Genomic DNA, 72089 nt, shown 5'->3' on the forward strand with positions numbered 1-72089 from the left:
GTTAACCTCGATGTCTTCTGCGTAGGCGCAATGAGCGGAAAATCATGAGCATCGATCTGATATGGGGTGCCCAAAGATCCGCCTAGGAGGCAGGTCGGCCACCTTGATGACGTGACCTTTACGCTTCATAACAACTTTTCCACCGGATAGTGAAGAAACAGCCCACCGTGGGAGGTGACAGTTAAATTAATGATTGGTCGCTCTGAAATGACAACCTGGGCCGCACAATGCCCATCGCTGGGAGCAACTGCCACCGCGGGGCAGTGGCGCATCGCGAAACCGCTGCACCACTGCGCCAAGATGGGTATGAGGACTCCCAGGGATCTATGAATGTAAAGTAGGGAATTACCGTCTGCATACATGTGAATTCACGCATTAAAGCTATCGTGTCATGCCTTAGTACAAAGCGTAAGTGTCCCCTCTAATTTTTATTATTATTATTATTATTACACAAAGCGCCTGAGATGAACGATAGTGATGCGTTTTAAATTTGTTAGTGTGTGTGGAACTGTTTCAGAGGTGTTTGTACGCACAGGCAATCTACGAGGCAGAGAGCCGAGAGACCAGACACAAGCGGCAGTGTTCCATCCAGCACGAGCATCCAACCGGCGGCGCGAGCGCTTCGTCGTCGTTGGCTTCAAGGCTGGTTCATCTTCTTCATTCCAGTACCACTAGTATTATTGAGACGAGTTCTAAGCTGCATCCCTCTAGACCACAGACGCCAACATCCGTCTTTTACGCGGGAAGTGCTGGTTTAGATCCCCAGTGCCTTCGAGCAAACCCACTGATTTCCAATAGGCACAGGTTTACTCCCTAACTGGCGCTTGGCTTCTACAGGAATATAATGATAGGCATCACTCGCCAACACCCTCCTCCACTTTCGATGGATGGGCGAACAATGCAGGGTTTATGTATGTAAGCTTGGCTGGATAAAGGTTTATTTCTAGCCCTTTTTATGGTACCAAATCTTCCTTCATGTTTTCCATTCTAATACAGGCCTCTAATCCCCATGGAAAGGCGATGCAAACAAAATACACTAAAGCTGGCTGGTGCACAATTTTTGCTAACCTCGTGCAGTGCTTCGAATTTCCTTGCAAATTTGCTGCCTTCAGTATTTTGAACCTCATCACACGTGTGGCCCGCTTAAGGTGCGTATAAGTGAAGTCTGACCTGCAGGTTCGTGTAGAGTAGTGCGGTGATGCTGCAGCTCTCGGGACCAGCTACTATTGCTAAAAACAAATCTTACTAAGGCGTTTCATCCTTTGTGGCACTCGCATCTTTGCTTCTGCGGTGGCTCAGTGGATATGGCGCCGGGCTGCTCACACGAAAGATGCCGGATCGATCCCGGCAGCGGCGGTCGAATTTCGATGCTGGCGAACTTCTAGACGACCGTGTACTGTGCGATGTCAATGGACGTTAAAGAACCCCAGGTGGTCGAAGTTTCCGGAGCCCTGCACTGCGGCGTCCCTCATGGCCTGCGCCGCTTTGGGATGTTAAACCCCTATAAAACAAGCCATAAACCAAACCATTCCTACATATTTTATTTTTCTTTTGCAGCATGTTAATGTGGGCGGAGTGGTCACAAATTGAATATGTGTTACTTACATTACTGTCCTGCATGTCTAATCAATAATGGTTGAGAAGCACGAATTGCAAACCTAGTTGAATGTAGATGGACGCACAGGATATACGACGCAGGGCAATAAAAAATGGCAGAAAAAAAACACACGATCTTGGTTGGCCAAATGTGTCGTCCGCATGTGTGACGACAATATTAGACTCAGGTTAAGCTCTGATCGAGCTTGAGCTGATCCGGAAGGTTCGCGCCGAAGGTGGAAGTTGATAAAGACGACGATATGCAGAGCGCAGCGCGAGAGTGTGTCGCAGTTTAACACCGACCGTGATGGGCTGTGGCGATAGCATGGTGCTCTCATGCAGTGGCCAGAGAAGCTGGTCTGCTCACACCGCCTCGGTTTCAAATTCCAGGCGCAGGAATGTTTATTTTGTTTATTTATTCGTTTACTTACTTTCAAGGTGAAAGTCAAGGCTTCAGCTATGGCCCCGCTTTTGCGACTCTGGTCGTGAAGTAGACTTTCGCTCTAAAACAAGCTGCACAAAACACGCATCTTCCGGAATTAAGGTAGGCTTTTTACAAACTGTGCCTATTCTGTTCACTGTAGGACAGGAGTTTCACATATCACATACCTTCAATTAACACTGTCTTGTCCTAGCTGCGCCCACAATATCCCCGCAAAGTTCTTAACATTGTCACGTAGTGGTGACGGCAGTCGAAACAGCAAATGAAGACGGACAAAAGGGTCTTCTACAAGAAAACTGTTTATTAGGCTGACTTGCACCCAAAATAGACTGAATCGCTCGGCGGCGGCGAAGCGACAAGCGTGCTCGGCGGTCGTCGAACAGAATGCCCGCCGCTGTCAGCCGTGCTCAATTTAAAGCTGATAGCGAACTTTCGAGATAAAGCGTGCAAAGTGATAGAACATTCCGGAACAACCTAGAATCAGCGCTGCCTGGCTGCAATCAATCGAGAAAAATCTAGTCGCGTCTTCCGTCGCAAACAAAGCGGTAAAATTGTGTGGCGGCAGATTTAAAGAATGAACAAACACTGTAATTTTTCGTGGCAATATCGTCCTCCCACCTAACTTCTTTCCGCCTCCTACTATGCTTACTTTCTCATACAATCCGGTCCGCTACCCTTAATGATAGTCGATTATCTTGCCTTCGTCCCCTACCATGCTTGCTTTCTCATAGAATCTAGTCCGTTACCTTTAACGATAGTTGGGTATCTTGCCTTCGCATCACATGCCCTGCCCAAGATCATTTCTTCCTCTTGATTTCGACTACGATGCCATTAACACACGTTTGTTGCATGACCCACTATACCCTCTTGTATCTTAATGTTCTGCTTGTTTTCTTTTCTTTTCCGTAGCTTGCACAGTTGTCCTTAGCTTAAACAGAATCCTTTACGGTAGCCTCCACGTTTATGCCCCATTGTTGTGTGCCGGTGATATGCAGCTGTCATATACTTTTTTTCTTGAGGAATATTGGTAAACTGCTGTTCCTTGTCTGAGAGAATCGGCCAAATACGCTCCATTACATCCTTGTTCTTCAAGATATTTAACTCACGCGGTCCTGATCTCCGGTCAGTATGCCTGCTCTATACAGACATACTCCCTCACCACTTCCAGCACCTCATTGGCTATCGTAGGCAGGTGTCCTGTTCCGAGAGTATTCAACATTACTTTCGTTTCCTGCATAACAACATTTAGGCCCACTGTTGTGGTCTGCATGTCTAAGTCATTGATCATGCTTTGCAATTCATCTCCTGAGCTACCTAGCAAGACAAGGTCGGTACCCAATCGCAGATTATTAAGGTATTGTCCATTAACTCTTATCTCCAAGTGTTCGAAATACAGGCCTCTGATTAGCTGCTGCGGAAAGCCGGTGACTAGCGTTGAGGAGATTGTGTCTACCAGCATGATACGGTCTCTAATTAAAATTATATTGCTGATTTTATAAAAGACTATGGTGGATATCCAGCCATTATAGATGTCTTCCAGTATTTTGGAGTTGATCGAACATTCCAGTTGACTGAAGTCTAAGGTACTCCTGACCCATCTGTAATTGCAATCTGATTAGAGTGTAATTTTTCAATTCCATGACGTCTGTTTCATGCGGATTAAGATGATGTTAGAATTTTTCAACATTTTGTGGTACGCTCGAAATAATACGCCAATGCGTATACGGGGTGGCTAATTCCTTTCTGGCACAATCTCGCCACTGTCATTCCACATCGGTAGTTACTTGATCCTAACCAGCTGCTTTCCACCTTTTAGTTGCTCCACAGACTTTCTTTACTTCCTCTATGGTCACTGGCTGCACTGGCCTGCGATGCGCCGACGGACCTGCTTCAACTTCGCTGCGGCGTCCGTGAAAATCTGATACCGCATCCAGCTTCAGTGGATCACCGTTACTACAGTATCGTGGCCGTCGGCGGCACTCATTCGGAACCAGGAAACTCATCGCCAGCGGCACCAACCTTTGGCTCCGTAAATCAAGGCACCGACCGTCTACTCGGCAGTGGGCACGGCAGCTGCGTCAAGATGCAGATCACCAGCCCTTTCTTGTTCCTCGTCCAGGTGCGGAAATGGCACGGCAAATCATTTCTTAGTAACAATGTCTGCTTGATACTGCTGCTTACACGCGGCCACTAGTGAATTTAGTCTTGTGGATCTGTTTTTCACTGCGATTTCTTCTGTTACTGGGAGGTGACGTTGAATCTAACCCCGGTCCTGGGGTCTCATCGCTTGCTGATCAACTGAAGGCCATTGCGAATGATATTAAAGAAATCAAGGTGGAGAAAACTGTCACTAACCAGAAACTAAGCGCAATTGAGAAGAAACTTGAAAAATTAACTGCGCTCAAAAACAAGTATCGGCTTGCACAAAGACAGTAGTTGAGCTCGAAAGAAACATTGCAGCTATGACAAAAAAATTGGTCATCAGGAAAATAGAAATTGTCATTCTAACATCATTGTGTACGGCATTGAAGAAGATGCGAATGAAACTACTGAAACGCTGCTCCAAACTACTAAAGGTGCCGTATTTGAGGGTCTGCTAGGGCTTAATATTTCAGGAATCGAGAGAATACACTGGCTTAGAAGACAAAGATTATCCAACAAAATGCAGACCTGTAATCATGAAACTTCTCAATTACCGCGATAAGGTCAGCATATTCAAACAAAGCTGGAAATTTAAATGCTCTGGCTTTTCTATTAGTGAAGATTTTTCACGTGCTGTTCGTGATATCAGAAAAAAATCTGGGACCGAACAAAAGAAAATCGCAACCGCAAAGAAAATGTATTCTTTACCTACGATAAAGTGCGAATAAATGGACAACTGTTTGCTTATGATAACGACCTAAACGACATTGTAGAAAGAGAAACAAGAACGAAACACCGCAACAAGAATCTCGAACGACGAAAAGCAAAAGCCGATTGCCTTCCTCAACTTGAATGCCCGCAGCATAGATAATAAGGTACCTGATCTGAAGGCTACTTTCCTGGCTATTCAGCCTCACATCGTAACCATCACTGAGACATGGCTGCATCCTGGCATTTCAGACTCTGAATTTGTCCCACTCGAATATACAGTTATTCGCAAGGATAGACAATGTAGAGGTTGGGAGTAGCAATTCTTCTTAAACAAGCAATGGTATAATCCATCATGCCGGAAGTGGCAGGTGTTGAGGCTGTATGGTGCAAGATCCATTTAACCGATGGCGTTGTTCACGTTGGAGCTGTATACAGGCCTACAAATGCCGATGTAATGAATCTAGACACGTTATTCGACTACATGCTTAGACAAACCCCCGGCGGGAAAGTTCTCATGGCTGGGGACTTTAATCTACCAGATATTAACTGGAAATCTGTTAACCCCGGAAATGCTACAAATAACCTGGTGATAGATTTCTTGTTCACGTTCAAGCTTACGCAGATTGTTGACACTCCGACTCGTGTCCATAACCAAACCAGCTCTATTCTAGACCTATTATTCGTTAGCGATCACTTTCCAGGCAGTGCCATAACAATAGAAACACTTCAAGGGCTATCAGACCATGAATTAATACGGTGTAAATTGCCTATATCTAACCTTGTTAACCCAGATCGTACTGAAAAACGTGTCTTCGCTTTTAATACGTCCAATTATGATGCTGTTATGATTTATCTCGTCTATGAATACGAGAACTTTTCCCATTTAAGTCTCAATAAGCAATCAAGTATTGATAGCGTATGGCAGTTTTTTAAAATTGTTGTTATGCATTGCATGGAAAGCTTCGTCCCAAAAGTTCAAAAAGTTGTCAAAAATCAGAATCCCTGGATCACGCGTGAAGTAATTCATATTAAACGAAGGATCAAAAGACTCGGACAGCGGAACAAATTTCGCCTCATCCCTGACTACCACCCGCGCCTTAATTCATTAAATAGGCAACTTAAACATGCCACTCGAAATGCAAAAGAACATTTCTGCAACACTACATTACAGAACTTTATTAAAAATGCACCAAGCAAATTATGGCGTAACTTGAGCACAAAGCAATAGATGAGTCTTCCAATGTCATCTCTGGACGGCAAACTTAAAGCAGATTCGTTCAACAAATATTTCAAATCGGTCTTCACTGTTGATAAAAACCATGTTGGCCAGATTGCACGACAACAATATGGACACGAGCATCTCGTTCGTACGCCTACAATTTCTGAGGCTGGTGTGCTATCCTTGCTTCTAAATGTTGACGAAAAGAAAAGTAGCTGCCCAGATGACATTCCTAATGGTTTTCTGAAACGTTATGTTGAGCCTTGTAGCAAATATCTTAGTCTTTTTTTCCAGAAATCAATTCGTGAATACTGTATTCTCTCTGAATAGAAAATCGCCAAAGTATTTTCTGTTCACAAATCAGGTGATAAACACTCCCAGAATAATTATCGACCAATATCTCTGACATGTACATGTGGCAAAATTCTGGAACACGTTATCCTAAAATTTCTGACTCATTACGTAGAAGCTAAAATGCTAATTCACCACTCCCCGAATAATTATCGACCAATATCTCTGACATGTACATGTGGAAAAATTCTGGAATACATTATCCTAAAATTTCTGACTCACTACGTAGAGGCTAAAAAGCTGATTCACCCTTCCCTGCACGGGTTTAGAAATAGACTATGCACTATGACACAACTTGTTGAATTCGTGCATGATCTTGCGCAAGGTATTAACAATCAGTCGCAATTTGATATAATTTTCCTTGACTTTTCCAAAGCGTTCGACCAGGTGTCGCACCAAAAATTGATGTACAAACTCAAGCATTTAATTGGTGATGGTCTCGTCACACAATGGATCAGAATTTTTTTGTCTGAACGCTACCAATTTGTCCAATTCGACGTACTAACCCCAGAAATTACTCCCGTGGTATCTGGTGTCCCCCAAGGATTTCTACTGGCGCTTCTTTTATTGTTGCTATTTAATAATGATATAACTAACCAAAATGAAGTACAAAGAGGTTGTTAGCAGACGATTGCGTTTTTATCATGAAATAAAAGTTCCGTCAGACCAGATCAAACAAAAGAGTGCTTTGAATAAAGTTTTTCAGTGGTGTCATGATTGGAGTATGGTCATTAACAAAGACAATACTGTTTCTATGTCTGTAACAAAGAAAAAAATTCCGCTCAAGTTCTGATAACACCGCGCTACGAACTGTTACGGAATACCAATGTCTGGGCTTCTTTATCTCATCCGACCTGAACTGGACAACGTAAGTTCAGTATGTAGCAAATTAGGCAATGAACAAACTGCTTTTCCTCAAACGTGGCTTAAAAAACTCGCCTCCCGAAATAAAGCTTCTGGTATACACTACACTTATGCGCCCGGCATTAGAATATGCTAACATTACATGGTTTTCTTATACAGGTACTAGCCTAGCCGCACTGGAAAGTGTGCAGCGAAAAGCTGCGCGATTTATCTATGACCAGTACAGACGCCCAGATTCACCTACTGAACTTTTGCATCGCGCAGGACTTTAGCCTTTATCTATCCGATCGAAACTGCACCGCTAGAAATTCTTATACTTAACTTGTAGCTTAACTCTGAAGACCGTCAATATAAGCCACTCCAGAATTACCCGCCGCAAACATCCCCTCACACTTGACGAATTTTTTTGTTGCAATAACACAATTGAATTTTTCCTTTTTTCCGCGAGCAGTGCGCGAATGGAATGCCCTTGACGCTACTATTGTAAAGCAGCCGACAGTCGTCAAATTTTTGGAGCTTGCCGAGCTGAGTATATTGCCACAAAAGTGACTAAATATTTTTAAAATGCTGGTGATATATACTTTGTTTTATATAATTGATTACAACTGATTACCTCTAATTTGTTTGTTCTTGTCTAGCTTTAACTAGACCCATACTTTTCATTGTACAACTCCTTACTGTTCTTTAACTGTTTTACCTGGAAGTTGTGTATTTTTTGAAGTGCGCCCACCCCTGTAAAAAGCCTAGTTAGCGTTGACAGTATGCAGAAATAAAATTTATAAAACGCCCTGATTGCAATGGCTGCTTTATAGATTTGTGTGGAATTTTTTTATTACTTTAGATATCATATCCATACTCTTTTATTAATTTTTTTATTACGTTAGCTATCATATCCACTCTTTGTCTTTGACTGCATATATCTCATTTTTGCCTACGCCTAATTTCCTCTTGAGTGTTTTTAGAGAATCTCCATTCCTTAGAGCGTGCTCTATTCTCTCCGCATTAAACTCTCTCATGTCGGCTGCCTTGCGTTTATGGATAACTGATAGCTCTGCCAGCTCTATTCCGTCTGTGGGGTCAGATGCTTCCATGCTTTGGTTTTTCGTAAGCAGATATTTCGTGTCCTTGGAGAGCTTGCTGGCATCCTGGAGCTGAATTCTACCCCTATTTCTACTGCCCGCTCCGTAATATTAGCATTGAGATTATCGTTCATTGCCTAAGCATCAAGGTCGCCGTCCTCTATTAATGCAGAGTCTATCGAGATCCTGAATTCCTCTACTTTCCCTGTTACTGATAGCTCGCTACGGGCTGCCGCCTCACTGGTTCCTTCCGTTCTCTCTTCAAGGCTGGGTGAATTCTTCAGCTCACCATCCTGTGGTTGCTGCAACACACCGCTCACAGGAGCTCGACATTCCGCACGATGCCAGGTCGAGCGCCTAGTAGGAACTCTATATCATTTTTAGTTCCACCATTGGGCTCTTTTACGTCTAGTTCCTGCTCTCTCCTATGAGGAAGAAGGAATGTGTGATCCGTAAATTATTTCGCTCATGTGATTCACGGTTCCCTTATTTTATTGATATGAAGAACTGGACGACTGAGATCAAAAAACGCCTTAGTACACTTTCTTCGCAACCTTGGTAGTTTGATCAATAGAGTTGCAGCATTACCGCACACCTGTGCGCGAACCTGCAGATCAGACTCAGATTAATAGACTCCTCAAACCAGCAACACGTTTGATGATGTTCATATATTGTATATATTGCATGTATTGGACGAGAGTTCGCAAAAAAAAAACAAACAAACTTGGGGGACGCTTATGCTTCGCCTTTAGGAGCAGAACGCGACAGCATTATCGGGTGTCGTTCGCATCTCGTACTCAACACTCACATGACGACCTAATTCTTAATCATCATACTCATAATAACTCGTGTCCGCGTCAGAAGATGGCTTAAAGACAGTTTCTTAGATCTAAGACCACATCGCGTTCACTACGTCCACCTTTATTGTATTAGAACCCATTAGCCTTCGTACCCTAAGGGCACAAAGCCTGCCTCACAATCCGAAGGCCCTTGGTTAGATTTCCATCCAAACCCAAATTAGCTCAGTTTTGTTTCCAACTCAATTACTTTGCTTCGGTCCCAGTAACCTTCCCCAGAAGTTTGGCTTCAATTCGAACATTCTTTCACTTGTTCCTGACTGTTATTTCTTTGCTTTCATTGAGATCTTTCGCTCATGGCGAAGACGCCAACGATGACGCCGGCGTTTCTGCTACACGGGACACTTAGCGTTATCGCACTAAAAATGTGCAGTATCCAGATTTGGTGCATTTTATACACAGCGCCTGTTCATGACTGTGAAAGACCTATCTTGCAAGGCAAAATATAGTTGGAAATCGGAGGCCTATCTTACAATGCAATATATACTGAGAGATCTGATAGAAAATAAGGGCCACAAACAGGCCTTTAGCCGACAGAGCGGATTTAGATCCGGCGGCGTTCGCCGACCCATCGAAGGTGCGGGGGGGGGGGGGGGGGGGGGTAGGTATAGTGCTGGCGAGTGACCCCCCGTGTTCCAACTCTGTGAAAAACGAGCACGTGGTTGAGAGAAAATATGTGCCATAGGAAACCGGTAATTAGCTGGAGGCATAGGGACGGAACCCAACTTCAATAGGAGGTCACACCGCTTCGTCGAATTGCGGACTTCGCGCGGTCACCATTGAACCATCATTCCGGCTACCCTAACTAGGTTCTCGACAGCTACGCACGTTCGGGACTCGGTCCATTTTGTCGGAAAGCTAAAACGTCTCCACTGACGATATTCGAAGTGATGGTATCGTTCGATGTGAAGCTGATTTTCATATCTGTGCCTGTTGATTTCGCTGCCGAGTGCTGAACGAAAGGCCTGAACGAGGATGCCACTTTGCGAGCGCGAGAACCCGACTGCTGCGCAGTGCCTCTGCCGACACCAAACTTCTGGGTCTCTAATACGTACTTCATTATCAATAACACCTCTTGGTGACAGACTTTCGGAGCAGCAGTAGGTGCCTCCGTTTCAGTTCTTCGCGCTGAACTTCCTAGAATCCACAGAATCTTCAGCGGTTTCTGCCCTCTGCCTCCAACGTTTTCTACGTTTCGTCAATGAGTGTTGGCAGCATCGCCCGGCACGAAGTGCATAGGTTTCTTTCACCCCTCAACACGTTACAGCAGAGCATCCTGTTCACCGAGGAAGAAGTGGACGGCCACATCACTTTCCCCGATGCTTTCCTGGAACAAACAGCAGATTCCCTGGAGACCACTGCAGGCCTACTCACACCAGATGATATGTAATAATTCACTCGTCCGATTAAATCGGGCACAAGCGCTCAGACGCTTCTAGGCTGTTCAGCCGCATCTTCAAAATATGCTCGAGTCCGAAGCGCAGAGCAAGAAAAGTAAAGCAAGACATGCAAGGCCTGAAACGAAACGGCTATGCAGCCGAAATGCTGCGGTCACAGATGCAGCGCGCTTCTGCCCCGCCAAATCGAACTGGGACACACGCAAAAAAGCTGGAACTTATACCTTAAGCCCGTGGTGCGGATGAAGAGCTTTCTCGCATTTTTTTGTGACTGCGGCGTTCGCGTGTCCCACGTACCTTCTTGCAAATTACGAGAACGTTTCTTACGTTTCAAGGACCCTATTGACCCAGCTGTCTACTAGGGGTTGCCTACAAGATACCCTGTCGTGATTCTGAAGCTGCCTTCACAGGGAAAACCGAAAAATTCTGTACAATAATCAATGAACATCAAAATGACGTCGCGCAAGGCAAAACTCGCTCAAATGCTTTAGAGGAACATCATCAATACACGGTCCCTGATATCGACTGGGTTCCGGCCCTTGTGATTGGCAAAGGAAAATTATTGCTAAAACGCTCGCTCATGGGATCGCATAACATTCATAACATTCATAGCTTTCCTGTCCTTCGCTTTATTGTGATCAAGGCGCCCGCACGAATGCGGAAACGTGAATCGTTTTTTCTTTTTTCTACAACCTCTGCTGAGTGTGTATTTTTGTCAAGTCATTATGAATTGCACTCGCCAGACGGGAATGGTTCGAATCTTCGATTTCATTAAGCTGTATTCGTAAGCTTTATTTGTATTTGCACTTGAATACATTCAACTGGCTGTATCTCAGAAGTTCGGTTACAAATTACAAAGACGTAAACATTGCGGCGGCTGAACAAAAACATATTTGTGACCATCAAATTGGAGCAAACTATCTGAAACTCACCTAGTTTAAAGAAAACGTTGGCCTACTTCAGTATTAGGCAGGAAGGGTCTCAAGTCTAACTACTTTCTGGAATTAATTAAACTGTAGGAAAACGGAGCTGGTATCGACGGAGAAACGGAGGTAGCTGGTATAGACCAGATTCTCTTAGCGACGCATGCAGACTGCAGACGCGCTCCTCCTCTTGACACCAGGCGCCGCCTCTCGGCGTGGACTGCGGGATGAGCGGTGCGGTACAGGCGAAAGTTCGTTTTTCTTTTTGCGTGGCGTTTAATTGTGTCATTAATGAGTGGTTTGAGTGAGTAGCTACGATGTACAAGAACTCCTCGTCGGGGCGGCACTGTGCCGTCGTTGGCTGCAAGAACAACCAACGTAAACGCAAACTTCTGATGGATGAAAATTGCGCTGAACATCAGTGCAAGAGGCTTGTAAGTGCGGCGTGTACTCGTTGCACGGATTTCCGGCTCCGCATGACAAGTGTAGGGAATGGGAAGTCGCCCTCAACCACAAGAACTTCAAGCCAAGCAAACTTGCACGTGTAAGTGTTGTTCCACTTATGGCAGTGAACATTCTGCTTAGCGAGGTTCGTGCATAGCGTTTCGCCCAGTGACAGGCAAGCGCTACTACTTGCGCTGCGTCACAGACACAACACACACATACTTTTCAGAGCTTGTTTTAGTGTGCTGTAATCGTGGTTTGGTTTGGTTTATGGGAGTTTGACGTCCCAAAGCGTATCAGGCTATGAGGAACACCGTAGTGAAAGGCTCCGGAAATTTCGATCACCTAGGGTTCTTTTACGTGCACTGACATAGCACAGCACACGGGCCTCTAGAATTTCGCCTCCATCGAAATTGGACCGCCGCGGCCGGGATCGAACCCGCGTCTTTCGGGTCAGCAGCCGAGCACCATAACAACTGAGCTACCGCGGATTCTTTTTGTGCTGTAATTGCAGACGAGTTACTAACATGCTGTGTTTCAAAACGCGTGCTTGCAATTAACAAGCCTCCTCTAAAAATTCTTCAAGAATGTACACGTGGGATACTGAGAAAATAGGAAAACTGCCGGATGGTTAGCATGTTCTCGAGCTGCGCAGTTCACATGAACCGTCACTGTGCATTTACATAGGTGAACCGTGGAAGGAGGCCAATCTTGAGAACCCTCCAGCCAAAGACGAATGCTCCAACAGTCCCAATAATGAATAGCCAGGTAATATGGCTCTGCTTTGTCTTCATCCAAGTAGTCGAGCTGTCTCACTCAAACAATCAACTCACCTAAATATGGTATAAATCAATCGTAATATTTATAGCATGAACCCATTATATGTCGTGCGACATTTCCTTCAATATTTTGTCTTTATGTGCAGGCTGTCGGAGACAAAAGAGTTGAGACGGCGCCGTGTGGTGCGCGATGTTATCGGCCAACGAACCCAGGACGGCGGGAGTGCTGTGTGTGCGTGTGTGTGTGTGTGTGTGTGTGTGTGTGTGTGTGTGTGTGTGCGCACGTGTATGTGTGTGCGCGCGGGCGGACCAGACGGCGGGCGCCCGGATGAACCGGGCGGCGGTCTGCGGGGTCATCGGCCGGCTCGTCTGCCTGTCGCCGGAAAGGAGGAAAGGGAGGACTCGGCCGGCATCCGGACAGTGGTTGTGCGGGACGCTGAACGGAAAGGCCGTGTTTCCAACCTCTCCTGTAAAGTTTTCTTTTGCCATTCGGCCAATTAAACAAGTTAAGTTTTACCGGATTATCTTTCTTCCTTGTGACCGGAAATATAAAACGCGTACGTGGAGCACGTATTCTTTCACGTTCGACACGTTTGGTGCCGAAACCCGGGACTTCTGCTGTGGATTTGTGAGATCATCGCTACATCGCTCCAACGCTCACGATCAACGCATCCACTTCACGTAAGTCTCGGCAACGACGAATATCCATGTCATCAATCCGGTAAACTAATTGGCTAAACGAACTGTAGAAGAGAATGGAGCGCCTTTTAAAGAAACGAAGAGTATTACGCTCGCAAACTACGAAGCTTACCAACGAAACTGAGGAGCGACAAGCGTCCCTCACGATTACAGAAGCTGTATCGTTCCACGCTCGACTCATTAAGCTGCAGCAACAGCTAGAGCACGTCAACGAAGAAATTGAGCCATTAGTACCGGAAGAAGATGCTGAAAACGAATATCAGCAAGTGTACGATTATCAAGACCGTATTACAGCGTGCCTTGCTGTACTGCAACTTCGAGTCGACAGTGGTTCGTCAACAACGCAGGCTGAAGTGAATTCGGCGGGCAGCGGCACTGCCATCCAAACGACCACGCCAGCCCCCATAACGACCACGTCGGTGAAGACGAGAGTAAAGCTGCCGAAAATTGAACTGATCAAATTCACCGGGCGGCGCTCTGACTGGCAAGCCTTTTGGGAAGTGTTTGAGCAGGTAGTGGATAAAAACGAAGACTTGACTGACACAGACAGGTTTCACTACCTGCGAGCATCGGTGACAGGCGATGCGGCTGCTGCGCTGGCGGGCCTTCCATCGACGTCACGATGTTACAACGACGCTATCCAACTCTTGAGGAAGCGGTTTGGAAACGAAGAACTTCTTGCGCAAGAACACCTCAAGAGTCTAATTGATTTGAAGCCGGTGCGTTCTTCAGATGATGTCCGTGGCCTTCGCCGTCTCTACGACACCTTGGCGGCGCACATCAGAGGACTGGAAGCGCTCGGACGGAAGCTGGACACCTTCAGTTCAATGCTACTTCCAATTGCACAACGAGCAATGCCACAGGACATTCTGCTAGACTTCAACCGAAGGTGCGTTGCCGACACCGACCGTTTCGCCAGCGAGCAACAAGGCTCCGTCTCCGATGCCTCATCGCACACTACGGACGAGACTGGAGAAGGTACCGTCTCTTCATTTTCTAAGTTACTCTCCTTTTTGAGAGTACAGGTCGAAAGCAGAGAGAACTTGGCTGCACTGCAAGGCATGGACCTCTGTCGACAACCTAAAGAAGGCACTAAAGAGAGTCACAAGCAGCTTCGTAAAACGCATGACAAGCACGTCCGATCCGCAGCGATGTTGCATCGGAGCTCGAGCCCGCTGACCTGCTTCTTCTGTGACTCTAGCGATCACCAAACGCACAACTGCGACGCCTCAAAAGGTCTAGAGGAGAAGAAACGACTTTTGCAGTCGTCCGGCCGTTGCTTTAGGTGCACGAGAACTGGACATCGGTCACGAGCATGCCGCGTAAACCTGCAGTGCAACAAATGCCACAAGAAGCATGCCAGCACGATGTGCGACCCGACGTACTCAAGTAACAGGCCACCCGGAGCGAACCGAACAGTGACTAATGCACAGATAAGCCTCGAAGCTACGACCACGGGAGACAGCTCCGCTCTCAAAAGAACAGTTTTGTTACAGACTGCGACTGCGTTATGTAGTGGAGAAACTTCCAACGCGCAGGTGCGAGTCCTGTTCGACGGAGGAAGTCAGCGCTCCTGCATCACCTCTGACACCTCACGGAAAATGGGATGCACGCTTCTCGGGCATGAAAGGCTGACTGTCGGTGTGTTCGGAGGCCACCAAGAGGAACGCGAGTTCCGAAGAGTCAGAGTTACGGTAAAGACGAGGCGCGGATGTGAGCGCGAGCTCGAAGTGCTGGAAACAGATGTAATTTGTGACCAGCCGATACCCTCGCCACCGGGAAATGTACTGCAAAAGTTGATATCCCTCGGGTACGAAGCAGCTTACTTCTCAACAGACAGCGGTGCAGAAAAGGTTGAGCTGCTCATCGGGTCTGATCATCTATGGGACTTCACGACGGGCAGATGTGTCAAATTAGGAAAACGACTGAGGGCAGTAGAAACATCAATTGGGTGGACTGTTCAAGGGCCTATTGAGAGCGATATCGAGCAGACAAACTGCCTCCACACCGTGACACTGCGAACTTCAGTGATTGAAAAAGAAACAACTGATATTCTGACCAAATTTTGGACCTTAGAATCAATTGGGGTGAATGAGAGCGAAGACAACGAAAAACCATGTGAGGCCTTGGAGTTTTTTGAGGACAACATCAAGCGAGACGGTAATCGTTATGAAGTTGCGTTGCCCTGGAAATCCGAGATTTCACTCGAGGACAACAAGGAAATTGCGCTGAAGCGACTCAGTCAGCTGGCCAACCGGTTCAGGAGGGCTCCCGACCTGCTCCAAGAGTATGACACGACCATTAGGCAGTATGGCGTCTCCGACATTGCAGAACGGGTAGAGGACGAGACCAGCCGCAACCACTGCGTTTATCACATGCCTCATCAAGCGGTCATTCGCGATTCCCGAAAACTGAGGGTCGTATTTGATGCTTCCTCCCGCGGAAAGAATTCCAAGAGTCTCAATGATAACTTAGAGACTGGACCCAATCTAACTGCGGACCTCGTGGGGCTCCTTCTCAATTTCCGCAAGTACCGAGTTGCACTTGTCGCTGACATCCAACAGGCCTTTCTGCAAATTGGAATCCGAGAACAAGACAGAGACGCCCTTCGATTTTTTTGGTTCCGAGAGACCCCTCAGCCCGGTTCTCCGTTGCCTCCCATTAAAACGTGGCGCATGAAGCGAGTTCCGTTTGGAACCACCGCGAGCCCGTTCTTACTCTCCGCTACTCTTCAGCACCACCTGAAATCGTGCGAGGAAGGTTTTCCCCACACCGCGAGCCAGCTGCAGCAAGGCCTTTATGTAGATGACCTACTAACTGGTGCAGATGACGAAGAGGAGGCAGTGAAGCTATACACCGAGGCCAATGCAATCTTCCACGCCGCCTCGATGAAGCTGCACAAGTGGTCGTCGAACAACGAGAGGCTGCGCCAGCTATTTGGGCAAGACTGTAACGAAACCAAGCCTCTGGGATTTGTGTCCGGTGTACTCAAGGTATTAGGACTGGCATGGGACCCCATTACAGATCGCCTGACCTTTGCGTCTTGCGTCACAGACGACACTGGTAAACCAGACACCAAACGGTCCATGCTACAAACTACGGCACGGATTTACTACCCGCTGGGATGGCTGTCACCCTTTATCGTGCGGGCCAAGATCTTGTTTCAGAATCTGTGGCGACGAAACGTGGAGTGGGATGATCCCCTACCAAGTGATGTAGCCGAAAGGTGGCTTACGTGGCACGGTGAATTAAAACACCTCTCTGAAGTACAGGTGCCGCGGTACTATGGGGCGGACGTAAACGGGCAGTCAACAAAGACGGATCTACACATCTTTGCAGACGCCAGTCCCGTGGCTTATGGGGCGGTCGCATACCTTACCATCGCCTCGGAGGACGGCCTGAATTCGACGGTCGTGATGAGCAAATCGAGAGTGGCTTCCCTGAAAGAACTCACTATAGCGAGGCTGGAACTCATGGCATGTTTGCTCGCTGCTCGACTATGCAGCTACATCCTAAGCACGATCGAACTGCACCCTGGTCGAGTAATTTTGTGGACCGACTCTGCGATAGCGCTCCACTGGATACGAGGAGATACGGGACGCTGGCAGCAGTTTGTGCGAAACCGTGTATGCGAGATTCAGCGCGTCACCGGCGGCTATGAATGGAGGCACTGCCCAGGAAAAGAGAATCCTGCGGACCTCCTGACGCGCGGCGTTTCCGTTTCTCGCCTTGCGGCCAGCGACGTGTGGTGGACAGGGCCCCAGTGGCTCCGCAAACCTGATGGCGAGTGGCCACAGGGACTAGTGCAGAACGCGTTCTCTGATGCGGAACTGGAGCTAAAACAGCCAACGAAGGCGCTGCCGGCCATGTCATCCCAAGTGCAATCCCCTTCATTAATGGACATTCAGCGCTACAGCTCCTTCATCAGACTGATCAGAGTCACAGCTTGGGTGCTTCGATTCGTCTCAAGGATGAGACGACGCAACGATGAAGTCGGAGCTCTTACCGCCGAAGAACTCGATCAGGCTGAAATATTTTGGATCCGCAACGAGCAGAGGGAAGGCTTTCACAGAGAGCTAAAAAGCGCTCATAACCAGCAAGCTTTCCCCGTCGACTCTCCACTCAGAAATGCTTCTCTTATGGTGGACGACAAGGGAATCCTGAGAATTGATGGACAGCTACAACGTAGTCACCTGGACTATGACGCTAAGCATCCCGTCGTGATACCTAAGCAGAGCCACCTATCGAAGCTGCTTGCTCTTTACTGTCACCGCAAAGTGCTGCACGGAGGGATACGTTGCACCTTAACGCAGCTCAGGGAAAGGTATTGGGTGATCGGAGCGAGGCAGCTGGTGAAGAGGACTCTAAAAGAATGTGTAACATGCCAACGGTTCAACGCTCAACCAGCAAATCAAGTGACTGCTCCACTACCTAAAGACCGCATAACCGAGGCCCAACCCTTTCAGGTGACCGGTGTTGATTTTACCGGGCCACTCGTTGTCAAGGGGACCTCTCCAACCAAGTGCTATATAGCGCTGTTCACCTGCGCAGTCACTCGAGCTATCCATCTGGAACTGGTCAGCGATATGTCAGCGAGCTCATTCCTTCTCGCATTTCGAAGATTCACCGCCAGACGAGGACTTCCGAGCACCATCTACAGTGATAACGCTCTCACATTCAAGAAAGTGAACAAGGATTTGGGACGTCTCTGGGATGCGATGCGAAGTGGCCAGGTGCAAGAGTACATTGTAAGCGCTCGGGTTCAGTGGAAATTCATTGTAGAACGCGGACCCTGGTGGGGTGGCTTCTACGAGCGTCTTGTCGGAGTGACGAAGCAAGCGTTGAAGAAGACTCTCGGAAGAGGCTACCTTACACTTGAGGAAATGACAGCTACGCTGACCGAAGTGGAAGCTGTACTGAATTCCCGCCCACTTACACACGTTTACACAGAGCCAAATGAACCGGAACCCCTTTGCCCTGCTATGTTTCTTACCGGAAAACGACTGACCTCTCTACATGCGCTACAACGAAAGGAAATCGCCGCTCTGACCTGTGACCACCTGCGACATATGATCTCGACTTGTAATAAAGCGTTGGAGGGGTTCTGGAAGCGCTGGTGCTCTGAATACTTAAAGGAGTTGCAGCTGACACTTTCCAAAGGCGTTCAACGTGGAAGACAAGTTGACATTGGCGATGTGGTCCTCTTAAAAGAAGCTCTGCAGCCGCGCCAAATGTGGAAGCTTGGAATGATTGAAAGGGCTTTCACTGGAAGAGACAACAAGGCAAGAGCTTTTGAGGTCCGAATGCCAGGGGGGGGGGGGGGGGCAAGACTTCGGCGGCCGATTCAACTTATATACCCTTTGGAACTCTCCGGCTAACAAATGACTTCCATCATTTGGGGGGGAGTGTGTCGGAGACAAAAGAGTTGAGACGGCGCCGTGCGGTGCGCGATGTTATCGGCCAACGAACCCAGGACGGCGGGAGTGCTGTGTGTGTGTGTGTGTGCACGTGTATGTGTGTGCGCGCGGGCGGACCAGACGGCGGGCGCCCGGATGAACCGGGCGGCGGTCTGCGGGGTCATCGGCCGGCTCGTCTGCCTGTCGCCGGAAAGGAGGAAAGGGAGGACTCGGCCGGCATCCGGACAGTGGTTGTGCGGGACGCTGAACGGAAAGGCCGTGTTTCCAACCTCTCCTGTAAAGTTTTCTTTTGCCATTCGGCCAATTAAACAAGTTAAGTTTTACCGGATTATCTTTCTTCCTTGTGACCGGAAATATAGAACGCGTACGTGGAGCACGTATTCTTTCATGTACACAGGCCACACAATATCCTGTCTCAGCGGTGACACCTGCACAAGCCGCGTCTGCTGCCTCAATTTCAACCTGGGACACAGCAGACCATTCGCAGCAGACTTCAGACTCGGATGAGTGCGACAGCAGTGTGCTTGACCTCAGCTGCCATGGTCCTGCTTCCACTCAAGAAGAAATAGCAAGTCAAACGTTTAACAAGAGTTGCCAAGCAGAAATGCCAGTTTTCAGTGTGGGTGTTCCTTGGGAAGACCCATATTTCATCACACATATACTCATATGTAGCTGCAGAAATCGAATTTCAAAGCTCAGAAACACCAACCATACCAAGACCAACTTCTGAGGACCTTTCTGAGGCAGCGCGCAACTTTTACACGGGTCTTGGGCTTGACGGCTTGAGGAAACTTGTGACAACAGTGGCTGGTCTTGGTGAGGTTTGTGGAAACATGACCATTGGCGACCAAGTCCTGCTAACACTCATGCGACTGCGATTAAGACTACTGTATTTTGACTTGGCCCTGAGGTTTTGCACATCTGTGACGCGAACAGGAAGAATATTTCGCAAAATGATAGGCATTTTGCATGGCATTATGACCAAAGTTGTTGCATGAGTGCCAATTGAAAAAAAAAAAAATTAGCAACAATGCCACAACAGTTTGCCAAAAGACAACATGCTGACACTACTGTTATTGTAGACTGCACTGATGTGTACATGCAGCGGCCCAAGAAACTTTATCCCAGAAGGAAGACATACAGCTCCTACAAGGGCTGCAACACTCTCAAGTTCCTCGTTGCAGTTACACCAATTGGCTTCATAATCTTTATATCTGGCACATATGGTGTACGAGCGTCAGATAAGTTCATTGTTGAAGACTCGGGCTTTGTTGACAACTTGTCTGAAGGGCACATTGTCATGGCTTACAGAGGCTTTAGTTTGAGCAATTCCATGAAGGAAAAGGGAGTGAAGCCCAACACGCCGGCTTTCTCAAAAGGTAGGCTTCAGTTTACTGAAGGAGAAGCAACGGCATCAAGACGGATCTCGCACATGAGAATTCACGTTGAACGTGCAATTAATCGTATTAAGGTGTACAGAATTCTCAAGAACTCATTGCCTATTCATCACAAGAAGTTGATGAACAGCATTGTGCTAGTTTGTGCGGGGTTGTGCAATCTGAAAGGACCACTAATAACAGATCCGAAAGGCGAAGAGAAAGAGAAATAAAATGACAGTGAGAATGAAATGGGCCACATCCTGGGCACTGCTACTCCGTGACAAGCAGGAGGGCACACTTGACGATACTATGAAAGAAGACTGGATGGAGTGTTTGACTATTGTGCACCATTTTGTTGTTGCACTTCATTCCATCATGTTGAAGCGGTACAGAAGCGGTGAGAAGTATAGGGAATGGGAAGTCGCCCTCAACCGCAAGAACTTCAAGCCAAGCAAACTTGCACGTGTAAGTGTTGTTCCACTTATGGCAGTGAACATTCTGCTCAGAGACACCGCGCCACTGATGCCGTTGCACACTGTTTCGTTTATTACAGGTCTGTCCATTTCATTTTATTTACGGGAAACCTACCACCATAAATAAGTGCCCAGTGCTCAAACTTAGCTACGCGAAAAAGGTGAGTATGTCGTGCAGATCTGCTTTTAACAGTACTTTGTGTTGGACAAGTTGGAAGTAGTTCGTATTGTGGACCAGCGCAAAACGGACAGCGGGCCTAGGAGAGAGAAGACGCCACGGGCGCTGCGTGCTTTCAAGAGGTGGAAGTGGCTGTTCTGAAATCTTGATGAATACTAAGCACTTTTACGCGAGATGCGTGTTTAGGCGTCGCGTTTACCTGCAACCGATCTTGCTGTGCGCAAGAACGCCTCGTACCGAGTGCTGGAAGTCGTGGTCGTACAGGGCAAGGCATGGACTGGTAGCTCAAGGCTGCCTATACCTGTCTTGCCATTGAACCATATGCCAATTGGCGTTATCAACCCATTGCAGGCATGCGCGTTACAGAGCCAGAACGCAGCGATACGCGGCGTCAAACAGATACAGGGTGCTCTGTAAACTCGCTATTAACCTCAGCGATACATAGAGACACAAAGTTTTTGAGTGTGCGTGTTTTTGCCTTGAAAAACGCATATGGGACTAGTAATGGTGAAAGAGAGCTCATAACTGTAGTGCAGAGAGTTGGTACTTACAAACAATTTTGTGCCTCCAACTTCTGTCTCTGTCAGCGCCAGCACTGAACTGCACTTTGACGTACAAGTCAACTGGCCAACCTGTATTACTTCTACATTCCTGATGACGTCGGTGCCGCCGGCAAGCACTGATTGCTCCTGTGATCTACCACGTAGTTTGGTAACATCACAATAATTGGACAAGTGCACCTTGACGTCACTGGATACGAGTGGAAAGGCCGAACGGCCCATCAGACACCATTCAAAATCGTATGTTACACTCAACGCCTGCGAGTGACACTTGCTAGAAGGCATCTCTTTGCACCCATGAAAGAAATCATTTGCTACTTTGTGTTAAAAAAATTGTTTCTCTACCTCTTTAAGTGTTACACACCAAGTCGTTTGGTCTTTGAAGTGCCTGAGAAATGCTCTCGAACTTTGTTTTTGTGATCTCAAGCACACCTTCATGAGTGCTAGAGGTCATATTTGCAGGACGTTTTACATAGATATGCACCGCTTGCTGGAATGATATTTCTTTGCATCAATGTCTCAAGTAGTGATAATAAAACTGAAAACACAAAACGTAAAACTAAGTCATTAAGTGTTTATTGTTCAGTCTGTTCTGCTGGTGCAGTGAGAGACCTGTATTCAGATATGTCTAAGCTGTTGCTTTGAACAGCATCAACAAGCCTTGGCAAATAATGCCTGAAATAGAATTATGACAGCCTTGAAATATGAAGGCATACAAAATCTACATTATAGGGCACTTCAACTAAAATAAAATCCATGGCTGACCACACATGGAAGTAGCAGTGTGTACGCTCTCTGCAGAACATAATAAACTGTACCTGGTAGTAATATCTATTTTTTCCTCTCATATCAAAGTAGTAGACTCCATTCGAGTTTTTTGACGTCGTACTTGTTGGAGTCTGCAAGCTGCAGACAGTTATCTACACGCAGGCATTAAAATTCTAATATGCTGTCTGTGCCAACTAAGCCATCAGGGCTTGCCGATAAAAATGGACGCGTGGCGCTAATAACTGTGCCACAACGTTCAACATGGACACCACGGTGGTTCTCAAACATCTGCCTGGCAACAGGCTCAAACATTTGTCCATGACTTGTTGCCTTGTTGCCCCGAAACTGGCTAAAAAAGCTTGATGTGACAAACTTATCTGGTGGGGTTTCTTTCTTCCGTGGAACCTTTGGCACATTAGAAGCTGTGAGGCGCAGGTTACGGCTAGCTTCCCAAAGCTTCCCAGTCCGCTGGCGTGTTAACTCCATAAGACGTAGGCTTATTTGCTTTTTAATACATACCCATTTACTATAAAAGTCTTAGCAGGTGTTGCACGCCGATAGCTCGGCATCATCATGTCGACCATGAGTGAGCTCGGGGGCTGCATTCCCTAACATATTTTTGACATGCACAATGGGCGACACTCTTGCGGCAACAGTCTGATGCAAGCGACTCTTGTATGTCAAGAAGGGGGGCTATTACACATTGCTGCACCTCTCTCACATATTGCTCATGGGTCTCATTACGTTTTGTATTGACTTTTTGTCTTTTATGCTGCATGTCTTTGCATTCTTTGCGCATCATAAAATCCATGGCGTCTATTCGTGATGGCTTAACATTTCTCTTTGTGCCCTGGTACCACATTGCACTCCTGTCAGTTCAGCTCTGTCCGGTTAGGCCTTTTCGGCTGGCAAATTCCACCTTCCAGAGGACCGCACCTTGTTACATGAAAAAATGCAGATAGAAAAAGTTGAAAGCAACCTGTGGCTACAATGAATAATGCTATTGCATGTGAAAGTGAGTCTATAGTGGTCGGATCCAGGTCAGAGCTTGGAGAAGGAACACGAGGATCACAGGCTTGGTGGCGCTGAAGAAGAACCCTTTATTGGAAGTGGACGTAGTTATTTATTTATTACATACTGAAAGCTTGGATGTCAGGCCTTCGGCAGGAAATACGGGTGGTACAGAATGAGACAGGATACGGCAATACAATTGCATTCAATCGAAGGAAGGCGTGAGAATAAGTGTGCAGCACTTGCAAAGAAAAAGAAAATATAAATACTATGCTAAAACAATGTGAAATACTGCTGTATATTATAAAATTCACACACTATAACTTCAAATACATTAAATTACATTCCAATGAACAGCCATTTATGAAGTATACTTACACAAGAGAAGACGCAATACAAAGAAACTAAAGCAGAAACCAAAACATGCGAAACAACAGGCTGACGGCTAAACTCTCGTCTCTTCCTGCATCCCTTAATATTGCAATAATATTTCCTCTCTCCTCTCAGACCATGCTCAGTTTACTGTAATAGGGAAGCACCACTCCAGAACCTTCAACGTTATTTCAGGTGTACAAGGCTCTGCTCTTGAATCACTATTATTTTTAGTTTTCATCAATGACCTCCCTACAGGCATTTCATTCAGAATTCACCCATTTGCTGATGATTGTGTACTGTACTATCGCATTACTACTACGTCACACTAGTCACTCCTGCAGAAAGGCTTCGATGTAATAGAAAACTGCTGTGCCACCTGGCTGAAGAAACTGAATGTGTCCAAATGCAAGGGTATGCAAGTGTCCCGAAAGCATTCCACCCTACACGATTCATACTCTTTAAACACCATAATTATTTCAAGCGTTGAATCATGCACATATCTAGGTGGTGTTATCACGGACAAACTGAACTGGTCTCAACATATCACAAAAATTGTGGCTGACACATCTGGAAAACTTCGCTTCGTTATGCGATACAGCGCCAACAGAGAAAAGGACGAAGAAAAACAAGAAACCACAGCGCTGACTTCAACTGGTTTTTTTATTGCAGAGATGGGCGTTATATATACGTAAAGTAGGCGGGAAAGCATGGTGACGCCACTGCGAAATAGCTACGCGGGATAAGATAACAATGACGAGAAGAAAAGTCTGTACTGGCGCACAAAGGAAACTGCAGGGAACAGAACGACAAGGCAGTACAGGGCTAGGGATGAAACAAGGGAACGATAAGACAAAGCACCAGCACTTTGCAACAAGAATAACAAAGCAAAAAGGGGCATTAAAACGGTGCTACTCCAGACAAAGGCAAACACAACAAGGTTATTGTGGTACCATACTTGCACAATGTTTCTCACCGGTTAAAGAGAATAGGTAAGCGGGTTGACGTCCGAGTAGTGTTTTCGGCTCCCGGCAACCTCTCTAAGCTTTGCCACAGCATAAATGCCCCTGCATTGCGTAAGCCGGTTTGCCCAGTTAAACATCGTTCACCGTTTGTCTCCTGCAAAGTTGGTGTCGTTTACAAAATTCCCTTGAGCTGTGGCAAGGCCTACATAGGTCAAACCGGTCGGCGCCTCAATGAGAGACTCATGGAGCACTCTAATGATGTCAGCAACACCGCAAAGAGGAACCTGGGGGTGCACTGCTTGAAGTGACCGTCTCGCCCTTGTAAGCCGTTGTTTCACGAATGCACTGTTCAAGATAGAAATGCCCATCAAACCACTCGCGAAATCATAGAGGCAGTGCACATCTTGAAGCTAGGAGAAGATTGTGTCAGCTCTTTCTCGATCGCCCTGACGAAACGAGAACTAGATTATTTGAGCCTGATGTCATCTGCGTAATGTTTCCGTTCTGTTTTGACTTTTAGCGATTTTAGAACCTTTTGGCTCGTAGTAGTTTTCAGGCTTGTTTGCCGCCTTGTTATGAGCAGCCTTTTATTCGCCGTTTTGGCCCTGCGTTTTTAATTCTCCCTCGCACTGTTTTAGATCTTTTAAATCCCCTTCTGGCCTTGCTATTCTTTCTGCAAAATGTCTATGCTTTGTCTTATCGTTCCCATGATTCTTCCATTGCCATGTACTGAGTTTTAATGCCCCTTTTGACTTTTTTAGTCTTGTTGCAAATTGCTGGTGCTTTGTCTTATCGTTCCCATGTTTCATCCATCGCCCTGTCCTGCCTTGTCGTTCTGTTCCCAGGAGTTTCCTTTGTGCGCCGGTGCAGACTTTTCTTCTCGTCATTGCTATCTTATCCCACGTAGCAATTTCAGCAGTAGCGTCACTATGCTTTCCTGCCCCCTTTACGTATAAATAGCCGCTTTCTGCAATACAAAAACCAGTTGAAGTCAGCGTTGCAGTCTCTTGTCTTTCTTCGTCCTTGTCTGTGTTCGCGCTGTATCGCATAATGAATTACCAACTAGCCCGATCTGCTACTCTTGGCTTCATTAGACGTTCACTTTCTTTGTCTCCCAGTTACATCCCAAAACTCGCTTATGAGGAACACATTAGACTGAAACTTCAATTTGGCTGTATAACATGAAACTCTCATCAGCATTATCCGATTGAATTACTTGCAAAGCATCCAGAATGGGACGGCTCGCTTTATTTGCTCAACATGTGATACACGGCTAAACCTTAGTGCCAGAAAATCTTGCATCGACCTCGACACATTAGCTCATCAAAGAAAGAAATCATGGATGGGCATAATTAATAATCGGTATTATAACCGCCTTCACTTTAGAGCCTTCCTCCTAGTTCTACCCGCATGAAATCGCCTCGGATTTTCAGTTCTCTGTGCGTGCAACGTATATCTGGCTCCACAAATGCATTCAATAAGTCATTCTTGCCCTTGGCTATAGATGAATGGAATTCTCAATTCCTGAATGTATCCTACATGAATGTGACTTCACATTAGGCAGTTATTATCAATCAGCTCATTGTGCTAAATTAACCCGGGCAACAGTAATAAGTCTAGTCTTTTTTCTGCTTGACTCCAGTCTTAAACAGAAATTTTCTTTGTTGTTGGTTTTTAGTGCAATTTACAAACTACCTTTTGTTCTGCACCTATATAGTATTTTGTGCATATTGTGCTTGTAAAAATGTTTTAAAACGTATGCGGACATGAATCACATGAGTGTTCTAGTCATTTTTCTTTGCACATTGTACTTTCATATGCATGGTTCCATAGTAATGTATAACATTGCTATGCCTTTGTTTGCTTTAAATTGTATCAAAATATGACCATAAACATATTTTCTTGATTCCGCCTTATGTAATACCTTACACAGGGTCCTTAAGGCGCAATAAATAATGATGTGTCCATAATAAGCCTCACTCACTTCTACACAACCTTCTTTTCTTTTTCATGCAGATATACAGCCAGCATAGTTTTTCATGAAGGTACAGGCCACACAGCTTGTTTACACACGCACAAAAATATAAATGTGCATAGCATGTTACTCACATTTGTGCAGCTAGGACTCAATTTTCAACAAAGTGGCTTTATGAAAAAGGTATTGCTAATAAATGGAAACATAGCTGCAACAAGAATGCATGACAATGGTTAAGTGCCGTTTGCTGAGGTAACCGAGAGGTTCCATGCAGCACATGCAGGTTATAAGTGAGCTACAGTTCACTTATATCACATCACTAGCCTCAAGAGTGGCTAAGGTACAATAAAAAATTATGGTTGACACAACAAGCTGCACCTATGAGACAAGTAGTTTAAGCAACCTCTAGGAACAGAAGGCAGTGCAAAAATTAAGGGGACATTTAGGCTACACCTTAAGGTTATGTCTAATGCAATAGCTTGAATGGTTATTTGGTACCATCTTAATTAGTACCTCTAAATACACTCATTACCATGCATCAGCAGTGCTGTTAGGCACCACAAGACACACGATGTCCCCTTTAACCATTGGACAAACGTGCCGCAGTGGCACAGGAGTAACGTGTCTGATTGAACCCATGGGTCATGGGCTCGATTCCCAATTGTTAGCCCAATTTTTTTTTCAGCGTAATTAATTTACTTTATATCATTTCATGTAATATTGACATTTTAGTCATGTTTTGGCCTCGTAGTCACAATTTAAATCAACTTTAGTCACTATCATTCCACAGCTCAACTAGTGATGTGACAACCCTCTCGACCAATTCTGAACTAGTGACAACGCATGAACCAACTAGCTCAAATTTCCTTGTTAGTGACAACACGCATTGCTTTTCCTTCGAAGGTCTGCTCTAACGCTGACGCAATAATGTTGACGATAACTGCACTTACCGACGTGGCTGCACACGGCAGTTAATCCGACTTTGCAAGAGAAGGACCCGAATAAAATGCGGCAATCGCTTGTAATGCAAACCCATGTTTGGTACGGTCGGTCAGAATCAGATTGTGAAGGTGAGACTGTCCCTTTAATGAAACAAGTCTCTTTGTCAGCTTGGTAAATGAGTAGCTGACCCACTTCTCCATTAATTACGAAGTCTCCCAGGTCGCAAGCTTTTGTTTCCAGCAGGTAATATGTTATGTGGCTTTCTTGCAGGGAAGGCCACAGCTTCATATCTTCTTTCCATTCGTTGGCCGCGATGGGAGGGGATGAGGCAGAACCCGGTAGCCTACCGTGCGGAAGGAAAACAAAAAATACGCGCAAAGTTAATTGCAATATTATCATACATGGAAACACGCAGATAGGTAAAACAAAGCTTTGACGACAAACTGCTTATTGGCCAAGCATGCGCCCACAAATAGGCATTAACAGGATGGCGGCGCGGTAGCAGCAAGTGCACTGCACGGTCATCGGGCGAACAATGACTTTCGCTCTCGGCTGCACTCAATTTAGAAACCACCTTTTGTGACAAGGTGCTTAAAGTACTGAGAAGCAGCTCAGTCAATAAGCAGACGCGCGGCCTGCTCAGGTCTTGCCCAGCCAACAAAACAATAAGACAAGCTTCGGAAGACGGTAAAAGAAAAACAAACACTAATGAGCTTCACGGCAACATTCTTAGCTCCATCCGCTCCTTAATCCCTAACAGGAGCGCGCCCTGTTCACGTCTCGTGCAGCCAACAAGGCGACAAGACAAGCTTCCAAAGGCGATAAAGAAGAAAAAAAAAACAACTTTCATAGCGTTACCGGTTTGATCCGATCCTCAAGTGGCACCCAAGGAACATGAGAAAGGTAATTAAAAACCGGTGCCTTTTAACGATAAGCAGGTAGAGATTTACTTGAAGCAATATCAAAATAAGGCGCGCCGGTACATAGTGCCGTGTCGCGCAAAGGCTTTGGTATGAGGCTGTATCACGCTCACTGGTAACTTGCCAGGAACCCTACTCTAATAAAACACTTCATTTTATGACGCGCGAAAAACAATGCACACCAAACGTGCCTGCATCATTGCTGCTGCGATATCGGAAAACTCTACTAAAAGCCAAGCATTATACCGATCTGATGCGTGTTCAACTGCGTTTGTCGTGAGTATGCAATGCAATACTGGAAAAAAAAGGACTTACCTATTTTAAGCGTCAACGGACTGCCTGGAGAACAAGCCATTGCTACCGTTCGTGCTTCTGCCAGTGCAACGATGCGTGGTGCTCGCAGTCCACAGATAAACGCTCGCACCGCGGCGCCCACAGAACGCTGATGATTCTGGTCTATAAACAATAAAGCAGAAAGAAGTGGCGCTGTTCCGGGCCGGAGCGCCGTTCCAGTCTTCTTCCTCGTCCCTTGCGACTGTGCTTTTTTTTTTGTGCAATATTTTTCTGCGTAGATTTTACCTGAAAAATTGCGAAAAAAATGTCTGTTGCAGCAAACATCGCTTCCTCGATACGCATAGCAACTGCCTGCTTGTTTCCGTGTTTTTGTTATCTTTTTTGTGGATACATGGGCCTTCAAGTTTTCTCCACGGGTTTCACACCTGAACGATCAAGGTTTGGAGACTACCAGTCCCTTTCCTTAGAAAATGATATTTCCTTGAAGACAATTTTCTCGGTCATTGACAGGGGTAAGGGATTACAACCTGTAAGAACGTTAGGAAAGACTTATAGCCTTTAAGAAGACATCTCGGCGAATAGTCTCGTAAACACAAAAAACAAGAGTTTTCAGTTATTCTAAGAACGTCTTTATATCCTGACAGAATGTTGAAATCATTCTCTAAAGAGCTCGAACCGAATTTTTTTCTAGAGATTCTATTGTGCCCATACATTTTAATTTTATTCTATCCTACGTGAAGCGGCCGTTCGCAGCCCGTGGCGTTCTTCTATTAACACTGTGCTCGGAGTTCGGCATCAATGGGAATGAGACGAAATGCTAGAGCGCTACCACTAAGAGCGTTTGCTGCGCGTTAAGGGTCCCCATTTTGTCGAAGCTTACCAAAAAATGTTCCCTCCTGGACGCTAACTGAGCTGCGTGTTCCCTTAAGCCCCACTTAAATAGCCAACCGGCCGATAGTTTAATGCACTTACGCAGGGATTATAGCAGACTCCTAACACAGTTGTTTAACAGTCAGACACCTAATTTTGCATGTACCAACCCGTTTCCATTGGTTACAGGCTATCGCCTGGTCTAACCCTGGGTTTGTCACGTATGTAACACTACAAAAATGGTGCCTACAGACGTCACCTAGTGCAAAAAAAAAAAACCTTGCGCCATGGCGCTCTTTGTCCAAAGTTAGAATCCAAATAATTAGAATATAATATCATCCTAATCACTGTGGGTGAACAATCATTAATTCTGCAAAGGGGCTAACGATGCACTGGGTTTCTTCAAGGAGGGAAGCATTGTCTTCAGTGTGCATCGTTATTGATCGGGTGAAAGTGTTACGAATACGCCCTCTTGCTTAAGAATTGAGGATACCAGCAAACTTATGCCTGCGTCACCGGTTTGTTATTGCGGTGGAGCTTTTGCAGGTTTTTAATTTCTCATAAAATAGGGGATGCGACAACTTGTTTACCTTGAAATACTTCCACGTGCAGAAAACATATCGGGAATTCGAAAAGAATTTTTCCATTTCCTGGAGTCAGGATGCTTGCACAACACTGTCGATTGACAGACGTGTCATGCCATGTTTCAAATTTCACTTAAAACAGAAAATATCAATTGCGTCTTTTTAATTCGTCATCTGCGACCTATTTTCATCAAGAACATACTTCGCATGGAAGTCAATTGAAAATAAAATTATGTTGCTTGAAATGTGCATCGTGCTATAAGAAGGCCTGCATATCACCGCCTTGGCTACAGGGAAGCACGTCTGCTACTTGACTGTAAGGAATACTACACCACTACGTGAATTTTATTTACCGAATCTTCCTCACATCGTTCTGGCTATGCAAGCTCAAGGTCACAAATAAAGAACACCTGTCTTTCTTTTCGTATTGATGTCTTTGCCATGATCAGCAACTCTTTTCGGCAGTCACGTTTGTAGCCTCAAAAAGGGTGCCATAAAAATAGAAATCTCGATATAATGTCCAACATGCCGCAACACAACCACCTTCATTAATTAACGCGGTGTTGATGCTGGCGTGAAGTATTTAGAAAAGCCGCTATAGACAGCAGCTTGCGGTCCTCATGCTAAACGATCACAGCAATATCAGTATACTACTTAATGAGAGAAAAAAATTTCATCGCTCGGATTAAAACCAGAGGAGGAGACATGGCCCACGACCACACAACATGAGCGCAACTTTACCTGGAGCGGTGTGACCATCGTCTCTCTTCTTCTGCGCTATTTTCAGTAGAGCCACACCTAACAAATTATCTCAGCTGAGCACTCGGGTGACGTGCACTGCGCGCATCATGGGCAAAACAGCTATCTTTCTTACTGTAACTGAATATTGCCTCAGTTAGGCTAATAAATTCAGATTGCAGGCCACTTTGCTATGAGCAGCTTGAAAACTCCGTCAATATGAAGCAAAAAGAGGAATTTCACTTCCTGAAATTACCTGCCACACCTAGCAGCCCCCTTGCAGCACACTAGAAATCAAGCCAATGAAACACCACTGGGGAAGCGAATGTCATGTAGAACGGTAAATAAAACATATGATTTGAGAGGGAAGAATAAAAGGTAAACGAGACGGCAGATTACTCAACCTGCAAAAGTTTCGTAGTCCCACTACCAACATTTCTATTAATAAAATGCTGGAGATGATGAAACAGCAACGAAATAACTGGTCCTTAGAACCCGTTCCTACTGCTTAAGAGAGAAGTAAAGAGTTGTTGTTTTCACCTTAAATTTATTGCTTTCATACGTATTGCATTCAGATTTTATACAACACTTGATGGATAATCATGTCGTGTACTTAAACGCGTATTTCAAAGGCTTGGTTTGCTATGGGGAAAGCTTTCCTTTATTTTCTGATGCTATAACATATTACGCCCACAACCCTTCGTTGTTGAATGCTGCCATTACTTCAATCACAGTCTTGTATTTTTATTTGTGTTTTCCTGTGCGAAAATGAAGGTTTCTTTTTTATAATGCATTTTCCCTCTACTGTGAATACTTCTCTTAATATATGATACCTCTTTATTTTCTGAACATGACTTATTTTTGCCGCAGTACTAGAATTCAAATTTTTCAAAGGAGCTGAGACTACGACATACGTACATGTGTTTAGATTCAGATTCTGCTTCCTTGGGTGCAAAGGATATAAAGACTTTTGATGGACACCTAATCTCGTTGAATATAATCGAAACTGCAGAGCAGGTGTTATCAGTGTTCTTGCAAAAAAAAAAAAAACATGTGTGCGTTTAATTCTTGGAACAAGGAAAAATCGAATATTGATTCGACATTGTGTTTCGTGTTTCGAACCGTTTCCAGATTTAATGGGATCTGTTACTCTAACTACAAACAACCATTGATTATGACGTATGTGGCAATTTTGCCCCTTCCTCAGGTATTCAAAATGGGCTACTACCATGTATTTGCGTCTTGCCTGGCCTCGGCCGCCCTTCTGTTCTTGGGTAAGCCAGCTGCTTTCTCCTTTTTTAGTAAGCCAGCTTGCTCTCGTCCCCACATGCAATGTTCGGAGAAAAGCGCCCACAGCAACGACACGGCACCCTCTCCAAAGCTGTAATCGTTTGCAGCGAAGGACGGCGGCTAATGTGGCTTCAACTGCGGGTTCAGTCGACGTATTCGAAGCCCAACGTCCGACAGAGTGCTGAACTACTCCGACAGACGAAAACTCTTACAAACACAGCACCGTCAGTAATCGCGACGCCTCTTCGCAAGTGGCACTTCATCGCTTTGCAGCCACGCCCAACCTGGCAGTGGCCTTTCAGGCGCAGCAACGGGCCTGAGAAACGCCAAAACGGCCGTGTGAGATGGCACTGCCGATCCGTCCGGGGATGCACTCGGCACAACAGCAGAGGCGCGGCTTACCGCCATTCCCAATGAAGACAACGCAGAAAGCAGTGCTCGTAGCTGGAATTTGAATATTGAGCCCACTGCAGTGAGAACAGCGACGAAAGAGGCTCTTGTAACATAACTCCATACTTAATCCTACTCGCTTATTCGGAGTTTTATGCATAAGTCTAAACCACCGGCGGGAAGCTTCAGCCACCGATTATAGCATTACTAATGGTCGGGTGAAGCTCTGGACCCGAACCGCGGTGTCAAAAATATAAATATATTAGTTGTCGTTATAAAAAAGAATAGCATGTTTTGGCTCACCTGAAGCCTAGCCGTCCGGAAATAAAGAGTGTGCGCACAGTGTTCAAGACTGGACGCCGAAAATTTAAGAATGATTCAGCACGCTTAGGCTAAGCTGCGTGAACGTAAACATTGAGTGCTTTCTTTATATATTTGGCCTATCTTGATCCTCCTTCACTTATAGCCCGTGCCGCTTCAGAAGGTTGAACCCCAGAGTTTACAGTTCTACTTATAACCGCTACACAGACTTGCACTGAACGTCAAGGGGTGTTTCGAAGAGCATGAGCCCTGTCTTACGATCGCGCAATCTGTAATTTCCGCTTGACGAGGCGAATACTAAGGTCTGACGTTTTTTGGGAGCAGTAACCCCATAAAACCTAGGAGAAAAACAGTAATTACGTAAGAGTATTGTTCAAAACTTTTGGGATAGTTATCGTGAAGGTTGAATGTCAATTGAAAGTTCGAGAATATAGCAGCGGTCTTTTTTTTTACTTTCTAGTTGCGTCGAAACGCAACCCCTGCTAACGGTTTATCCCCCACGTCCGCCAGCTCAAAAATAACAACAGTGAGCGAGAGAGCGTCTGCGCGTGGAGAAAGAAAACTAAATTGAAGGAAGTGCACGGGGTGCAGACTGGCACCAGAGGCTAAACTACGAAAATTGGTTTTGGAGAAATTAGAACACGCAGTTACTGGACGCCTTCTGGACACCTCAACTGCGCCGAGAGCGACGGGATGAAATAGGGACTGAACTGAAGAAGGGAGAAAGATGCCCAGTAGTGGAGGGATGCGCATAAATTTCAAAAACCGTGACCATCACTGCTTCGTTCGAATAAATTTGAAAGAAATAAACGGTGAGAGAAACAGAGCGAAGAGACGGGTTTACCGATGTTTGAAAACATGGGGAGTAACTAATTTCATATTGAAACTCAGTGGCGAGCACTGTGACAGCGTGGATGGATGTGATCCAAGTTTTTCTGGTACAGGCTGGAGAGGTGAGCACTTCCGCACTTATTGAGCGCTAATTACGAAACACAGGGCTGTGCGGCTGCACAGAAGCAGGAGGCATCAGCACCATTCCGGACACGGCAACATTTTGAGGGATGGGTATGTATTAGCCAAACTCAAGTTGGCATAAATACATTCAGCATAGCACTTCAAAATGTAAGAACAGAGATATAAAAGATATGTGACTGCCTCTTATATATGCTAAGCGAGCACTTTCGATCTCTGTCTCGTCCACATCACAGTTAAAACTCCTCGCAACATCATGTCACCTTGGAACTCATTCAAATCTTGTGCACTTCCTTCCTAAGATCCGCTTTTTCCAGCACTACAACCGTCACATGTAAAAAGAAATAGAAGTTCACATTTATTCCTTGTATGACTTATGAGCTCTCAGAAAGCAGCGGCAAGAATGGTAGCTTATACAAGAAACTAAACGCCAGCCTTTTAACTTTGCTTTTGCAATCCGCTGCTAGATATGCCGTAATATTAAGAACCCTCTGCTGAGACAGGCTGAAAAGTGTTATTGTGAGAAAGCATGCAATGAAAATAAATATAACTGAAAGGAAGACTTGAAACTTTAAATGGAATTTTGAACGCCCTCGCGCGAAGAGCCTTACCTTTAACGGTACTACGTATGATCACCCTCACGATATCACTAATGTTTTCTGCAATCATTTTCATTATCCGGTATTCATTCGCACTTAATTTCACAACAAAACTTGCACCATTCTTCCCAGTCATTTTATCCTTTTCTAGTTGCCGCTCAGGAAGTACGCCCATCTCTCAACACGCCTAGGATTAGATGGAATTTGTGAGCACCATTTGAAATTCGCTGCGCGCAATATCTTAATGTACTCTTAAGTCTATGCACTCATTCATTCATCAAGACGCAAAACAAGAACTGGATTCTTCTTCGCAACAAACTGATTCCTCTGAAGGAAGCATGCATATCAAAAACTGTTATCAGCGAATTGACATAAAAGCTGTGGTTTACAGACACGTAAAACAGTATAAAGGAGAAGAAATGGTTATATTGAAAAGCCAAACGGTTGGTCTTAGTGGCAGACTGGAAGCTTTACCGTGATCATGCTCAGTTGCGTAAATACGAAACTGCTGAGGTCAGAGACCAATTTTATAACACCGACATTTAAAACAGGCCCAAACCAATAAAAAAAATTAGAAAGTAACTGACCCCAACTACTGGTCACAATCATCAATATTACTACGAAAAGAGAGGCTTGTTCCTTCTGCTGAAGCTGCAGTACAATTAATGACCTATTTCGCTCCGATGTACTGATGAGACTCCGATACCAACTAACCTTCATTTTCGTCCCTGCATTAGTACATGCACGACATAATTATCACTCCCGAAGGTATATCATCAGCCATTAGTCGTGTCCTGGCGACCGCGGCACGTGGCCTCGGCCATATATGCCCTAAGGTACTTATGCTGGCAAAACCTGGAATCTGCCATATTCTTGCTGCTATCTAAAAAGAGTCTATTAATACAGGATGTGTTCTCAAAGATTGGAAATTTGCTCGCGTCATCCCTATTTTCTGTCTGATGAGCAGACATCAAATCCAACTAACGAGGGGCCTATATCATTACCTAACACATGTCGCAAATTACAGGAGCATATTGTTTCATGACTTCAGTGGCAGCGCTGGCAAAAAGAAGGGACGCGATAGGACACAAGAGTAAAGAGCGCTGGCAAGTGTAAAAAGCCCAGCGCTTTTGAGTCTTGAGTCCTAACCCGTCCCTTCTTTCTGTCGGCGCTGCCACTGAATCCTTTAACAGCTAGCACAAAAAACATCAAATTTTGGATTATATTCTGTACATCCGGCGCTTTTCTATGTTCTCTACACATCCTGTTGCACTTTCTTCACTGGTGGCCAGTGCGGCCTACCAGTCTCGCACAATTTCTTTGTGCATACGTAGCAAGTTTTTGCCCATATTTTCTCATCAGCTATCAGCAATTATCTCGAGGAAGAAAACATTTTTGTCGGCCAGCACGAAATTTGCACGGACAATCTTACGAAACACAGCTTTTCTAGCTAGTTTCCGATCTTCAACACGCCGTTCGCTCTCGGTCGCCGATAGACGCAATGCTTATATACTTCAGAAAGGCCTTTGATAAGATTTTTCTTCAGCCCCTCATTACCAAACTTATAGGACGGAATATAAATATAAAGGTGAATACGTGGATACATAATTTCGTCATAGCCTAATCTCAGTTTTTGTTAGAATCATCTCCACACGCCCATGTGAAATATGGTGTGCCGTAGGGTTCTGTACACTTGCCGATATTGTTTTCAATTTATATCACTGACATAAATAGCAACGTATGCTCTAAAATCAGACTATTTTTAGATGATTGCGTGATATGTAGACAGATTACTAACACCACTGATGCCATTTTTTTACAGACTGATCTGGTCAAGCTTAGCGATTGGCGGAGAGATTGGCAAACGGAGATTAACGTGCCTAACATGAAGTCTATTACGTTTACGATGATGAAAGCAAAACCCTATAATTATACAATACGCAACGTCAAGGTGGATTTAGCATCTAGCATAAAATATTCCGGCGCTTATTTATCATCCTCCTCTAAAGCGCTTGGCTTCATTAGGCGCAACTTATATTCGTCCAACACATCAACAAAACTTACGGCTTGCACTCCACTAGTTCGATAAAAAGTACAATTATCATCAGCCTGACTACACCCACTGCAGGTCAAAGGCCACTCCCACATCTCTCCAATTAACTCTGTCCTTTTTCAGCTGTGGCCACCGTATCCCAGCAAACTTATTAATCTCTTTTTGCTATCGTATTCTTAATCTCATCAGCCCACCTAACGTTCTGCCGCCACCTGCTACGCCACGACCAGCGGTTCTCTTGCCTTCCCGTTAGATGCCGTTTCCAAGCCCATTTCTTCCTTTTGATTTCGATTAGAATGTCATTAACCTGAGTTTGTTCCCTGACCTAATTTGCCCGTTTCCTGACTCTTAACGTTACATCTTTCATTTTTCTTTCCATATCTTGCTGCGTTGTCCTTAATTTAAGTCGAACCCTTTCCTTTAGCCTCCACATTTCTGCATCATAGCGGAGTACCAGTAAGATACAGATGTTCATTACTTTTCTCGTGAGGGTTATTGTTAAACTGCTATTCATGATCTGAGAAAGCCCGCCATATGCGCTCCACCCCATTCTTATTCTTTTAGCTATTTCTCTCTCTTGATCCGGATCAGCGGTCACTACCTGCCCTAAGTAGAGGTTTTCCCTTACCACCTCCAGCCCCTCGCTACCAAATATAAACTGCTATTCTTTTGCGAGACTGTTCAACTATACTTTGGTTTTGTGCATGTAAATTTTTAGGCCCGCAGTCCTGCTCTTCCTGGCTAACTCATTGATCGTGCTTTGCAGTTTTTCTCCCAAGTTTCATAGCAAGGCAATGCCATCAACGAAGTGCAGATTACTTGTGTATTCTCTATTAACTCTTATCGCCAACTGTTGCAAATCCAGGCTTCCGAACGCCTCCTGTAAGCAGGCGGCGAATAGCATTGGCAAGATCGCGTCTCCCTGCCTGACACCCTTCCTTACTGGAATTTTAAAGCGAAAACTTTACTGGCCGCGAACTACTAATTTCGCCATCGCGGTGCTCCGAGGAGGCACCTGACGTCACAATGCGCGCCTCGCGGAGGAGCCCTCCCCGCATACAACCCGCACAACCCATACAGGTAGCTCAACAAACTACCCCCCCCCCCCCCCCCCAACACTCAAGCGGCAGGAAATGGTAGGAGAGAAAATGGAGGAGGCAGAAACAGTCAGAAGACCCCCACTTATACGAAAAGGAGATAACGAAACAGACATATGGGTAGAGCTAAAGAATGAATGTGAAGCAAATAGGAACGCGATAAAAGCGATGCAGACAGAACAAAGAGAATTCATGGCGCAGGTCATGGCTGCACTCAGCCAGATACAAGAGAATATAAATCAAAGATTTGAAAGCATAACAGCAGAACTGCAGGCGCAGAGAACCGAACTACAAACACAAAGAACCGAGCTGATTGCCTTTGGAGAGCGACAGAAAAACTTAGAGGACACTGTTACTCAAAATCAATATGGCCAGAAACGCCCTAAATAAGTCTATCATTTGGCAGTGGAACTGCCGAGGATTCCAACGCAAGCGAGCGTTACTGCAAAACTACATACACACATTATTAGAGAAGCCGCTAGGAATAGCGCTGCAAGAGACCGGCAAATTAGCATCCCTCCCATGATATCAGGCGTTTCACAGTGATAAAGGGGAAAAATCGCGGGTAACAACCCTAGTGAAAAAAGACATAGCAACAATTGAACACGATATTCAATCCAGGAACAAAAAGGGAGTCTTAGTGGAGATGCTTACGGGTAGGAAAGAGGAGCCCAGTCTCTTTCTACTAAACATCTACTCAAGCCCTAAACAGAAAAAGATCAGGTTCAGGGCCATCTACCGAAAAGCTCTAAAAGCAGCGGGAAAGAACCCCCTCTTCATCGTAGGAGACTTAAATGCGCTGCATGTGGTGTGGGGATACAACAGGAAAGACGGCAAGGGAAGGCAGCTGTGGGAGGATATACAAGAACTGAGCCTCTCACTACACACCGACCCAGGAAACCCAACTAGAAAAGAAAGTGTTACCGCGGACACCACACCCGATCTAACACTCTCCAAAAACACCAGAACAGTAACGTGGGAAAATACAGGACAAGTCCTTGGCAGCAACCACTATATAATTGCCACTACGCTAGTGCAGGGAGTCAAAGAAAAACGGTTAAAACAGCCAAAAGTCACAGAATGGGACAAATTTAGAAAGCGGAGGGAGGAATCCTCAGCCGCAACCATCACGGACCTAGGAGAGTGGACAGACACACTCAAAAGACATGCCGTCGAAGCAACGGTAACTCTAGAAGGCCAAGACGCCCCACTCATAGCAGACAACAAACTACTGCACATGTGGGAGGCAAAAGGTAGTCTAGAAAACCGGCTCGAAAGTCAGAAATGGAACCGGAATCTAAAAAGAAGAATAGCCAGATTAAATCGCGAAATAGAAAAATACGCACTACAACTATGCGAACAAAATTGGTGCAGCAAATGCGACGATATAGAAAAAGGCATGAGTCTAGCAAAAACATGAAACATTCTAAGACACTTACTAGACCCAACCCAATCCTGGTCGCAGACAAACATAAGACTAGCCATGACGCGACATAACTACGACGGAACAGACGAGAGCTTCATGGACGAAATCGAGCAAACATACATAGGAAACGTGACTCGCACCAGCCTACCGGAATATGGGGGACCCCCAAATGAGGAGCTAGACGCACCCATAACGAAGGCTGAAGTGAGAGCGGAAATAATGAGGCTTAAAACGAAATCAGCCCCAGAACCAGATGGAATAACAAACAAAATGCTACGAAATCTAGACGATGAGTCGATCATAGCTATGTACAGCAGGTATGGGAGAAGGGTGAACTTCCGAAACAATGGAAAGAAGCTAGCATCATACTAATCCCCAAAACGGGCAAGCCCCATAAGCTTGAGAACCTCTGGCCGATTTTCCTCACATCGTGTGTAGGGAAACTAATGGAACATGTAATCCAAACGAGGCTAACCCGATTCATGGAAGATAATGAACTATGGCCGAATGAGATGGTCGGATTCCGGCCGGGCCTAAGCACCCAGGATGTGATGTTGAGACTACAGCACGACATCATAGACTCGCGATCGAGAAATATAAAAGAAATCCTAGGTCTAGACCTCAAGAAAGCTTTTGGCAATGTAAAATACGAGGCAATCCTGACAGAACTTCAGGAAATAGGCGTAGGAGGCAGAACCTACAATTACATAAAGAACTTCCTGACAGACAGGACGGCAAAGATAAGATACCAAGATTTGGAATCGGAAGAAATAGAGCTGGGAAACAGAGGTACCCCACAAGGATCGGTACTCTCCCCACTCCTCTTCAATCTGGCAATGAGGGGTCTCCCAGCTAAACTTGGGAGAATAAAAAACCTAAATTTCAGCATGCATGCTGACGACATAAACGTCTGGATAAACAAAGGTAGCGACGCAGAAATAGAGAACAAGCTGCAAGCGGCTGCAGATACAGTGGTAGAGTACGTAGCAGCTAGGGGGCTTGCCTGCTCACCAGAAAAATCAGAACTCTTAATGTACAACCACAAATCATTAAGGGTGAAAAAAGACAGCGATCTCAACATCATGGTCGGAAACAAACCAGTACCCAAAGTAGACAAAATAAGAATATTAGGTCTTTTCATTCAAAGTAACGGATACAACGACGAAACCATAAAGAAATTGGAAGGCTACGCAGCACAGATGACTGGGACATTCAGAAGAATAGCCCTCAAGGGAAGAGGGCTAAAGGAAAGGAGCCTAGTTAAGCTGGTACAAGCGTACGTCATCAGCCGACTCAGCTACGCTACACCATATCTAAAAATCCGGGCCTCAGAAAGAGATAAATTTGACTCAATAATCAGGAGATGCTACAAACGAGCACTCGGAATACCCATAAGCACCTGCACCGAAAGACTTCTAGCATTGGGAATCCATAATATATGGAAAGAAATAGCCGAAGCAGTAAGGACCGCCCAGCAGGAAAGACTCAGCCAAACATACACAGGCAGGGCCATTCTAAGCATGGTGGGACTGCAGACGGACAGAGGCATGCAAAAGAAACAGGATATTCCAAGAAAAATCAGGGAACAGCTGAGGATTGACCCGCTTCCCAAGAACATGCATCCCACCTTCAATAAGGAAAGGAGGGAAAAAAAGAGCTGAAGCACTAGTCAAACGCTTCAGCGAAGTAAACAGCGAGACAGTGGCATACACAGATGCGGCGAGCGGCAAACTGGGAGCAGGAGCAGCCTCGGTAGTAGATGGCCAAGGTAAAGCAATCTCGGCAGCAACAATACGCAGCCGCAATCCAGAGGTAGCGGAAGAAGTAGCAATAGCGCTTGCTTGCGTAGGCACCAAGGCAAGTTACATAATAAGCGACAGCAAAACAGCCATATACAATTACGGAAGGGGCAGAATAGCACCAGAAGCGGTGCGAATACTAGTTGGAAGGAAAATTGATAGGAAAAGTAGCCTCATATGGGCCCCAGCTCACACGTCAGTTCCAGGCAACGAGGCGGCGCACCTCTTAGCCCGAGATCTCTACCTCCGGGCAAGAGCAGAGCCGGCCGATTGCAAGGAGCTTGACGCGAGACTACAGACATACACGGAGATAATAGAAAACTACAGATTACAGCGAAGAACTGTCCCTCCACCGGACAAAGAGCTCGGGAACAGAGAGGCAACAAATTGGCGCAGATTACAAGCAGGAAACTGCATAAATCCGGTATGGGCATCACACGTCCTGAAAGACGATGACATAGACGATAAATGTAAGGAATGCGGGGAGAGGGGAACCCTCGACCACATAATCTAGCAATGCACACACTCCCCAGGGGTCAATGAAAGAATAAATAGTAGAGAAGCCTGGGAGATCCTTCTGCAAAGCGCGGACCCCGCCATGCAGAGGAAAGCCATCCATCTGGCGGTAGAGGCCACGAAGAGCAAGCAACTCTTTGCCTGCATCTAGTCGCGGAGGCCCCGGCCCCTGCCCCTAGGCCTGCGCGCCAGGGGTAGGAAGTAGGGGGTCTCCATTTCTGATGGAAATAAAAGTTTTTGGAATGGAATGGAATCGCCGCGGAGCCGAACCAGTCTGGCCGGCCCGGCGGCGGCTGGCGCTCTCGGCGCGAAAGAGAGACATGCTCCAACTCTCAGCCATGCTGTCAAAGTGCGCCGAAGCCGCCGAACACGTTGGAGGCCAAGCGCAGTAGGAGTATAATTTGGCCGAAGTAACGTCGCTGTGCAGAGCGCGCGCGCGCGCTACGCCGGAGTATAAACGCGCCTTAACAGAGCCTGCGCTTAACCGCTAACCAACGTATTTGGTGGCGGCATCTATGGGATCAACTGAAACCCCCCGCACACTCACTGAATAAAAGATAAACTGTGCCGAGGCTAGGAATTCAACCAGGGCTTTTGGCGTTTGAGGCGGAGACGCTACCACTCCGCCACGACGGCTCAAGCTTTAGCCATGAATAAAGGCGCATCTTGTGAATGCACACTTCTCATGCAGAAGTCTCAGCGCTTTCGCTACGTAGATCCTGGCCTCACAGCGGTAGGCCATCAGCAATTTTTTTTATTGCTGAATTTATGGAGGACTATAGTAGCTGTGGAGTCGTTATAGATATATTCCAGTATTTTCGCAAAGGACACTTTTACACCCTGATTCCACAAAGCCTTCATGGTTGCTGAGGGTTCCCCTCAGTCAAATGCTTTCTCGTAAACTATATTGCTATATATAAGGGGGTGGTTATATTCTGCACATTTCTCTGTAGCCTGAATGACAGTGTGAATATGATAAATTGTCGAGTATCCTTTATTAAAGGGTCTCTGGTCGTTTCTTTGATTCAAGTTGAAGGGTGTCCTGATTTTATTAGCGATTACCTTAGAAAATAACCTGCAGGAAACGGATAGTAAGGTGATCAGTCTGCAAATGTTCGAGTCCTTGACGTCTCCGTTCTATGAATTAAGATAAAGTTCGCGTTCTTCAAAGCTTATGGTACGCTTGGGGTTTTAAGGCGTTGCTTATACAGAATTGACAGTTTTTCTAGCACTATCAACTCTACGTGCTTCAAATGGCCTGCTGTTACCTGATCCTCACTGACTGTTTTTTGCCTTTGCATTTTTCCTAAGGCTTTCTTACTGCCTCTTTCGTTACTGACGGGATGACGGATTTCTGCTGGCTACGGCCTTTCTCATTACCGTTCCGATTACATTGACTGCTGTATTCATTTTAGTAGAACTCTTCGGCTACTTCAACTATCTTATCAATATTCCTAATGGCTTGGTATATGGGGGTTTAACGTCCCAAAGCGACTAAGGCTATGAGGGACGCCGCAGTGAAGGGCTCCGGAAATTTCGACCACCTGGGGTTCTTTTACGTGCATTGACATCGCACAGCACACGGGCCTCTAGAATTTCGCCTCCATCGAAATTCGACCGCCGCGGCCGGGATCGAACCCGCGTCTTTCGGGCCGGCAGCCGAGCGCCATAACCACTAAGCCACCGCGGCGGCTATTCCTAATGGCATTGTCCTCCTTGTCTCTAAACGCATACATCAGCTCTTTACCTGTGCCTAGTTTCCTCTTCACTGTTTTCAGGTTGCCTCCGTTCTTTAGAGCATTGCTCAAATTTCTCCATAATAAACTTGCTTATGTCGCCTACTTTGCAATTATTGACTAACTCTGATAGCTCTGCCAGTTGTACTCGGCCTGCAGGGTTAGACACTTCCTTGCTTTGTCGTTCCTTAATCAGATCTTTCGTCTCATGAGATAGCTTGCCGGTACCCTGTCGAACCACCCTACCGCCTACTTCTACTACCCACTTCATATTGATAGCTGTGAGATTATTGTCCATTGTTTCAGTTAGACAGTCAGTCAGTTTTCATTTGCAGGAAAATCACATCCTGCGGGTGGCAGAGACTAAAGGCATGGTTGCCTGACGAGGTCTCTGCCCCCGTAACAAAAGGAGCAACCTACAGCAGTACGGCAAAGATCTGGTTCAAAAAAGAGAAGCTGCGTTACAGATAGTACACGCATACATACAACATATGGCTGTACTTAAGCACTATGGACAGTTTTTTTTAAAAATCACATTGAAGATTCACTCAAATATCACAAAAAACACGTAAAAAGAAGTCAAGAGTTGAAAACAAAATTTACATTTATCTTTGAACATTAGGGTCAATTTCCTCAGTTAAAGCAAACTATCTCTTCTGTTTTGAAGAACCACGTTGCGCATTCAAAAGAGACAAACACAGGAAAAAGCCAAGAAGACGGAAAGAGCACTCTTTCCGTCTTGGCTTTTTCCTGTGTTTGTCTCTTTTGAATGCGCAACGTGGTTCTTCAAAGCAATGCACCAACGAGCCCAACAAGAAGTTCTCCTAAACTATTTCTTCTGCATCGATATCCTAGTTACTTCTACTTTCCTTCTTACTGCTAACTAGCTAATGAGATTCAAGTCTATGCTAATTCGAGACACTACCAATCTGTGGTCGCTACAATGAACATTTCCGAGGACCTCCACATGCTGCAGGATGCCAGGGTGACCGCATTATGTGAAGTCTAATTAGTTGTTAGTCTCGCCGTTGGGGCTCTTTCACGTCCAGTTCCTGCTTTCTGGTTTCCGTAAGAATGTACTCATGATCCGGAAAATCTATCTGCGAACTTCTAACTATACTAAGCCCTTCGAAATCCCATTTATTAGCCGATAGTTTCTCTAGTTGCACTGATAGGCTATAGCCTCAATGTATAAGGTTATAGCGTTAAACGTTGCCAGGTCAAGTTTCTAATGGCGGCCCGTCTCGATCCAGAGATTCTGTCCATATTCCGCTGTGTCAAAGGCCTCACGGCCACCGTGGTCAATTGCACCGCAACCGGTGCGTATTGGCGGCCTAGGGTTAATAGCTTTGTTTATAGAGGATTCTGGGCAAGTACCAGACCAGGGTGGCCATATCCTGATCTGGTGAGGGAGCGCGGTGACGGTTATGGCCACCGAGATCAGGCCGCACCCCAGGCCTCCTTATATATTTCCACCGACACGGTGAGTATTTTCTTTCGAGTACGGTGGCGATTTGCGCCGCACCGCGAATCGAACCTGGCTACTCTTGCACGCGATGTGGAGGCTCTACATTTACACCAATCCTAGCGGTAATATTAATATATCGAGGGTCCCGTTACAGTCTCATGTCTCTGGGATCCTCGCTGTGTACCGTTGATTATGTGCTCATCTCCTATGCGCTCAATAGATTCTTATCTTTAAAAAGGCATCTCTAGATGAAATATCTATGAAAGAACTGCGCTCATCTGCCCGCTAAGAGGAAAGCCGCCCCGGTTGTGCTTCTGCGTCAATGCGAGAACTGTTCCTTCCCTTGATGAACACAATCAATCATCTATTTTCATCTCAACAGCAGCTCTCTGATTCTAATACTCAAAATTTTGTAACAGATAATCAACATGGGCACTTAAAAAAGAAAGCTTGCACTGGATATCCAAAGCGTTTCAACTTTCTGCAATTATTCTTGAGGGCTTCTTTGGCTTACATCTAGATTTGATCATGGATCAAAAATAAAATGCTTAGCTGGAGCACTTTGGCAGCGTGCAAAAGATAACAGATGTGCTGTTATATTTCATGGACTGGGCGGATGAAGTTTTTGGAAGACAAAACAATTAACCTGCCCTATCTCTCCAGCACACAAATACCAATAGACCTTGGTATCACGCCAATGACAGCGCAAAATTTATAATCATTGGGCTATGCCTCACTGAAAAAAAACATCAAATACCACTCTCAAATACACAGACGCTGTTTTACGTTTTTGTTTTCAGGATATGAGCAGTGTGCTTGAAATATTTGCCATTTACTGCAGGAATCTTTCTAGCGTCATGTTTTGTAAACAGGATCAAGAGCAGGTGTTAACCGTTTATGCCGTTAAACGGCTAGGGGCCTACTGGGTTACGGGAAGTGGGGAGGCGTTGGTAACACCGCGCCACAGAAGCCTCCAAAACGAGTCTCCACAGCGACACAGGGTTCTTTACATTTCCTACGCTGCACAATCCCTTTGTATAAGGAGTGAACAAAAGCCGTGGAGTGATTGGGATGAATTTTGGTGAGACCCTAGCAGAACCAAGCTATACTCGGCAACAGGTTTCCTTTGCAATGGAGGGAGGGCCACAGGTGCGGAACGTCCCTAAATGCGGGACTAAACCAAGAACATTCGCAAAAAGATGGCACGCCTGACCTGCTGATGTCTCGTTCTCTTCACCGTTTTCTTACTCCGTCGCTGCTGTAGCTGTTGCGGTCTATGGCACCTTCCTTTAACCGGACATGCTTTTAAGATTCGTTGTCCTCAAGGAAGTATTGTTACTTGCGTCTGTAGTTTTTAGAGCCCGCAGGTCTGAGCGAAATATGCTTTAAAATTGCAAATACTCACAATATACAACTTTCTAATAGAAAAAAAATAACTGCATGCAAGCGAAGACTAAATTCCACTGCGTAAGACGACGCGACGTGTTACAGCTACGTAGCTTCCGCTGGCTTGCGAAAAAAATATTTTCATGAGACGGATGAACGAGATAGTTGGCATCTCATCGGGACGGAACAGCAACGAAAAGGCTGTGCATTTGTAGCCTAAAAACAACGAATTAATGGCGCATTGTCATAGCTGCAGCAAATCTATGTAAAATTTAAAACAACAACACCAAGTGTATGAAGCATGTTAAAGCACTCTTTTTTTGACAGCCCGAAAGAAAGAAGTGAAAATGTGAAGACTATGGTTGTTTAAAATTAAAACAGTTCTTCATTATCCCGAGTACCATCCTTTTTCTGCGCTGTTAAGGACAGAGCAGCGCGTGAATTTCGAACCACAACCTGCAAGTTTTGGCAGCTGGTCGCATTTTGAGCAAAGAATCATTCAGTTGCCCCTACCTCTCTTCATATCGCAAGGCTGCTCCTTCAGCCCCTCACTGGCTCACCTACCAGTTTTACCAGTGTATACATCGCAACATGTAAAGACCAGGAGAATCGAGTATACAATACTCTGAATACATTCCACAAAAACATCTTGATGATTGAGCATACAACCTGCTTTTCTTCGTGTTATTGGTTGACCCGTGAAACACCGATGCTCTCAAGATTTTACAATTATAATATAGGTCTTCCATAAAGGATCAGTCGTCAGTAGAAGTGTTGTTCTTTCGGTCTCACTTGTGAACGTTTTTATGTTGCGCTAATACTTTTCCAAGGAACTGGTGCACCAATTCGTCCAGCAAAACGCTTTACTCTAGTACTTTTCAGTTGGAAACTTCTACACCACTTCGACTGCCAATTTTCTTTAACCGTTTGAATAAATTCTGAATGTATGGAGCAATCGCAACCTTTCCTGTGGCACTTGCACTATCAACACGGTGATCGTATGTTCAAGGTTCTCAGCAACACACACGAAAAAATCAACAGGATATCGAGCCCTAGACACGCACCCCATTTGCGGGTCTAAACGGGATGTCATAGCATGCATGCATTGTTTATTAAAACATTTGTGATACAGAAAAAGGTTAACAGCACATAATGTTACATCCTTTCAGTGCGCCGACGAAAAGGATAAAGCGGCTTATTTGCTTTCGGCTCAAATCCTTAGCAAACGTGGTCTCCCAGGCATGAAATCCGGAGATCTAAGAAGCGTATTTACAGCATTCGTGGAAACCTCATCGTTTGTCAAAAAGCGGATTGAGGAAGTGCTGGCTGAACGGCTCAATATTGTTACGTGACGGCAAGCCGATGAAGAGAGGGCTACATGACAGATCGCGATAGAATGATTTAATGGCGGTGGGCCTAGCGCGAGGCACGATGGCCGGGCGCAAGAACGCGAGCGTACGCATTTCATATAGCCGCCGTAAATTGTCTCTATTTCTTGTGTCGCATCAAATTTGCCTTTTATTAGATTTGAGCGAGTGGGTCCCTAACACCACCAGGACTCTGTAGCCACCAAATTTCACCAGGTGGGCCCAATTTTCGCTTTGCGAGGGGAGGTTTTCACTTTGCCAAGGGGAGCGGGCTCTAGGCATAACGGCTGCGTCGCTCCCGCGGCGGTGACATCGACAACTTTCAAGATGGCTTCTCAAGCCCCTCTAAGGGGCTACGACCCTTTCGAAATGGTCTGGACGACTGTTTCGGCTACCCAACCTCAAGATCCCGCGGAACCTGCACGTTTCGAGCACGGGGAGCTTTTTCAAGTTGTTAACCGGCGCGGCACAGCCGGCTCCAACATGGCGGCTGCCACATCGGCGGCATCTCAAGCCAAGCAGCAAGCCGTAGCGCACGGGCCTGCCTCATCGCGCAGAAACCAAGCCCAGTCACGTCAGTGGAAGCCCCCTCCTATGCCACAGATGAACTCTCAAGACTACGTATACTCATCATCAATCCCAGGATCACCGCAGACCTAAGGAATACCTTCCGACATGGTGAGTTGTGCAAAGCTCTGAACTCGGACCTCGGCATCTCTACTGCCGAGAACATTCTCTACATCGTTCCCGCCTCGGAGCAGAATCTGCTCGTTGCGGGCGCACGGAATCTGTACCCAAGCGAATTCTTGTCCACACGCGAAGGCATCCTGCCCATACACGGGCATTTGAAACAAACCGGGGACGTGTGCCGCGGCGCCATCGGAGGCGTCGCCCACGCAGAAACCAGCGCAACGCTCGCCGCCCAAATCACCTGGCGAGGCGGCCATATTGCCAGCATTCTCCACCTCGGAAAATCCTCAAATCGCGGTGATCAGCTTTGTGAGAAAGGTGGTCCCACGGTACGTCCGGTACAACGGGGAACTCACCCCCGTTCGAGAATACAAGTGAGCCGTGCCGGCTTGTGTGAAGTGTGGTACTGTGAGACACCGCGCGCACACTTACCCCACGCTGAACTTGTCTAAGTGTGGTCTTTGCGGCCAAACTTCGACTGTGACGCAAAACGGCCGTGCCTCACACGACTACAACCCAACCTGTGCAATCTGTAGACAAGCCCACCCCACGGGCAAAAAAAAATTGCACGGCAAAATTCCGGCAAAATTCCGCCGACCTCACCTAGCCAGAGCCAAGCCCTCCCAACACAGCATATCCGAGAAGCCAGCGCCTGGAAACAGGCAAGGTCCCCCCGCCGGCGGAGCCAATGGCGGTGCGATACGCAGCAATCACGCCACCGGCTCGCAGGAGGGAGACGTCAACGCGGCCTCCTCATCTCTCGGAATGAAGTCAACGGGAGAGGAGAAGCGAAAGAAGAAAAACAAGAAGAATAAGCTGGTGCTTCCTAGCGGAGACGACGCCCAGCACTTCCCCGCCCTCGAACCATCTGGAGCTGCCGGAGTTCGCGCCCCGGCGCAGCAACGACACACTCGGGTGAGCAGCTGGGCAGGGGTCGCCTCCTCCCCTTCCTCCTCCTCAGCCACTTCCCCCTAATCGGCGTACGGCGTAGATGTCGAAAGCCGCAGACAAAATGAGCAGCTTAGAACACAGATCGGGCAGTTGCTCACCGAAATTTAATATTTAGAAGAAAAGCTAGCTGCTGCGACGGGTATCCCGAGTTCCGACGCCATGGAGAGTGAGCCTGAACTGCCGCCCGCGTTCAAGTCGGCAATGCAGGCGCGTCTGACCTCCCATCTCTAGAAAATGGTAGAAACGGCGATGAACTGCATGCAGACGCAATGCTCGGCAATTGTTCCGTGCAGCTATTAGCCGCTGCATGAAATCGAAAATCACCTGAACGGGCCGGCGATTCGAGGGGATCCGAGCCTTCAGCAGGCACAAGGAAATTATCGACACGCCCAAAATGTCTAACCCCGCACCCCCACCCGGTGCTGGCTCTAGGCCGGAGTCCCATCAGCCCCGAGCTCTCACCTCCAATCCTAATGATGGCAGGACGGCCTAACGAGCGTTCCCAGCTTGAGAAAGCACACAAATTAGTAACCGTATCGCAATGGAATTGTAGAGGCTACAAGGCTCCGCAGAAACGCGTGAACCTGCGCCTCTGCCTAGAAACTATCGAGGCTTTGTGTGCCGTGGTCGCCCTCCAGGAGCCAGGAGCGGAGGCCATGTTGCCTAACTCCGCGACGTTCCAGCGAGACCCCTCGTCGTGTTTCGTCGTACACAAGTCGTACACAGCCACCGAAATTGACCTCGATCTCAATATATAGTACTCGTACGCCATGGTAAGGATCCTTCCCCTTCGCCGATCGGATCATCGCCTGCACGTACTTAGTGTATACTGCTCACCGAAACTGAAGCGAGTGACCTTCGCTGACATCTTTAGCCGTGTACTTAAAGAGGCCGACCGCGACCCCCGGCTGACTTTCTACCAGCCCAATTCACACCAGCCTCTAGACCGTCATCTGCACCAGCTTTGTGTGCTTCTCTTCCTACCGGGCATCAAAAAGAATGCTGATTTATCGTTGACAGCTTTAAAGCAGACCACTGTAGAATATTTGCATGAGAAACACGGACACCGACTGCACGTATACACCCATGGCTCAGTGACCCATTTCCTTAGTCTCCGTGGTCATCCCCGTAAGGACCATAGTTAAGAAAGTGAAAACATCACACCGGACTGCATCGACAACTGCAGAACTTATTGCTATTCGTGTCGCCATTGAACATGTACGTGAAGGAACACCCCAGCAATGGCCTGTTTTCACAGATTCAAAGGCAGCCCTCCAAGTCTTACAATCTGCTCTTCCGAGAGCTCCACCACACCGCCATCAATAAATGCACCATATTGTTTAACAATGGCTGCCAGGACACAGCGGCATCGCACGCAACCAACGAGCGAACGAGGCCGCGCGAACTCCTCACCATGAGGGTGATTGTGTGTCGATCCTCATCTCGAGAGCCGACAGAGCGGGTAGGCTTCGACCACTGGCGCGGGACATCACGTTTGCCGCGTGGAATTCAGTGCAATTTTCGAAGTCGCGTTTGGAAACCTTGGACCCAGATATGGAGCTCCGGCTTGTATCCGGCCTACCACAACGTGAAGCAAATTTGCCGTGTCGCCTATGGCTTGGTGCAGCTTTCACCAAGCATTATTCTTTTTTAATTGGAATAGCTGATAGCCCTGCCTCTGCCATTTGCGAGTGTGATGAATCTACAGCCCACATTCTTTTTGAATGCCCTGCCTACAGCGCCGGAAGGAAGTCTTTCTGCAGTGCACTGGAGCGTCTAGATCAGCGCCCGCCGACGGAAACAGATTCTCGGCCACTGGCCGCGGCGGTCGTCGGCGGTGAACGCCTCCAAGGCAGTTCTCTGCTTCTTGAAGACTTCTATCTGCACGATAGGCTCTGAGTGCACCATACGCTGTGACTTCAGATAGTGACTTCAATTTCTTACTACTCTCTTTTCTCCGTCATATTTTAATCCCCTCACCCCTTTCCCCCTGTTCAGGGAAGCAAAGCGGTTATTCTTCCGGTTAACCTCCCTGCCTTTCGTCCTCCTCAATGCTCCTAGCCATCTATGGAACTATCGTAACGAGGAAGTGCGCGGACGCATGCTAGCGGAGTTGGCGTCCACAATGGGGCTCACCGTCCACACCGACCCAGCATACTCTACTCGCAAAGGCGACCCGGTGACCCGAGACACATGCCCGGACCTCACTTTGACTCGCCACATAAGACACGCAGACTGGATCAACGCCGAGGATACCCTCCGGAGCGACCAGTGCATCCTCAACACCACTGTTTATACACACCTTCTAAAGCGCCTCACTACACAAGCACGCATCCCAAATTGGACCAACTTTCGCCAATGTTTTCTAATCGAAGCCAAAACGAACATCACAGAACAGGGCTACACGAACTGGTCCCGGTCAGTCATAGCGCACCATCGCTCCGACGAGAAGGTGCAGCTAATAGAGGTTGCCACGGACGTAGACAACCACCTCCTCCACCTCTGGGAAGCGCGCCACTGCCTTAAGCGCCGCTGGAAGAGCCAGAAACACAAGAAGCTCAAAGTGCGCATTGCGGACCTCAACCGGCAGACAGCAGAGTACGCGGCCCATCTAGCTGACTCCAACTGAGTGGACGGCTGCAACACGGCGGCGAAGCAAATGTCGAACCGCAACACATGGCGGCTCTTACGATCCCTCATCAGCCCAACACAGACCCGAACAGAAACGCATAAGCAACTACACAAAGCCAGGGACACATTCGAAGGAAATAAAACGCAGTTGGCACAGGTAGCGATCCCGGTGGCACAGGCGCTCCGGGATCGCTACCTGTGCACAACTCAGGACGCCCGCAGCTCGGCCTACTCCTACGCAGGTAGGGAAAACTCGGAGTTGGACAAGCCTTTCCGGACTTCGCGATCTGAGGGCCAGTCTGGCCAAAATGAATAGGGGCATCGCTTCGGGCCGGGACAAGGTCACCGTCAGGCGAACTTTCTTGATTCAGCGGACCAGCGCCTTTTAGAATACATCAATGCGATCTGGACGGGGGAAACCCCCTCCCCATTGACTGGAAAACAGCCCTTGTCACCTTCATCCCGAAGGTTGCGAAACCAGTCGACACGGACAACCTCCGCCCCATCTCTTTCACCTCGTGTGTGGGCAGATTGATGGGGACGATGGAGCGGGTGCAGCTGTCCGAATACCTCGAACAACACAACACCTTCGCGGACACCATGCTCTGATTTTCGCCACACAGATCCACACAGGAAGTCTTGCTCCAATTCGACCGCGAGAACTTGAACCCCATCTCACACCCCTAAGACAACAAAATTGTCCTCGCACTCGACCTGAAGGGAGCGTTCGACAACGTAACTAATAAGGTCATACTCACACACTTCAGTCAAATTCACTGCGGCACCAGTACCTTTTAATTACGTGAAACCGTTCCTCACGCACAGGCTGTCCTACATCAGAATACAGGACCAAGAGCGTGGACCTTTCCTGCTCCGCACGAGCGGAACTCCACAAGACGCGGTGCTGTACCCTCTGATATTCAACATAGTCATGACCTGTCCTGCTGAGTGCGGTCGAAGGGGTCCAGCACGCGCTGTAAGACGACGACATCACCCTCTGGGTTACTACGTAAGGACGCCTAGGGGACAGAGAGACCAGCCAACAAACGGCCGCTAGCATAGTGGAACGCTATGCCCAAGACTGTGGCTGCAATACTCCCCACAGAAATCAGAATTCGTGCATCTGAGCCCCTCGCGCACATGCGTGACACAAATCAATCTCTCCTTGCAAAAAGTCCCATTCATGAATCCAAGGAAATCGGAGTCCTCGGACTCTTCATACACAACCAGCGAAACTGCGACACAACACTCGCCAAGCTTCGGCAGGTGGGGTACCAGGTGGGCCACATGGTACGCCGAGTTTCCAACAAGCGCGGTTGGTTTCGATGAAAAGAAGTCTTGCAGCTGGCGAACGCATTCGTGACCAGTCGAATCTTGCATTCGACCCCTTACCTGCACCTGGGAAAACTGGAAGAAGATGCCCTCGAGGTCATCCTCCGCAAAATCATGAAACAAGCGCTGGACCTTCCGGTCTCTACCTCTACCAGCCACCTCATGGCAGTGGAGGTGGTGAACACTTTAAGGGACCTTCTGTAGGCTCATCTCAACAACCAATACACTAGCCTCACAAAGACAGGGTGGGGTCGCCACCTTCTAGCCTGTCTTCACATCCAGTACACCCAAATCACTGAGGAGAGGTGCCGCCTTCACGTACACTAGAGACACGCCCTTCACGTGAGGCCTCTCCAAAGAGGACCATAATGGGAGGCGCCTGGCGCGGGCGGAAGCCTTGGACCGCCATTTGCGAGCAAACCAGAAGTATTCTACGTGGACGCCTCCGGCCCAGACCCCAAGGGATGGTACGCGGCCGCGGGTGTCCACGAGGGCAAAACAGTAGACGCCCTTACTTTATAGGCCCAGTCAGCAATTCACGCATAACAGGTTGTCATCGCCCTGGCAGCCTCTGACTCCTCCTCCAAATACGTAATCACCGACTCGCGAGGGGCTTCTCGAAACGTCGAGAAAGGGTGGGCTTCTCCCCTGGCTTATCGTATCTCCCAAAATTGTAGCCGAGAGTCGGATCCCGCGACACGATTTCTCGTTCGGGCTCCAGGTCACCAAGGCCTCCAAGGAAACGAAGCAGCCGACGCCGCCGCCCGCACGCTCTCTCACCGGCCACATGACCTGACGCTGACCAGGATTTCGATTTCAATCCGGTTTACACTTTTAAGGAACTATGCGATTATTACAAATCCACGCACCAAACTCTTTCCACTCCGTGCAAAGGGCTGGGGAAGGCCAATTAGCGCGTACTCCTGCGCCTGCTCACGAACACGATGCTGTGCCCGCAACTCTAAAGCATTTCAATCCTCAATTCGACGTGCTCGAACGGCGGGAAGGTGTCTGACACCTACCACATGGTGTGGGCCTGCCAGCAGGGCCTATTTCTGCTCCCTATCCCAAATTCCACCTGAGATGACTGGAAGGCAACTGTCACCAATTCGCGCACTTTTGCGTGCGCTCCCAGACACCCTTAGAGCGTGTCGGGGTAACGGCCTCGGTCACAGTGGAGATGCCCTCAACTCGGCGTGGCAAACTCAGCCGGAGACCAGCTACTAAGCGACAAGGGGTTGGTTTTTTGGTGCCCAGCTTTCACCGGTCGCAAGCCAGAGAATGGGTCGGAGCCAAAGGTTCACAAAACAAAACAAAGTTTATACAGCTAAGAGACGATACAAAGGATTTCACTATCACTGGTACGAGCACATAGAAAGTGATTCACAAATAACCATGCAACGCGTGCAAAGTAACACTTGAGAGAGATAACAATTCAACCAAATCTTTGCACCTGAAGTGCACTAACACAGGGAGAGACAAATAAACAAAACACAATTTGTTCACCGGGCACTGCGACAGTCCGACGACTTGAGGAGCACGACGGGCCGATCCACAGACTGGCGCACGTTGTCTCGCTGGTCCGGGCTGGGCGAGTGTTGTTTTCCCGGGAGTCGAGCGGGCGCGCTTCTCGGAAGATTGAACGGCGGCTCGGGCTAACAGGCGGCGGTTGCAGCCCCTCATTTATAGGCTCGGACCGCGTCTGTTTGTTCTTCGCGCCAAGGCAGGCGCGCACATACACGCAGCTTTAACCGCACAAAGTCCTTCTCCTTCTTGCGCCGGGCGCGCGACCCCTTTGGCCGAGCGCGGAAACCACCTTCTAGAACAATCTAGGTCATTCGCGGCACGCTGAGTCATCGGTGCCGGAGGGAAGGGGGGGAGGGAGGGTATCTTTTGGCGCGGAAGGTTACCCCCTTTCCGTCGACAACAAGCAGAAACTTCTCCAACATTCGAGAAGAATCGACGCCGCGCGTGTCTATGTTTACTTTGGCGTCCCGACGGCGAGCTGAGTGAAAAGCACTCTTTGCTCCGGTGGTGCTTCCCCGCTGTTTTTTTGTTTTACTTTACCGCGCGCAGGCGCGATTGCTTAGGCGCAGCGCCGGTTTTTTTTTTCGAACATGCGCCGAATTTTGTGACAGCAGCCCTATCCAGCTGCTGCACCCTCGAGGCCCAAAGGGCCTTAACGCAGCCCATCTGGGCTCAGGCACCCGCCGGAGCCTGACTAGGCATCCCCTCTAATGGTTGTAAGGGCGTGACCCTTCATGTCATGACCCCCAGCACCTCTCTCTATGATTAATTAATGTTTTCACCGCGACCACCACCTAGCGCTCCGTGCCGCGCTACTGCGCACTTTGTCGTCTTCTAGTCCGTGGCACTAACCGGGGCCGCCGAGCGATCGCCGCGTTAGCGTGAACTAGAAGGGCAGTGAAGATGAAAAGCAGTACGTGAAGATGGGCGTGACAGGAAGGACGAAAACACAAGAGAAGAGGCAGGGCTTTCTGTCGCGATTAAAGAGGTGAGCAGGTATTGATCGGATGACCGCTGGTCCAGGAAGCTTCCGAACCGTAGCTAGATCACCTTGAGGCGACATCCAAGGCCCATGAACACACCGAACGGCAGAGGCAGGGGCTGAGTTCGGACATGTTGGCGGCTTCCATGGTCGGTGATGTCATTGGTTCGAGTTGAGGCGGCGTCAAGTTCTGGTGCCATCTGGTCGGGGCGGGGCTCGGGGCTGGGGTGAACGGCGTGGTCGGTTCTGATCTGGCGGGCTGCGGCACAGCCGGGCGGTGCGGACGTGAACACAGGCGGGCTGCGGCACAGCCGGGCGGTGCGGACGTGAACACACGACCGATCACCACGGCACACGGAGGACGCCGAAGCTCCGGGACCACAATGCAGATTAGTGACCCGCACCTCACACCAAATGTTACTTGACGCCAAGCCGATGTAGATAGAACTAGACGACAGATGGGGATGGATTGATTAAATGGCGGCTGCCCTAGGCCCTGTGCCGTGCCACTGGCCTCTTTATCGTATTGTATTCCCTGATATCTTTAGGCACTACTTCGTCAGGATCTGGGACGAAACCATCACAGAGAATAGTTAGTCGTCCAGGAATCCAAATTCTTTACACACACTGGCGTTCGCTGGTTTACACTGTGAAATTTTATTTCTGGGGCATACATAATGCTGTATCAGAGAATTTGACTGTAGTTTCCTACTGAGCCGTCTAGCGGCACATGTAGCTCAGCACGGAAGGTGCTACCACGGCATCGGGCGCTGCGAATACGAAAAGTTCAGGGTGCGCGCTTAGACTGACTCACCATATAGGAGATACCAACACTGTTGTCAACACGGAAAAATGTCGGCGGAGCTGGAAAATCCAGAGGGTGCCTGGTGCTGGAATAAATGTGACCTGGGATGGCAGTAAGAGCTGGAGGCGGTACAAGGATGCCTTGTTCGCCTTCTGTATGGCGCGCTCGTTCTGAGGGTGGCCTATATATGCGCGCACCAATGGCATTGCAACGAAAAGAATGTTTACTGGAAGTCATTGGAGGCAATTTTGATGCAATAGACCGCGGAGTACATGCGCAGAAGACGGATTAAGGCCCGAAAGGCATCAGCAAATCTTCAATACGTCGACCAGCCGGCAGTTTTGCGGAAGCGTGGCCATCAGCACCTGGATGCTAAAACTTGAATCAGCTTGCCAGAAAATTAGTTAGAATATTACTATAGGCAACAAATTTATTATTATGATCAATTAATGGAATAAAATTGACCATTCACACGATACTACATTTCCAAAACGAAATGCATTAGCTTGACTACTGCTTGAGGCTCTAATGTAGTTCGAAGTCATTCTTTCGAGGCGTCTGCGGCGCCACGCATGCGAGTGACGTCGCCGTCTTCTTAATAAATATACACATTCTGCTCACGTCTGCAGCTTCTGCTTCACGGCCGCTTGCTATTATACAAGACATCTTTTATTCTTTTATTCAATTTTTACCCCGCTTAGCCCGAAGGCGATACACAGGGGGGTTACAATGACTAAAAAAAACACATCTTCATTCATTAAGCATATCTGCTGACCTGAAAGGCGATTGCATTCACTGATAGAACGTACAAAAATTGAATTTGCATACATATTAGTTCTGGTACGGTATTCCACAATCTTAAAGCAGTGATAAATACGAGAAGAGACATAATGAGGCCTAGGCCTCATTAGGAAAAATATTTACACAGCTGTGTAAATATTTTTCCTTTTCAATGCCGGTTTTATCATGCAATATTTCATACAGCAGTTTAAGGCACAACTTTCTTCTTCGAGAAGAAAGACTTTCCCACCTAACTCGTTTTTCATGACGCTTGACGGTGCAGCTATCGCCTCTGGAGTACCGACGTAGGGCGAGCCTTGAAAGTAACTTTTGGATTTTTCCAAGCTTATTGCTCAGTGTTATTTGCCATGGGTCCCACACCGCACATGCGTATTCGAGCATGGGTCGAACGTATGTTACAAAAGCAGTTAGTTTCAGGTGATGCAGTGCGTGACCCAGATCTTGTTCTAAAATATTTGTTCTCTTTGCAGCCTTCGCGACCACCGTATCAATATGAGTGTCCGACAACAATCGGCCGAGAATGCCACACCGAAATATTTATACTCTGATTTCTGCGCCATTGTATTGTTGCAGATGGTGTACTGATATGTTAGCTTTGTTTTTTTTTTACGTGTGAATGTAACATGAACACACCTTTCGGCGTTTAACTTCATTCTCCATCTCGAGCACCATTGAAGAACACATGATAAATCATTTTGTAACTGGGCAACATCGCATTCATTTCCAATTCTTCTGTATAGAACAATCATCGGCAAACAACCGTATATTAGAACCGATCCCGGAACAGATGTCATTTATATAAACTAAAAACAGAAGTGGCCCCAGAACTGAGCCATGTGGGACACACGATGTAACGTCTACAAAGCTGGATTGCTTACCATTCCATAACACGCACTGACGGCAAGACGATAGATAGCTTTCGATTCAGGCAAGAAATGTAGAGTCAGTAATTAGTGCGGCAAGTTTACTTAGAAGCAAAGAGTGAAAAACAGTGTCAAACGCTTTGTGAAAGCCCAGGAAATGGCAATCTATATGTCCGCCGTTCTCCATATCAGATGCGAGGTCATGATAATATTTAATCAGTTGTGTAGTGCAAGATAAACCCTTGCGGAAACCATGTTGTTGCGATGCCAGCAAGTTATTTGTTACTAAGTGTGTAATTATCTCTTTGTATAGAATGTGTTCCAAAATTTTAACATGGCATGGACGTCAGCAAAATCGGTGTATAGTTAACTATATCCTTTTCTGACCCGCCTTTATGAATGGGAACAACATGTGCACAATTCCAGTCGTCTGGAAGGGTACCGGAAGAGAGACTTGGTGCAGTCTACTTAAAGTGAAATCGGTTCAGCACATCTCTTTAGAATTCTAGGGGAAATTCGGTCAGGTCCAATTGTGTTAACATCACTAATATTGTTTAGTAATGGTCTAATGCCATTCACATTAAGTTCCACTGAATTCATAGTCGGGATTGAACTTACGCGTCATAATAAACCATAGCTTTGTTTTGGTAAATATACTGAACGAAAGTAGTTATTTATACAAGTATCTTTCTGAGCGTCGTCTAATAATGACTAATTATTAAAGACAATTTCGGTGATGCTAGCAGGCTCTGCTCCGCAGCCTTTCATACGTTGCCAGAACGCCTCAGCATTCGTTTTTCTTCTACTGCCGAGATTTTCAAACTACCGCCGCTTAGCTTCCTTTATATTCGCAGGTTATGGCATGCAGATTATCAAAGTCACAGGTACTCTTAGTTCTCTGGAATTTTAAAAATATATGCCTTCTTTTCCGAACAATTCTTAAGATACGTGCTGTCATCCATGGTTTGTTACGTTTTTTAAGTTAACTTTTCTCGATGCTAGGAATGTAGGCATTTGCAAGCTTCTTGAGCTTTTCTTTAAAGTTATTCCACAATTCCTGAATGTCACAATCATCAGAAATGCTTTCAAAAACTGGCAGATGATCAAAAAGTTTCGTTGATATGCTGGCATAATCCCCTCGCTCATATAGGTACACTTTTCTGGATTCTTTTTCGTTTTCCTGCTACTTCCTGCTTTAATACTTGCGAGGACAGCATGATGCTCGCTTATTCCCGAAATGACACGTACAAAGTTCACAAAATTTGGCGAGTTACAAAAAAATACAAATCTAATGTGTTAGTTTCACGAGTTGGACCAACGACATACTGCGTTAGTCCAAAATAATCAGTAATACTTTTCATCTGCAAGTTTAAGCTTCCACCAGCTGTGTGCTCACAAGTGTCGTCGCGCCACTCTAAGTCAGGCAAGTCGAAGTCACCTGCCAGTAAAAAAGTATGAAAAGAGGCCTCGGAAACGATATCATGTAAAATCTGATGCGTGTGGACGGTCGAGTTTGGTGGTCGATTGAAGATACCAGCTGCAAATGAAGAACTGCTTGGCATGGAAATTTGGCACCTTACTGATTCCACACCGTCATGATCTATATCTAGCTCCAATGAGTTTAAAGAGCGGCGAACTAGAAGAAAGACGCCGCCACCCACACGAGATCTGTCTTTCCGATAGGCAATGAAGTCATCGGGAAACACATCACTATCGCTAATGGAAGGGTCTAGTCACGATTCAGTCCCAAAAACTATATCGGCCTTCACAGAGTCGATAAGAGCAGCAAGGTCGTCAACTTTACTAATGATGCTTCTGCAATTCACTCTTACTGTTGCCAGATCAAAATTTCCGCGTCCTTTTTTCTATGCTTGGGTCATTTGTCCTTCGCAGTTTCACCGCTTTCCACTTTTTCTTTGTCCCACATAAACGTCTTGCCGTTAGCAACCACTTTGTCAATGCTTAGTTTGACTCGAGTTTTTCCAGCCACATTAATAACCCTTTGAGTACTCCCAGAGCTGTTTACGAATGTTTCTTGTTTCACGTGAGTATTCTTGATCGATGCTGTATAACGTTCCTTTGAACTTTTTGGCATTACAGAGAACATTCGATTTTTCTCTGTAGGAGGCACAATTGGCGATGATCGGCCGTTTGTTCATTTCGTCATAGCGGCTTATACGGTGCGCTCTTTCCACTGACAGCAATTCAATGCGTAAACTACCTTTACAACTGTTTTTCAGCAATTGTTCAGACTGCTCCCACGTTTCCGGTTCGTTATCGTTGACGCCATAACAAACTAGGTTATTTCAGCAGCTCCTGTTTTCTGTGTCAACACTTCTGTCGTGCTGTTCCTTAACCGTTCTGGTTATGTTCCTAGTGGTACTGACTTGCTCATTTATTGTATCAATGAGCACTGCAATCTGTCCTTCTGTCACGCGTAGCTTGCAATAAAGTTCTGCCATCATTGCTTCATGCCTTACTAGTCTGGTGTCGAGGGCTCCTATTTGGCTCAAAATTGCAGTTTGGCCTTCTTGTAAGCTTTGAAGAAATTAAAGCTCATAGGTATTCAACGGACTTGGGTTCAATTCAACATCGCCCGAAAGCAGTAATAAGAGAGCAAGGTACAAAACCCTATGCGCAAAAAAAAACGGAAACGTTCGTTACATGCACAGTCGACATCTGCCTTCGGCAGCCAGGCACAGCACTTGTGGGATATGGAGCCGGCAGTGCACAAAGTAATCTGCAAGCCAGAATGGGATAATTATGACTAAACTGCAGCAACAGAAGAGGAGTAAGTTGCAATTAGGCAAGCGTGTTGGCTCCAGATCCCACGTAGCCCATGTGTTGTTCGATTAAGTCAGGTCAGTCAGGGTCACGTGGCCCTCGATGGATCTTGTTGATTGGATGACGGTTCTTGTCCCTTGTCACGTTCGGTAACGGTATTAGGCTGATAATGGACAGATGCTTCAAAAGCTCTGCTGGCTGCCGGAGCCATCCAATATGGTGCTGTCGAAGAAGGCGGTCAAAAAGTTCGTGCTACAGTCGGTGTCCCTCGGTCGACATCGAACTTGAATGCAGCTACAAAGGTGACAGCAACCTGCAGCCACAGAAGAGGCGTAAGTTGCATGTCGGCAAGCTGTCGGCTCCAAATATTCAATTATAGATTATGGACGACATGCGGAGCACATTGCTACACTAAACGAAGCCTTTTTAGAGGCCAGGTAGACCTGGAAACGCGCGGTATCGACTCGCCTCCGCCACCAACCCTCAAGAGCTCGCTCTTCAAAGGGTCACGATGACGGCGAGTGAAGCAGCGGCCTCCCCGTCGCACCAGGTCACTGCTCCTCATTGCCGCTCCTCGTTGCCTGCCGTTATTGAAGCGACTGGAGACCACAGTCTGGTGGAGTAACATTCTGCCTTAATCAGTCTGTCTCACGCCACCACAGCGTGCTGGAGCAAGGCCTGCCCTTTAGTTTGTACAGGAGCATTGTGAGAAGTCCCGGTTGTCGGCGCCAACGAGCCGGTGTGTACAGTAACACAACTGCCATCGGCACAATGCCGCTTCGCTTTTAGAAGCTGCCCCTTGGCGAATATTCATGTGAATCCCAGTGAGCGTGCGAATGCTTGTTGCCTTAATTTGGGTATTTCACACATTTCGTTCGAGAAAAAGTACAAGGCGTGCTCACATTTGTGTTTTGTGGGGTGTTGCTTTTTTTTTGGCACATACGCATCTAAAGCTGTCATGCACCAAGCTGAAGGTGTAAGAGAATAGTTTTCTACAGAATTTACAAAAATACTGAAACCATCGGTGATGTAAAAGCTAGTTTGTACTTTATAGTAATGATTGGAAAGAAAACTTACAATGGCTAGCATTAAAATCTTTGATGAACGTCGGGCTACCTCAGCGGCCATGTTTGTCTGGACGACAATCCCGAAGCTGCCAACCAATCAAGTTAGGACCAGTCCAGGAGGGACCTGGGCATTCTTTTCAGAAATGAGAACGCTACTGAGGTGTATAAAACAAATTAAGCAAATCAATGAGTCATATTTATAGTCTCTTGAGAAAACCTGCTTCCCTTAAAAAGCTAAAAAGATATGTCAACAATTGCATTGTCCCTTAAAACCAGTGTTGAGTGAAATGCAACGCATTTGTTATTAATTGAGTGATGTTTTGTAAACAACATGTTATTAGTTCTATAAATTGTTTCTTGTGCCCAAAGGTCTTCCATTCACACAGGACGGGCTTTGCAAAATGAAGCTTCCTTTTAACTTCGTTGTCCCATGCAGCCTGAAATTTTCCTCTCAGCTTATTTTTTGTAAACATGTAGTCATTAAGAGATGCATCTACTTAGTTTTCGTGTACATTACGGGAACGTCCGGCACATGCATAAGCGCTATCGTTTCTGCTGATTCGCACGAGACTAATGACCCAGCAGAACTATATTGTACATCGTTGTGTGGCTCCTTTTATTACATTACGTATTATGCCTCCCATTATGGGGTGAGCTGCATTTCCGGAGCTCAGAGCTGTAATTACGCTAAGAGAGTCAGTGGAGATAACACATGTTCTATGCTTTTCTAGATGAAAACTAATGGGCACTCAGGTAGCCTATTTTCTCTTATTTCGCTTGCATTACCGCGCTCCAAAGATATGTGCAGATTTAGAGGCATCTTTGTAACAGACTGTAATTTTTGTAGCTTATCTTGACAGCCAACTACTGCTGTACTATATTTTTGTGGAGTTTGCTTTCTGCGGATAAGTGTCAGCGTGAGATCGCATACAGAAGGGAAGGTGTACCAAGGTGGCAGTGGTTCTGGTGTCAAGGCAATATTGGGAAATCTGTTCAGTATACCTAATTCTTCGCATTTGTCTTCAAAGCAGTGGAGGAGTGGCCTGATTGCATGGGTTCTGTTGTTAAACTGTTGTGTTAGTTTAGTTTATGCGGGTTTAACGTCCCAAAGCGACTCAGGCTAGGAGGGACGCCGTAGTGAAGGGCTCCGGAAATTTCGACCACCTGGGGTTCTTTAACGTGCACTGACATCGCACAGTACACGGGCCTCTAGAATTTCGCCTCCATCGAAATTCGACCGCCGCGGCCGGGATCGAACCCACGTCTTTCGAGCCAGCAGCCGAGTGCCATAACCACTCAGCCACCGCGGCGGCTAAACAGTTGTGTGGATAGGCACTTTGTAACTATGGGGAAGCAGAGATGCTTTGGTAGTGAATGGGTTTTTAGGACGCACGTGCATGTCATCGTGATTCTTCGGTCTGCGAGGGATGGTTCATTTCATTCTGCGGCTCATGTCCTCACGGGTGATGTCCTCTATGCTGCACTTGAAAGCCCTAGACCTGAGTTATGTACTGGGACAATCTGTTTAGGCAGGATGGCCTAGCGGAACCGTACAGTTTTCACCCGTAACATAGGCAAGGTCCTACCAGAGCACAACAAATGTTCAAAGGTGTGCCGTATTGGACCCCCATCCTTTTCGTGGGAGCACCTTCAAGACATTTGAGGATTGAGAAGCTTTCTTCTTGAGATTGCTTATGTGCGGAAGTAATGTGAGCTTTTTGGCGAACGTTATACCTAGAAATATCTGTTCTTCTTTCACTGGTAAATCGGTTTTCCTTAGGGGGAGGTCGGCATTGTTCAGTACGCTTCGCGAGAGAGAACATGACAGCCACTGTTTTCTGAGGAGACATATGAAATCCACTTCTTTCTACCCACGTTGCTAGTCTATTTATTGTAAACTCCACTTGTCTCTCACATACTGATATGTTTGCTGAAGTGCAGGCCACCTGAATATTGTCAGTATTTACCGAGTAAATAATCGATTTGAGCGGTATATTGATAAGGAACTCACTCTTTTTTTTCGCGATACAGAGTGTTGTACTTAAAATGCACCCGTGAGGTGTCCCATGCTTCTGAAAAAAGGCGTATATGAAAAGAACGGTTAGATAGAAAGTCATTCGATAGGAAATCAGTACAACATCATTTCGCAGATGCAAAACTCTGCTAGGTCCCACGGAGAGTATCCCCAACCTCCATGTTGTGTGATGCGCCTTTTCGAGATGGAGGAAGACAGTAAGACAGTGCTGTTTATGTATGAAAGCCTCTCGGACAGTATTTTCGACTCGAATTAAGCGATCTGTCGTCGAGCAAGTTTTTTGTACAACAAAGATGAAGAATGTCCAGCAGTTCACGAGATTCAAGCAAGAAGGTTGGCCTGATATTCAAAGCACTTTCAAAACACATGGCGAGGAATCTGATAAGAGCTATTGGTCCATAACTACCAGTGGTTGTTCGCTGCTTTTCAGGTGTAAAGAATGACATGCAATGTTTTTTTTTCAATGTTTCATGATTTTTTCTAGAGGTCATATTTTATTAAAAATTTCAAATGTGTTTCGCAAAAGGTTGGGAAAGATATGCCGGCGTTTCGTAACGTACTTTATCAGGACCACGAGCAGTCTGTGTCCCGGCTGATAGAACTCTGTTTATTTCTTTGATTGCTATTAATGTACTAAAAGGTCCGTTTCTGCAATTACTTGTTGGAAATCAATGTCCCTTAACTGTGTTTTGGTATTTCAAAAACGATTCTGTATAGTTTGAAGGACTTTAAACACGCGAGAAATGTTCACATAGGATGTCACCTTGTTCTTCTATATTTGTTTCGGTACTAGAGTCTGTAATAGAAGAAACTGTCAGAGGGGATAAGTTGCCTTTTTATTTACGAAGATGCTTACACATTTATTTGGATGTAATTTAGCTGTTTATGGACAATATGTAGTTTTCCCAGGAATAGTTCTGAGCATAACGACGGATACGCCATTTATTAGCTCTCGCCTTTTTAAAGTTGATAAGGTTGCCATGTGTTGAGTAACTGCAAAACGTACCATAGGCTTTATTCTGCTTCTTTTCCGCTAACAGCAAGGGGTGAACTAAAAGACAGGTACATGAAGCTAATTTTTCCAGAACTTGTTGAGCAGTGCATTCTTATGTTCAGCTGCTAAGTTTATTTCATGTACAACAGGCGAACTTGAAGTTAAGAGGTCTATCGTGCGCTGTAGTTGTTCACTAGACTTCTATTGTTTTAATGAATTAGGAACACCACTTTTGTTTGGCGTTTTTGGAGAGTACCGTTAAAATACTAGGCTCCTGATTTCTCGCGGCCTGTTATCTAAGTTTTGGTTTCCTGGACTGATCAACTTGACTGTGCGGCCCCTGTATTGTGGGTATGGTTGGAATGTGTCCATTTCCTGACTTAAGGTGCTGCACTTCCGCGGGGAAGCCGTGAGTTACCGAGATGCAGACCTCCCAAGAAGGGGAGAGATCTTTTGGGTTGCCGACACGTTCGTTGGCAGGTCCTTTTCTAGAGAAGGCAGGGTGGTCTTCACCGCGTCTGCCCGAGCGGAAATAGCAGTGCCGCAGGCTCACTGCGTATGACCTGTGCAGGTCCCGAAACCAGGTGTGGTGCCTCGCCCTGTCCCACCACATCGGCGAATTTGGTTTTTACTACGGAAGAACGTGCCATTGACGTGCTTCACTGAACGAAACGAAATGTTTTCCTTTGTTTTGAGAGTTTTTTTTTCTTTCTCAGTTTCCTACTTAGGAAAAGACCTTGAATAAGTGCGGTGATCTTCTGAGTTCCAGCAGCATGGTGCTTCTTCAGAGTTATCAGAAATGGGATCATTTGAGGTGCATTTAGCGCACGTTTTGCGGGCTTGGAAACTCTGTGAGCTATCGCTGCCAGTTGAATTGTCGCCGCGGGTTCGGGACGTATTGGCGGACATTGATTTTCAAATAACCAACTTTTGTACCTTTGGTGTTTATACGTGGGTTGAAAGTGACTACATATGCTTTCATGATAGTTTTCTTTTCTACTCTGATGGTGATGTGTGTAGACAGTGTGGTAATAAATAATTAATTGTGTCATTGTATTTCTGTTTTCAGTGGAACTTTCGGCCATCGAGCAGAAGGTATTGTGTCCCCTCCCCCACAGCAATAATGCCTTCGGGAGCTGCAGGCCTCTGTACTAAATAAATTAGACAGATGGTCCTTGAGGCCCTCCAGCATTTGAGTGACGAACTGGCATTTCAAGAGGCATCGCACATTTCCGCAATGATTAAGCCAAAGTGCTGCTGACTACCTTTAGTGAAGAATACCGGCATATTAACAGAGGAACGACGATTGCTTTCTTCGGCGAAATATACGACGCACGAGATTCCTTCGTCCTCTCCGACCCATCTGCAGAAGATTCGCCTGGCCAAGACAACTCGCCATCTCGACATCAGACCAGTCCTGCCCCGGAACAGAAAATACTAGACCCGCAATCTGCTTCAAAGCTACAGCGAGTATTTTCCGTCATCGCCGAATGTCCGACAAGCGCCAATTGCCCAGCATCGCATTATAATCGACCAGCACGACGGACCTCTCCGCGAAAGTCACTATCATGTGTCGCCGCGTGACCGAGAAGCCGTCCGGGACCATGTGGAAGAAATGCTTCGCGACGTGTCATCCAGCCTTCAAAGAGCCCCTGGGCTGCACCGGTCGTTCTAATCAGGAAGAAAGACGGCGCAGTTCGATTCTACTTTGATTATCGCCGCTTGAACAACATAACAAAGAAGGACGTGCACTCCCTCCGCCGCATCGACGACACACTGTACTGGCTCTGCAACGCCAAGTATTTCTCATCGATGGGTCTCAAGGGCGGCTACTGGCAAATTGAGGTTGATGAAAGAGATCGCGAGAAGAACGCATTCATCACTCCGGAGGGGATCTTTGAGATTGATGCCATGTGGTATCTGTTCCGCACCAGCGACGTTCCAACGAGCAATGAATACAGTGCTGTCAGGCCTGAAGTGGCAAATTTGTCTCCTATATTTAGATGACGTGTCATTTTCTTCGCCTCGAACTTTGAAGAGCACTTGAAAAGGCTTTGAACAGTACTAGACGCAATGAAGTCGTCCGGCCTAACCATGGAAGCAGAAAAGTGCCACTTTTCCTGAGAAGAACTGCTGTTTCTAGGCCACATCTTCAGCAAGCGGGGAGTACGCCCAGACCCGCAGAAAATAGCAGCTATCGCACTGTTTCCAACGCCGGCCGATAAGAAATCTGTGCGCAGACTCTTCGGACTGTCCCCATATAATCAATGATTTGTCAAAAACGTTTCGCACATCGCGGAGCCTCTGACCAAACTCACAAAGGCAGACGGGCCATTTAAATGGGAAGAGTATCAAGCAGAAGCCTTCAAGGAACTTCAGCGTCGTTTACAGTTCCCACCGATCCTCGCGCGGTGTGGTGAAAACGCCGAGACTGAAACTTATTCCTCCGCAAGTAGCGTGGGCCTAGCCGCCGTCCTCGTTCAGAAAACAGACGGACTGAAGAAAGTAATCGCATACGCTAGCCGTTCCCTGTCCAAGGCCGAGGCTAACTTTTCGACAACTGAAAAGGAGTGCCTTGCCATTATCTGGCCTATGTCGAAATATCGCCCCTATCTGTACGGACGACCGTTCAAGGTGGTCAGCGATCACCACGCACTGTGCTGGCTTGCCAGTTTTAAGGATCCCTCCGGCCGCCTCGCTCAATGGAGTCTGCGCCTTCAGGAGTGTCACGTCACCGTCGTTTACAAATCTGGACTCAAGAACTGCGACGCCGACTGTCACGAGCTTCTTTAGATAGACCACCGCCGGACGACGATGAGGACGCCTCCCTGGGACCTATCAGATCCAGCTCTTTTGCACAACATTAACGATCGGACCCTACCTAAAACGCCTCATCAAGTACATAGAAGGCAAGGTTTCTTCACCGCCCTTCTCCTCATTCAAATGAGGATTGCCTTCGTTCTGTGTACAGAATGATGTCCTCATATAAAGTACTTCGCAGCGAACAAATCAATCTACCTTCGTGTTGTACCGGCAAGTCTGCGCGAGGAAGTTCTTCAGGCTTCACACGACGGCCAACAGCTGGACATCTCGGGCTTTCTCGCACCCTCCGCTGAAATCGAGACAAGTATTACTGTCTTCCGATGTCGCACATTATGCGAAAACCTGCCGAGATTGTCAGCGACGAAAGACCCCTCCCACCCGACCAGCAGGATTTCTGAACCCCTCAATGCCCTTTCAGCAGTTCGGCATGCACTTGCTTTGCCCTTTCACAAAGCCAGCGCCTGGAAATAAATGAAGCATCATTGCGACTGACTACGTGATCCGCTACGCCGAGTCCTATCCTAAAAGCCCTAAAAGCTGAACCGAACAGAACAGCAGCAGATATCGCCAAATTTTTCGTGGAGTGCATTCTTCTCCCCCATGGCGCCTCCGATGTGCTCATCACGGACAGAAGACCAGCATTCACAGCGGAACTAACGCAAGCCATCCTGTGTTACAGCCAAACCAGTCACCGGAGGACAACTGCATACCATCCGCAAACCAATGGACTGACCGAGCGCATGAACAAAACCATCGCTGATATCCTCGCCATGTATGTCGATGCCGAAAACAAGACCTAGGACGTCATTATGTTTTACGTCTTCTTCGCCTACAACACCGCAGTGCAGGAGACCACACAGATGACGCCTTTCAGGGTCGTTGATGGCAGGGAGGCCAGGACCATGCTAGACGCCATGTTTCCCAACGTTACCGAAGAAGAGAACGTCGAAGTCGCCGCCTACCTTTAACACGCCGGAGCAACCCAAAGACTTGCCCGGTTACGGATCAAAGACCAGTAGCGGACCAGTGCCAGACGTTAGAACTTTAGGAGACGCAATGCGGAATACAAGCCAGGAGACCGAGGCTTGGTTTGGACGCCTATTTGCCGTCGCGGATTGGGTTAAAAGCTTTTGCGCTGCTATTTCTCCCGCACAAGGTTCTTCGTCGGCTAGGCGAACTAGACTATGAAGTCGTCCCTGATGAAATGACTGCATCTCAGCGACGCCGCGTATGACCGGAAGTCGTCCATGCCGTCCGTCTAAAGCCCCATTATGTTTGCTAAACGACGCTGTGTTTCCACACTCGGTGTCTATTCTTGAACAATATTTTTATTTGTTTCTAGCCGCCTTAGTCTTTTTAAAGCATCGTTTCGATGCTTCTTTGAGAGGGGAGTAATACCGAGAATCTTTGTAGTGTTTGTTCATTCTTCAAAGCTGCCGGCAGGCTGCTTCATCCCTTTGGTTGCGATGCACTACGCGACCAGATTTATCTCGATTATACGCACCCAGGCGGAGCCGATTCTAGGTTCCAGATTATTGTGGTACCTTTGCGCGCCGTACCTCGGAAGTTCGCTGCCAGCTTTCATTAGAGCACGGCCGAGAGCGGCAGGCATTCTGCTTGACGACCGCTGAGTACGCTTGTTGCTACGCAACCGCCGAGTGAATCAGTATATTGTGGCCGCAAGTCAACCCAAATGAAGCGTTTTGTTTAGACACCATTTCGCCGTCTTTCTGTTCTACTGAGTGCAGTCATCACTTCTTAATAGTATTCTGATCATTTTCAATTTTAGCCATTTTGTATTTTGATCATTTCAATTTGCTACATTCTGTTCCTGCTTAGGGTTTTAAACACACAGGCAACTAAGGACATCATGTGTCAAGCTTGCAGGACAGGAAAAATCATCTGGAGAATTTTATGTTAATGTGAAAAATCATCGGTTGTAAAGGGCTCAAAAACTTAGTACACCTCCTGAAGACAAAAAAAATAAATTGTTTTGGGTACTAGTAGAAGCTGTAAAGAAAACCGGGTAACCTTAGCTGCCATCCCTTGCTGGGCATCGATCTCGAGACTGAGCCAATCAAATAAAGACCTCAGCCTTTTTCTCAGGAATGGGACAGTGGATGAGGTGCATCAAGCGCTCGACCGTGATTTAGTTTTTCAGAAAATTTGTTTCTGTTAAAAATAAAAAACTCGACATGTCCATATTTTTATTATCACCTTAGAGTAGCGCTGAGTTAAAAGAGATGCGCTAATTGTAAAAGGTAAAAAAGCACTTCTCCTCAGCTCTTTTACTTTCGAGCAATAAAACAAAATTTGGTTTGTCTTGTTTCGTCAGCTGAAAGATGTGGTAAGATGTGTGTGGCCTATACGGTGAAACCAGATAATGACTTCCTTGGAACGTTCCTGGTGCACATAGGACTCATTCACATAGTACTGGTTTTAGAAAGTGTTTTTGTTGTTTATTTCGTTGTTCCACACCGACTGCCGTTTTTGTCTTATGTTACGACGAACATTGTCAATGCAGCCTATACACGGCATATTAACTTTTTCATATTTGCTTGTCATGAACTTGATTAGCGCAGAAATCTGCTCTCTCGTTGCCTTTAATTCGGGTATGACTTGGTACCCACGACAATTTTATGTTCTTGCCTTCAGCTGTAGCTGTTACTGTGTTGTGTATGATATCACCAAGAATAGGAGTGACTGCATTTCAAGAATGGAGAGCAGTAAGTAAACTTTGAATAGTCTGCGTAAATAATGCTATTTGTGAGGTTCTCGTTTGATGTCCTAGATGGGCACTCTCTGAATATTTGCCCACAGATGTGTTTAGGTAGTGAAAAGATTTTAAGGATATATGAACAAATGAGCGTCGTTCTTCGTCTACAAGTGATCGTTCGCTAGTCTCTCTATATAACGACTTTTTATGGGCGACGTCGTGTATGCACCAGTGGGAAGGCGCAAACCTAAATTATGTACTCGGTCCAGTCGTTTAAGGCACGACCGTACCGATGGCCCATACAGTATGTATCTATAATCCTGGGTAGAGCGTACTACAGAGCGGTAAATTTGTGTTTTAGCGACGATACTCTGAGTATGTTGAGGAATCGAGAAGCTTTCTTTTTCAACGTGTTTCTGTGAGACAGGTCAGAGAGTTTTCTGTCGTATGTTATGCCCTGAGATTGATGTCCATTTTTCACGGGTAGCTTATTTCGTTCAGGCGTAGGGTGGAATATGCCTGTGCGCCTTGTTTCAGTGAGAAAAAAATGGCCAGGCCATTGTAATATGTCTTCATATTACAAGTTTATTTATTGCTTATTGTATTTGCCTTTCACATGTTGATATGTTGGAGGATATGCAAGCTTTATCGATGTCTTCTACATAGACTGAATACATAACGGACCTTAGAAATATTTTACTAAGAGAGTTCATTTTCACAACAAAGAGTGTTGTGCTTGGAAAAAAAATACCGCGAGACGGCGCTTGTGAACAAACACTTCTCTGAAAGTATTTTTAACATAAACTAGGTGATCTGTAGTGGTGCGAGTGTGTTAAAACCCCACTGATGGCTGTCAAGAAGTTCACGAAATTCAAAGAAGAAAGTTAATATTCATATCCAGCTTTTTCGGGCGAAAATTCTGGAAAATATCGAAATTATAAGGCATTTTATGAAAAATTTGAAATTAATGGTACATTATTTTGATATATTTCTTTTAAAGTGTTTCCATCGATCGCATCGAACAGTTAACACTGCCTTACAAAACCAATAGAAAACTGTTTTCACGATAGCAAAAACGTGCACAGAAAAAAAGAATACAAGACTGCCGCCGGTGATTCGCGGATATATTGATTGTTATAGGTACCATTATATCAAAAAATTGAGTCGGTTTACCGCTCAAAAATGCTTTTGTCCAGCATTGCTTGGTATGCATGTTCAGGATAATTTCAAAGGATTTGGCGAGGCAACTGGTAGGAGCTATGGGTCCAAAACTGCTAAGAGAGGGTGGCGGCTTCCGGCACAATACCAACGATACTAACCGGCACAATATTAACTTTTTTCCATGCCTCGGGTATTTCCCTTGATAACCAAACTTGGTTAAGAAATATTTAAAGTGGCTCTACGTAAAACTGAGAAATATGGGCAGCATTTCATAGTCTATTTGATCGGGTCCTGGAACAATCTTGTGCCAGCAGACAGTGCTCTCTTCATTTTCTGGAGCCTAATTAATGTATTTTATTCTTGTCAGCACCTGCACTTGTTAAGAAATTGTGTTTTTCGGCTATGTTCTTGTATTTTAGAAATGACAGGGTGTTATTGGGCGACGTAAAAAGTGCAGCCAAGTACTCCCCTAAAATGTCTGCCTGTTCCCTTAAACTTCCTTGTGTACCAGGTGTTCTTAAAAGCGGCAATGTGAGTGGTGAGAAGCTGCCATTTAAT

At 46.5% G+C, this 72089-nt stretch overlaps 1 protein-coding gene across 1 annotated transcript; it reads left to right on the forward strand.

Annotated features, from left to right (window-relative positions):
• The first annotated feature begins 15104 nt into the window (after positions 1–15104).
• On the forward strand, positions 15105–51639 carry LOC144120265 (uncharacterized). Its single transcript, XM_077652662.1, has 2 exons — positions 15105–17827; positions 51009–51639. Exons 1-2 carry the CDS (start codon positions 15105–15107, stop codon positions 51637–51639), a joined length of 3354 nt encoding a protein of 1117 aa, XP_077508788.1.
• Positions 51640–72089: the final 20450 nt, after the last annotated feature.

The sequence above is a fragment of the Amblyomma americanum genome, chromosome 2 (assembly GCF_052857255.1).
Source record: "Amblyomma americanum isolate KBUSLIRL-KWMA chromosome 2, ASM5285725v1, whole genome shotgun sequence".
Lineage (NCBI taxonomy): Eukaryota > Metazoa > Arthropoda > Arachnida > Ixodida > Ixodidae > Amblyomma > Amblyomma americanum.

Coding starts and splice junctions, on each gene's coding strand:
- LOC144120265 (XM_077652662.1), top strand. CDS start 15,105: ATGGGATGCACGCTTCTCGGGCATGAAAGGCTGACTGTCGGTGTGTTC. Junction 17,828..51,008: donor TTAACGCAGCTCAGGGAAAG/GTATTGGGTGAT, acceptor CCCCCTGTTCAG/GGAAGCAAAGCGGTTATTCT.